Source organism: Gossypium hirsutum, chromosome A05 (assembly GCF_007990345.1).
Source record: "Gossypium hirsutum isolate 1008001.06 chromosome A05, Gossypium_hirsutum_v2.1, whole genome shotgun sequence".
Taxonomy (NCBI): Eukaryota; Viridiplantae; Streptophyta; class Magnoliopsida; order Malvales; family Malvaceae; genus Gossypium; species Gossypium hirsutum.
The window spans coordinates 28,330,274-28,402,362 of record NC_053428.1 but is presented as its reverse complement, the minus strand read 5'-3'; the positions used below and the strand labels follow the sequence as shown (position 1 = coordinate 28,402,362).

The 72,089-nt window shown below is 32.1% G+C and overlaps 4 protein-coding genes, 1 long non-coding RNA gene and 1 pseudogene across 5 annotated transcripts; 5 read left to right on the top strand and 1 right to left on the bottom strand.

Annotated features, from left to right (window-relative positions):
* Positions 1 to 14,062: 14,062 nt before the first annotated feature.
* On the bottom strand, positions 14,063 to 16,548 carry LOC107957604 (receptor protein kinase CLAVATA1-like; annotated as a pseudogene).
* A 3,089-nt stretch (positions 16,549 to 19,637) lies between these two features.
* On the top strand, positions 19,638 to 21,880 carry LOC107957605 (rac-like GTP-binding protein ARAC11). Its single transcript, XM_016893144.2, has 7 exons — positions 19,638 to 20,081; positions 20,475 to 20,562; positions 20,656 to 20,765; positions 20,869 to 20,932; positions 21,244 to 21,308; positions 21,417 to 21,482; positions 21,586 to 21,880. The coding sequence occupies exons 1-7, from the start codon at positions 19,983 to 19,985 to the stop codon at positions 21,682 to 21,684; spliced, it is 591 nt and encodes a 196-aa protein (XP_016748633.1). The 5' UTR covers positions 19,638 to 19,982; the 3' UTR covers positions 21,685 to 21,880.
* A 3,206-nt stretch (positions 21,881 to 25,086) lies between these two features.
* LOC107957606 (SAL1 phosphatase) lies at positions 25,087 to 29,159 on the top strand. The gene is given in 12 exon segments (XM_041111916.1): positions 25,087 to 25,169; positions 25,850 to 25,913; positions 25,984 to 26,201; positions 26,849 to 26,906; positions 26,989 to 27,064; positions 27,499 to 27,569; positions 27,681 to 27,714; positions 27,717 to 27,882; positions 28,111 to 28,303; positions 28,379 to 28,477; positions 28,567 to 28,720; positions 28,834 to 29,159. Coding segments are annotated over 12 exon segments (1,380 nt in total). The 3' UTR covers positions 28,998 to 29,159.
* Positions 29,160 to 32,330: 3,171 nt separating this feature from the next.
* On the top strand, positions 32,331 to 33,160 carry LOC107957607 (uncharacterized). The gene has a single exon (XM_041112120.1). The coding sequence runs from the start codon at positions 32,632 to 32,634 to the stop codon at positions 32,965 to 32,967; it is 336 nt and encodes a 111-aa protein (XP_040968054.1). The 5' UTR covers positions 32,331 to 32,631; the 3' UTR covers positions 32,968 to 33,160.
* Positions 33,161 to 44,611: 11,451 nt separating this feature from the next.
* LOC107961236 (uncharacterized) lies at positions 44,612 to 46,563 on the top strand. Its single transcript, XR_001701230.2, has 2 exons — positions 44,612 to 44,688; positions 46,311 to 46,563. It is a non-coding gene; the product is annotated as an uncharacterized lncRNA (long non-coding RNA).
* A 15,565-nt stretch (positions 46,564 to 62,128) lies between these two features.
* On the top strand, positions 62,129 to 63,459 carry LOC107957608 (probable BOI-related E3 ubiquitin-protein ligase 2). The gene is made up of 2 exons (XM_016893150.2): positions 62,129 to 62,580; positions 62,719 to 63,459. Exons 1-2 carry the CDS (start codon positions 62,296 to 62,298, stop codon positions 63,223 to 63,225), a joined length of 792 nt encoding a protein of 263 aa, XP_016748639.1. The 5' UTR covers positions 62,129 to 62,295; the 3' UTR covers positions 63,226 to 63,459.
* Positions 63,460 to 72,089: the final 8,630 nt, after the last annotated feature.

Sequence of the window (72,089 nt, the reverse complement as noted above, 5' to 3'; positions counted from 1 at the left end):
TACACAATAAGATATAATACACATAATGGATTTACAAAACACATATATGAATAGATTTTGGAATAATTCTTTATAAAAGTAACATGGAAAAGCCTACAAGATTAAATTAATTTTGCTATATATGTACAGATATGTATAAAGAAACATGTACATGAAATACTAACTAATTTATTAAAAGATTATAATATAAAGAATTTCAAAACAATAATTTTATAGACAAAAAAATGAATTTTAAATTAATGATTTAACCATTGAAATAATATATGTAAAAAGTTATTTAAATGAGACATTACATAAAATATGATAAAACCAACTTCAAAATAATAATACAAATAATAAATAAAAAGCAAAGTTAATAAAATAGATAAAAATATTAAATGAATTTTAAAATAATAAGTATTTCAAATAAAAGGCTTAATGAAATAAACTTAAAAATGAAAGGGATAATTTATAAATAAAAGAAACCAAAATAGGGACCGGCGCGTAATGTGCGCAAATGCACAAGGACTAAAACTGGAATTATTCCAGATCCTTGTTGAGGCGCGGACCTAATTGAAAATGAACACAACTTACCAAACTAAATTGAAAAAACAAAATAGAGCGAACAAGATGCAATCAAATGCACGCACAAAAGGGGAGGACCTATTGTGTAAATACCTCCTTTTTAAAGCAGTGCTGTTTTGAGGCTATTAATTTTAGCCTGAAACGGTGTCACCTAATGTTCCCCATAGCAGCAAAAATAAACCCTAAGAAAATCCCCTAGCCGCTTCAAAAAAGAGAAAGAAAATCAAACTTTTCTCTCCAATATTCAGCCGATCGACAAGCCCTCCATTGACGATCCTCTTGCCTTTCCTTTCGACCCAACAATGGTCAATCAAGGCTTCATTGGACCACAGTTCGTGATTTTCGCTCACAATCTCTAAATCGCTACTAAGTCTCGATTATGATGAAACAAGCAGAGATTCAAAGGCTTCCAAACACAGGTTAGTTCCTTCCTTTTTTGTTATACACTAAATAATAAAAAAAAACACGAAGAAAGAAAATAAAAATCAAGTCGGAATAAAGACTAAAAGTCACCTCTTTTCATTTGCTTTCGAAATGCCCCCATTTTTTTTATTCAGTATGTGTTCCTCTTTGTATATTGCGTAAAAAAAACGAAAATACATTGTTTTTGGCTTTATAACCGAAATCCCAAAACAAATAAAATAAAAATGACAATTTTTCTTCATTTTTCCTATTTGCTGTTGTCCTGTTGCCATTTGCTTGTTTTTTTTGTTTCTATTTGCTGTTGTTTTCTTGTCTGTTTGTAGGTGTGCGTGGCGCGTGGAGGTCGTACGGTACTGCGTATAGAGATATGGAGGGGGTAGTCGGCGTTGGAGGCTACTAGGGTTTCCAGTGACCAAAATTTTAGGTCGTTTGGGCTTGTTTTGGGGCATTGGGCCATTGTGTTGGGCTTTATATATTTTTTGTATTTTTTGTTTTGTTTTTTTTTGTTTTTGGTGTTTTGTGTTTGCACGGGCCCGGGCCAAAATTGGTCATTACAATGCCATTTGGCGATTTTGATATTATACTGGGCATGAACTGACTATCAGAACTTGGAGTAATTTTGGACTGTTATAAAAAGAAATTCACTGTTCAGAATGAAAGTGGTGATCAGATTGAAGTAAATGGTATTCGGACTAGTGGGACTGTTCGTGTTCTTTCAGTAATTAAAGCTAGTAAGCTTCTTTATCAAGGATGTGCTGCTTTCTTAGCATATGTTATTAATTCCAATTCAGTTGAGAGTTAATACAGTAAAATCTGAACTGTATGTGAATTTCCTGATGTGTTTCCTGAAGAATTTTCTGGATTACCTCCTGATCGGGAAGTTGAATTTGTGCTTGAAGTATACCAGGGTACAAATCCAGTGTCAATACATCCATATCGAATGTCACCTACTGAGTTGAAGGAGCTGAAGGTACAACTGCAAGACTTATTGGACCGGGGGTTTATACGACCTAGTACATCACCGTAGGGAGCTCTAGTGTTATTCGTTAAAAAGAAAGATGGTTCAATGCGGTTGTGTATTAATTATCGATAGTTGAATAAGGTAACTATTAAGAATAAATACCCATTACTTCGCATTGATGATTTATTTGATCAACTAAAAGGAGCTTCTGTATTTTCAAAAATTGATTTGAGGTCGAGATATTATCAGTTGAAGGTAAAGGAGAGCGATGTATTGAAGACAACATTTCATACACGGTATGGACATTATGAATTTTTGGTAATGTCATTTGGGTTAACAAATGCTCCGGCTGCTTTTATGGATCTTATGAATCAGATTTTTCAACCGTACTTGGATCAGTTTGTAGTAGTTTTTATTGATGATATTTTAGTATATTCAAAGTCTGAAACTGAACATGAACAGCATCTCCAAATTGTTTTGCAAATATTGCGAGAGAAACAATTATATGAGAAATTGAGTAAGCCTGAGTTTTGGTTAACGGAGGTTGTATTCCTTGGTCATGTAGTATCAGCAGATGGGATAAGAGTAGATCCAAAGAAAATTGAAGCCATACTTCAGTGGAAAGTTCTAAGAAATGTGTCAGAAGTATGTAGTTTCCTTGGGTTGGCCGGATATTATCGAAAGTTTGTAAATGGATTTTCAAAAATAGCTTTATCAATGAAAAAGTTAGTACAAAAGAATGTTTCATTTTTTTGGAGTGAGCAGTGTCAGAAAAGTTTTAAAACGTTGAAGCAAATGTTAACAGAAGCACCAGTATTGACTTTACCGGAGTCGAAAAAAGATTTTGTTGTGTACAGAGATGCTTCCTTAAATGGTCTTGGTGTATACTGATGCAAAGTGAAAGAGTAATTGCTTATGCTTCGCGATAATTGAAACCCTATGAACGTAATCATCCAACTCATAATCTGGAATTAGCAGCGGTGATTTTTGCTTTAAAGATTTGGAGACATTATCTGTATGGTGAGAAATGCTATATCTACACTGATAAAAAAAGTCTCAAGTATCTTCTGTCATAGAAAGAATTGAATTTGAGACAGCGTCGGTGGATAAAAATTCTAAAAGATTATGATTGTGTTATTGACTAACATCCGGGTAAAGCTACTGTGGTAGCGGACGCATTGAGTAGAAAGGCTGCAACTAAATTGAGAGCAATGTTTGCACAGCTCAGTCTTATTGATGACGGAAGTCTTTTGGCTGAATTGAGAGTAAAACCAGTAATGTTTGATCAAATCAGAATAGCACAGTTAGAAGATGAAAAGCTAATGAAGAAGAAAGAAATGGTGCAGAATGATATGATAGAAAATTTTAGCATTGATGAGCATGATTGTTTGAGATCTCAGAATCGAATTTGTATTCCAACTACTTCAGAGTTGAAAGAGTTAATACTTCGAGAAGCAATGACAGTTCTTTTGCATTACATCCCGGAGGAACGAAGATGTACCATGATTTACGGGAATTGTATTGGTGGCCAGGTATGAAAAAAGATATAGTGGAATATGTGGCTAAATGTTTAACATGTCAGCGAGTTAAAGCTGAATATCAGGTTCCAACTGGATTACTTCAGCCTATTAATATTCCTGAATGGAAATGGAACTGCATCACGATGGACTTTATAACAGGGTAACCGATGTCAACTGGTAAGAAAAATGCTGTTTGAGTGATTGTTGATCGGCTCACAAAGTCAGCTCATTTTATAGCAGTCAGAACAGATTGGTCACTTCAAAAGTTGGCAGAAACTTATATCCGAAAAATTGTAAGACTACATGGTATTCCTATATCAATAATTTTTGACCGGGATCCACGGTTTACATCAAGGTTCTGGAAACGGTTGCATGAGTCGCTCGGTACTCGACTTCATTTTAGTACAGCTTTTCATCTACAGACTGATGGACAGTCAGAACGAGTCATTCAGATTTTAGAAGACATGCTCCGAGCTTGTATCATTGATTTTGAATCAGGTTGGGAACGTTATTTACCGTTAGCTGAATTTGTATATAATAATAGTTATCAATCAAGTATTCAAATGGCACCGTATGAAGCTCTATATGGTTGGAGATGTCGATCACCAGTGTGTTGGACGGAACTAAATGAAAGAAAAGTGGTTGGTCCAGAGTTGATTCAAGAAACGAAAAGCACTTTTAGAAAGATTCGAGAAAGATTGAAAACAGCTTTTGATAGGCATAAATCGTACCCAGATTTGAAAAGACGAGACATTTAGTACTCAATTGGAGACAAAGTATTTCTTAAAGTCTCTTCTTGGAAGAAAATTTTGAGATTTGGTCGGAAGGGTAAGTTGAGTCCTCAATATATTGGACCGTATGATGTTATAGAAAGAATTGGACCGGTAGCATACCGTTTAGCTCTGCCTCCTAAATTACAGAAGATTCATGATGTTTTCCATGTTTCTATGTTAAGAAGATACATATCTGATCCTTCTCATGTGATTTCAATTGAAGATATAAAGATTCGACCTGATTTGTCATATGAAGAAGAACCGGTTAAAATGGTGGCACGTGAAGTAAAGGAATTACGTAATAAACAAGTTCTTTTAGTAAAAGTATTATGAAGAAGTCATAATATTGAAGAAGTAACATGGGAACCGGAAGATACAATGAGATCACAGTACCCCCATATCTTTTCAGGTAAATTTTGAGGACGAAATTTATTAAGGGGGAGAAATGTAACGACCTAAATTTTAAGGTCATTGGTAAATGAGTTTTTGAGTTTTCGGTTTTAAAAATTAGATTCGTAAATATTTATTAGAAATATTTATGAAGTTAAGTGAGAGGTTAATTAGATTTTAATTAAGTAAATTTAGCTTAATTAGGGTTAATTAAGTATATGGATTAAATTGAATAAAGTGTTAAAGTTTAATTATAAACTATAGAAAAGTCAAGGGACTAAATTAACTAATAAGCCTATATGACAAGTGTGTGGTAAATATAAATACATGTGTATTATTTTAATTGGTACAAATGTATGAATATATATGTATTTACTTATTATATAAGTAAATAGTAATATAGTAAAATATATTGATTAAATAAAAGAAATAAAACATAAAAAAAAGAAGAAGAAGAAAGAAGGCACGATTAGCAGGGAAAGAAAGAAGGAAAAAGGGAAAGAAAAACAAAAGGAAAAATTAGGGTTTTAAGATTTCAAGCTTGATTGGTAAGTCAATTTAATTCCTTTTGTAATGACCCGAACTTTACGGTTATCGGAAAAGTGTATTTTCGTGTCTCTGTTTTTGAAAAATGGATACATAAATATTTATTAAAAATATTTACGAAGTTAAGTGAATGGTTAATTAAAGTTTAATGAAGTGAATTAGCTTAAATTAAGGATAATTGAAGTGTGAAAGTTTAGTTGTAGATTAAAAGAAAATAAAAAGGACCAAAATGACAATTAAGCCAATTTACTATAGATATGGCGGTAAACTTAGATAAAATCTAAGATTTTTATTGGATTTTTTTATATGTTTAAGGTTTTAAATTAATTATATTAATTATTATTAAATAAATAAAAGAAAGACAAGTGTATGGTAAAAATAAAATACATGTGTAATAAATATTGTATATACATTTGTAATACATGTATGTATTTACTTATTATATAAGTATATTATTAAATTATATATTATTATTAAGTAAAAGATATTTATATAATAAATAGATTAGAGAAAAACAAGTGTGATAATATAAATGGATACAAATGTTAAAATAATATTTGTTATTAAATAGATTTTTATAATAAATATTTATTAAGTTATTGTATTATATATATTGGTTTAATGAAATAAAGAAAGAAAAAAATAGAAATAGAAACAGAAAGCCAAACGAAACAGAGAGCAGGGGAAGGAAAGAAAGAAAAAGAGAAAAGAAAGAAGAAAAGGGAAAATTAAAAGTTTGAAGCTTGGAAGTTTAATAGCTAGCGTTATGCCGGAAAATCTCGGCTAAGTGAGGAAAAGACAAAGTCGACGAAAGATAGCTCGGAAATTACGGTTTGTATTTCTATAATCCAAACCTAGTTATTAATTGTTATATTTTATTCAATGCCTTTAGTGAATGTTGAAGTGAGAATTATTGTGTTTGATAATGGAAGAGGGTTGATTTGGTATGTTATGAATTTATTGAATTAATATTGAATTGAATTATATATATATTATAAATATATACATAAGTGTGTGAATGTGATATTGTGCAATTATGATAATTGAATTTTGGGTAAATGTTATGATAAATAATTAAGATGTGAATTATTTGTATTATTATAATTCAAGTTATTTATTATTAAGTATTAATTTTTAAATTTATTTATTTTATAGTAAGTAAATATTGATGTAAGTAATTTTATTGAATTGAATTTAGAAAACTGAATTGAATAAGAAATACGTGTTAGTATTACTATAATTCGAATTTAATTATTCGAATTGTTGAATTTTAAGTTAATATGCATGGTAAGTATTAGTATTAAATTGTATGAAATTAAATTGAATTGTGACTATATGTGAATAATTGAAATGTATATTGAATTGAGAAAGTGTATTGAATTATGAATATGTGAATTGAAAATTGATTGAAAAGTGGAAAATGATTAAATTGAAAATGTGAGAAATTGTGATTGAATTGAATTAAGATTTATATGTGATTCAAAAATCCTATTAACTAGTCGGGCTGAGTCGGATATAGTTGGCATGCCATAGGATTGGAAGTGTTCAAGGATGCTTCGACCTTGAGTCGATGAGACACTGGGTGTCACTATATTTCTTCGGATAGATTCGATGAGGTACTGGGTACCACTTTACTTCGACTAGGCCGATGAGACACTGGGTGTCACTATATTGCTTCGAACTATTCGATGAGGCACTGGGTGCCATTCCGGTGTGTTTGGTTGGATCCGTGTATCCGTCTGAGTTCGAGTCATGTTAATAGGGGTTATTAAATATAACAGTGATCAGATTGATACTAAATGAAGAATTGAAATTTGGACTGAAACACACGAATCGTATTATACAGTGAAAGCTATCTGCGATAACAAGTTGATTTGATATGAATGGTAATGACTGTTATTGAAATGGATATGTACAGAACACTGATCGAAAAGTGAATAGTTGAATATAGTTTATTGATATTAAACAGTGAACTAAAGTATGATTGAGACAAATGAATTATGTAGCTCTGGATTAGATAAAAGTGAATATTATAATTGTTTAATGACTTGTGAATAAATCGTGGAAAGCTATATAAGTTAGTAAGTGAAAAGAATGAAATAAGTTACAATAAATTTATCTATGAATTAAATAATTGAATAGTTATGATTGTTATAAGATTTTAAGTATTTGTTATATTTTTATTTTATTAAGTGTTCGGATTATAGAAATACCACTGAGTATACCCATACTCAGCGTACGGTTTATTTCCGTGCGCAAGTTAAGTTAAAGTGAGAATGTCGAATCAACATCCTAGGCCAATTCCGAATTCAACGAGGTAAAGCGTGTTAATTGTTGATAATGGCATGTACCTAGGGTGTCTTATGTGTGTCATTTTGAATGGTGAATGTAAAAGTGAAATAAGTAGATTCAGATTTTGGTAATGGTATATAATAGGACTTGACTAATTTAGTATGAATTTGATTTATTTGATAATATTTGATAAGTAATTAGAATTGAGTATTGGATAATATATAAAATGTGTAAATTTAACAAGTTTTGAGCATATTTAAATGTGTTTAGATTGGTTGAACATAAGTATTTTATGTAAACTATCCGATAGGTTTGGTAATGCTCCGTAACTCTGTTCCGGCTATGGTTTGGGGTTAGGGGGTGTTACACATTTTCTTGTAATTTTGGTGTCTATGAAATCCTAGGAAGAAATGCTATTTGAGTTACGTTGAAATTTAGAAAGATAGTGAATTTTTATATATTGATTAAGTTGTATAAATTGAAGAATTATAAGATAAAATGATAGAAATTCAAGTTAGAAGTGGGGGAAGGATTAAATAATAAAAAGAGATATAAGTTTTGTTATAGTAGGGACTAAATTGTCTAAATTGTAGAATTGATGTTTTATATTGAATATGAAGAGTTGAAACTTGTTTAAAGTGATAATTGAATGAAAATATAGGATTTATTTTAAAGAAAAAGAATGGTTATGGTGGAAGGACTAACTTGAAAATATAGTAAAAGTTACATGGAAATTAAAGAGTGTGTTATTAAATAACATATATTGATAATTTTAAATGTTAAATTTATATAGCCAACGTAGCACCGGAAACGTCATTGAAAAAGGGAAAGGAGAAAGTGAACGAGGATATCGAATAAACTCGAGAATTTCGATTTGTATTTCTATAAACTATGCTTAATGATTTAATACAATGTAATTGTTATTTTTAAAAGTTAGAATGTATAATGAATGATATGATGGAAACTGTTACTACTTCTGTATTGAAATGAAAGGATTTGAATTCCCTATTAACAGTGTCGGGCTAGTCGGATACAATTGGCATGCCATAGGATTGGAAGTGTTCAGGGATATTCCGGCTGTGTGTCGATAAGACACTATATGTGTCGACTACTGTGACCATTTTGGATTCGTTTCAAAGAGGTACTTCGTACCTGATTATGACTGTTACTGTTACTGTTACCCTACAGTGTATTCCGGTTTCGGCCGATGAAACACTGTATATTATCCCCGGTGTGTGGGTTGGATCCGCGTTTCCGTTTAGGTCCGAGTTATGTTAATAGGGGTAAATGAAAGTACTAAAGACGAAGACTGACTGCTATTGATTATGTGACTGTGACTGTTATATGATTATTAAAAGGTATCGAATGATATGAAATGTATGTAAAGAATTACTTAATTACATTTAAGAGCTAAGACCAGAGATTAAGCTATTAAGATTATGAAAATAAATGTTTTGAGTTACAATACATATAGATGGCTTATTATTGTTCTAAGCATTAGTTTGTAGAAATACCACTGAGTGTATACTCAGCGTACGGTATATTTCCATGTGCAAGACTAGATACGAAAGAAAGCTAAGGACTCAGCATCCAAGTCAATTTTGAACTCAAAGTGGTGAATACTTTTCTTTTGGTAAAATGACATGTACCTAGGTTGTTAAGGTGTTACTTTGTACATGATAGTGAATAAACATGACTGTTGTTGAAGCATGGTATGAAATATGCATATTTTGGAAGTTAAACTTACATGAGTTTGAATAGTATGATAATGTAGTATAATTTTGATATGAATTGTGGTACATAATCCTTAAGAGGTATTGAAGTGAATGAATGAATATTTGCTAAGTTTGAATGGCATAATGAATGATATTTAATTTAAGAACTATTAGTAAATGTTTGGGTGTGAATTAGTTGTGTTTAGCACGTGAAAATAGCTTTAAAATGGTCAAAAATTATGTTTTCACACGGCCAAGTCACATGGGCATATGCTCAGGCCGTGTGGCTCTCTGTTTATATCACACGGGATATTCCCACAGTCATGTGTGCAAGTCAGATCTGCCCACGGCCTGGCCCCATGGCCATGGGAACCCCACGGGCTGGCCATACGGCCATGTCCCAGGCCACATGGGCATGTGCCCCTATCTTCAAGGAAAAATTTTCAAAGTTGCCAGTTTAATCCCGAATTACTTCTAAAGTATGTATTGGGCCCCGTAAACCCATATTAGGGACTTTATAGTGTAATTTGAAAAGTTTCGATTTGGAATGCAAATTTATGACTCGGTTTTGTATAAATGCTAGTGTATAAGTCCAGTAATACCTCGTAACCCTATTTTGGTGACAATTTGGGGTTAGGGGTGTTACAAACACACTTATGACAAGGTCATTAGACGAGTACTAATTGAGTTTCTTTCGTAATGGTATGTCATTAGGGGAGCTCAGTCACGATACTATAGTAGAATGACTACGTGACTAAATGAGTTTATAATTAATAGGCAAAAAGCTGGAGCTTAATTATAAATTATTTAAACCCTAATCACATATGTCCAATCGGTTCATCCACTAGTTCGTTGAAACCAAAAATAAATTGCATGTTGAATTAAATGAACATAAATGGATAAAAATGATAAAGTTAGAGAAATAGGAAACATTTAGAAATGAATGGGGTTTTTTCACTAAATGGAAATGTCTTGGAAAATTAATTTATGATTTTTCAAATTATTAATTAATTAATTAATTGAAGTTTGAAAATGGAGGTAAATTATTTGGTCATTGTGACTTCCTTGAATGTAAAAATATTAAATGTATTTTCTTATAGATTCTTTTATGGTAAATTTGTAACACCCCTAACTCATATTCGTCCCCGAAACAGGGTTACGGAGTATTACTAGAGTTTACAGAACAATTTCAATTAATTTATGTCAATTACTGTTCATAACTGAAATTAATTATACACCATCATATAGTCTTTTTTTTTAAAAATTAATCACATGATAACCCATGTAATAAAAAAATTGCATAACTTAAAAATAATCACTCTTTCAAGAACACAAGTATATTTTCAATTGAACACTTACCCTTTAAACGCATAATATAAATAAACATATTACCATTTAACCTAGCTTGGCATTTGTCTAAGCATCAATAATAATATAAATAATGATCATAAATTAAATATATAAACATTAAAATTTAATACTAAACCTTAATATTTAACTATTTTCCACAATTTGATACTAACATCAATATTTAACAAAAATCACTTTATATTATCATCATACAACAAAATTAACGTTCTAAACCCACTTGATGTTTATAATTTCTTTCCATACATTAATATAGACAATAAAACAATTCATTTTCTTCAATTTGGTCATTTTCAATATTTTTACAAAATTTTCCCTAAAGTTTTACTTTTATTCAATTTAATCCCTGAGCCTAAAACATGTAAATTAGCTATTTTTAAAATAAAATCATACTATCTGAATATTCACATATATTTTCCTTCTCCTCCACTCCATTCCACATCCTTAATATATAGATAATACCACTATTTTCTTGTATACTCATAACAAACTGTTCACTTGAGTCATAGTCACTAAATTAATTATATCTTGAGCTAAAGAATTCTAAATCAAGATCCAGTTAATTTTTTAGAAACTAGAATCAAATATATTTCTACCATAAAAATTTCAGAATTTATAATTTAGCCAATAAGTACAGTAAAATCTTCAAATTTATCCCTGTTCTACTATTTGACAGCTTCGACTTTTCTTTACTAAAAATTAATTATCTCTTAGTACGAAATTCGGATAATGTTCCCGTTTATTTCTCTTGAAAATAGACTCATTAATAATTTAATCATCCAAATTTAAACCCCAAATATTTTTATACAATTTTTAATGATTTTCCAAAGTCAGAACAGGGGAAACCAAAATCATTCTGACCTTGTCTCACAAAATTTATTATATCTTATAGTTTACAATTTCATTGCTTACAATGTTTCTTCTTTGAAAAACTAGACTCAATAAAATTTAATTTTATATTTTATTCAACCTCTAATTCTATTTCCACAATTTTTTTATGATTTTTAAAAGTTAGACTACTGCTGCTGTCCAAAACTATTTTAGTGCAAGATGTTGATTACTAAGTTTATAACTCCCTTATTCCCTTTCTCTATAATATTTTCCATCACTTTCTCTTATTTCTCTTCACTAATATATCAAGAACATAAAACCTTATATAAGAAAACTCTACTATAACATCATTTCCATGCTTTTTCAATAATATCAAACTTAAAAATATATTGAAATCTTGATGTTCTTACCTTGTCCTATTAATTTCAACCTTTAACTTGATTTTCTGTCTCCTCCAGCTTCTATTTCTTAAATCTAACTTGATATTCTATCTCCCCATAGTCTCCTTGTTATCTTTCTCTCTTGATAGCTATGGAAATTCTTTTGATTTCTAAGTGAAAATGGTAAATTTTTGGTGAAAGGACCAAATTATAAAGAAAAGAAAGTCCTCATACGTTGGAATGCATGGGAGGTTGATGATGATTCATCTTCCTTTTCTTGTATATACTAAATAAAATAATAATAAAATAATAAAATATTATTTAAAAATCAAATTAAAATATTAATAAACTAATATTTATTTATTTAATCTAAAATATCTCCAACATATCATTATCTTCTAGATTTCTCTCTCTTCTAATTGACCATTTTGCCCTTTATGAGCTTTTAAAATTCCATCATTGAGTCATCACTTAATTTGGTAAAATTGTAATTTGCTCCCTAGTAATTCTTCACCTATTCAATTTGGTCCTAATTCATCCATTTTCCTTAATTTCTAAATCATTCCACCCTTAAAATATTTTCACTATTGGTCCTTCAAAATTTTCATATTTACTCTTTAATCCCTCAAATTTTGAGTATTTATTCTTGAGCAACAAAACTTTTCTCACTTTTACGATTTAGTCCTTTCTTGAATTAATATATCATAATATACTTCCAAATGTTGACATAACTCAAAATTTCTCTTTTTGTCACTTTATTTCCTTATTTTACTATATCAAGGATAATATCTTAGTGTAGAAATTTTCGGGATATTATAAAAGTTGTCGTGATTTTGCGAATTAGAATCGGTTTGAGAAAATCATTTAATTGAGAAATTAATTAAATAAATTAAATTAATTTACGATGTTTATTTTGAAAAATAGAAAAAAAACATATATTTGATTGAATTTAATTATAAAGAATTGAGTTAAAAGTTCAGGAAGCATTTATAAATTAGACCCGATACGAGAGAGGCCCTAAAACCCCTTATATTAATACATAGGACGAACCCTAGTATATTTAACTAGGGTTGTCGCCCTTCTCTTTCCTAGATAAACTAGTATTTTGTTTTTATTTATTTATTGAAATATACTTCTACTAATTCAACAATTGTTTTACTTCTTCTCCTTATAAATAGATGACACCAGTAGAGCTAAATACACAATTTTAAGACTCGAAAATTTAAATTCTATTTTTTTAAAATAACAATTCTATCAATTTCTATTAAAGAGAGAATTTTGCTTTCTCACTCAAAAGTAAGTAAATAATTTATGGTTCTATATTTGATTTGAATTCGTTCGAACCCACATCGAAGCAGTTTGTGGTACGAGAATTACAGAAAAGGTCGTTCAGTTGAAAATTTATTAAATGTACTCTAATTGTTTTTCATGAAAATTTATAAAAGTATTATAATTGTTTATCATGAATATTAAATGTACTTTGATTTTTTATCATGAAAATTTATAAAAGTAGTAATTTTTAAATTTTTATAATATTCAATAAATTTTTTAATGATTTATATTTTTTCTACTTTCTCTATTTTATTTTTTATAATATTTAATAATTTATGATATAAATTTATCTTTCCTTGCATCACCTCTCTTCGACCAAAACTATTATTCATCACTCATTTTAAGCCACCAAATACTAAATTCATTGTCACTCAAACTCCTTAGCCAGCACCCTATACAAGCATGATCACCATCACACTTTAAGCTCCCCAATCTCTTATTACTAAAACCAAAGATCCCAAACATGCAAAACAACAAAAATTTTCTATAATATTTATTTATAATTTATTGAGTGAATATTTGGTAAATTGGTTGTGCCTTTTTTTTAACTCTACAAGCAGAATTATATATTTGTTATGTGCCCTGTTTTTTTTATATACCCTATATACACTTGTCATTAACCCAATCTTACTTATGGAATTTTTAAATTTCTTTGGTAGTGTACCAAATATGTCCCTTATTTTTATATTTTAATAAAATTTTTACAGTTTCTAAATTTTTTATAATATTTCCATAACATATTGATAATATTGATTAATCTCTAATAGTTTTTTTATTATAATTTTTATAGTTTTTCTATAATTTTTATAATATTTTAATAATTATTAAACTTGAATAATTTAAAAAATCAATTAAACTTTCCACGTTAAACCCTAATTAGTTACCATTTTTTTTCCATCAGTTGCAAACTGCGACTATATTCCATAAGTTGCTAAATGGAGTTGATTGGATTATAAACTCAGTGATATTTTGACTATTTTAGGGCATTTATCTTATAAAACCTTTAAAGTAACAAGAGGGAAGAAACCATGCATGCTGTTGCGACGTCCGTAGACACCACAGTAAATCTTCCCAACCCAAATTTTAGTACAACACCAAGCTTGATAAAGTTTGGAAATCAAGGAAGTTGGAAGTGAAGTAACATCTCCACATTACATTAACCTAGTATATTTTATAATACACGAATTACGTATACATTTATAAGGTTTAACATCCTTTGTGCTGGTTGGACTCCAAACTCTAGTTTCCCTCTAGTATGATTAACAGAATGATTGTGATTATGAGCTTGGAAGCAGCGAAACATGGTGCGTGACCATGGCTTGAACCTCTAGCTGGACAATGACTATCGTTCGAGGGACAGAGGTTGGGGTTTCCACTAAACGAGCTATCGTCGAAGAATAAGAACTGGCCAGCACTGGGGACCCTTCCAATCAAATTGTTGTCCGAAACATCAAGTGTTGCGAGGCTCGTCATGTTCTCGATTTCAGCAGGGATTTCACCTGTTAACCGGTTCCTGGAGACATTGAGATTGCTTAAATGTACCAACTTGTTAATTCCTTTTGGGATTTCACCGCTGAGACTGTTCTGACTGAAATCGATTGAAGTGAGCGAAGTACAGCGAGAGATCGAAGGAGGGATTTCACCTGTGATGTTGTTGTTTCTGATGTTTATCTTTGAAAGTACCTTGATTTCGAATATTTGCTCTGGGATTTCGCCTGAAAGTTTGTTCCTTGCAATCTCCAGAACTTGTAAACTGCGCAAGTTTCCGATCGCTGGAGGGATTTCACCACTGATCAAATTGTTTGAGATTTTTAACATTTCAAGCGAATCACCTGACATTCGCGGTGGGAGTTCACCGGCGAAGAATTATGGTCTAGGTCGACGAAACTCAGCAAGGGCAAGTTGAAAATTCTGGCCGGAATCGTTCCATTGAGATTGTTTTTCTTGATACGAATCTTAGTAAGAGATTTGCAGTTGCCGAGTTTTTCAGAGAGTGGACCGAAGAAGAAATTATCCATCAGAATCAACGCCTGTAACGTCCCTCCCTTACACAAATCTAGTGGAATCGACCCGGTGAGGTAATTCGAAGAAACGTCAAGATTACAGAGCTTCCCATTGCGGCCAAGATTCTCCGGCAATTCACCCGTGAAGTTGTTTTCCCACAGTTTAAGCACTGCGAGTTGGGGTAAGTCACCTACATATGACGGAATTGAACCGTGGAGCTTATTTTTGAACAAAAGGATCATAGAAATGTTCTGCAAGGCAGAGAAACTCTCTGGTATCTCCCCCGTTAGTTCATTCAAGGAAAGATCAAGATCCTTCAAGCTAGTTAAACCAGCGAGTTTGGAAGGGATCCGACCAGTGAGGGAGTTCTGTTGAAGGAGCAATGTACGCAAGCGTTTCAAATTACCCAAACTCTCGGGAACCTCACCGGTTAGGTTACAGCTTGCCATGTCGAGGATTTTGAGTTGAGTTAAGGACCCAAACTCAGGTGGGATTCCTCCATGGAAGGCGTTGAAATATCCGAGGATCAAGCTCTTAAGGTTTTTTAAACGACCCAAGGAGGCAGGGATTTTCCCAGTTAAATCATTGGCATTTAGACCCAAGTATTCCAAGCTCTGGATGTCGGAGTACTTGTCGGGGACCTCTCCCGTGAAATAGTTGCCTCCGAAAGACAGATGCTTCAGATGTTTCAGGTTGGCGAGTTCAACGGGGAGAAGGCCAGTGAAGTTATTGTTATAAGCATCGAGAATCTCAAGCTGGGTCATACCTGTAAGAATTTCACCAGGGAAACTCCCCCGGAAATAGTTATTAGAGATGTTGAATGTCTTGAGAGAAGTCAAATTCCTCATCTCCGTAGGAATATTCCCCGTAAGTTCAACCTTAGAAATGGTGAGGTTCACGAGCTTGTTCAGAAGCCCTATCTCGGGAGATATGGTGCCGTAGAGGGGAGCAAACGACACATTCAGAGCAACAACACGGTAATCCTCGTTGCATTTGACTCCAGAGAAATGGCAATGCGCTGATGGAGACGACGAGAATTCCCAGTCGTCTACCCCTGAAGCTTTGGGTCCAATCATGGAAGACTTGAGCTTCAACAGGACTTCAAGATCACTGTAACCCTTGGTGCTGGTACAGAATAGTAGAAGAATCATGGAAATATAGAGAAGAAGGTAACTGTAGAAGCTTCTCATTTCCCTCTCTTTGTTTAGAGAAACAGAATAAGTGGAAAGTGAACCGCTGGTTACTTCCAAGGCTTGAAATATGAAACTCCCATGCTCAAAAGCAACTTTAAATCGATTTTTTTTAATTATTCCAATATCTTTTTCAAAAAAAAAAAATTTCCTCCCCATCAACACTTTACCCCACTTCTCTTGGAAATTTTTTAGTTTCCCTTCCCTTTTTACTTAAAAATAAAAATCCCCACAAATTTTTTATTTCTTCCCTCTTTACCCAAAAATCTTTTATTTTCTCTCCTTTATCACCAAAATATTTTCAAAACCTAAAAAAATTATTTTCTAAAAAATTACATAAAAATAAAAAATTCTGCTTATTTTTTTAATTTAATTCAAACAAATATATTTGATTAGATTCAAATTCTATTTCACTTAATTTGATTCGAAGAAAATTTTAAATTAAATTAAAATAATAAAATATGATTTATAAACTCGATTAATTCAAAACTTTTCGATCGAATACTCACTCTCTTTATTAAAAATTTTACATATTTATTTAATATATAAAATTTAATAATATTTATGTTAGTAGAGTAGTGATTAGGATTAATTTAAATTTAAATTACTAATTTTTAATGGTGTAATAAGTAAAAACTAAAATGGTTGCTTTGTAGATTATGAGAGGCACAAAGTGAGAAGGGAGACAAGCATTGATGCCAGTTCCCAGGTGTCAATATACTGTAAATTCATGTTCTGTTAAACAAGTTAGTGGGAGAATTTTATGTAAGAAGATTAAAGCCACCAATTGTTCTGCTTCCAATAGGGTCTCCCCTCGCAATACATGTTGACAAAACCTCCACAGAAATGAGATAGAATTAAAGAAAAATCTGAACTTTTTGCGTTAAATTATCTAAATTGATTTCTTTTAACGTTGATGAAAAAAAAAATCATTTACCAAAAGAAACTAAAATGGACTAAACTAAATTGTTAATATTTAGGAATAAATAAATTGCATAATGATACTTTTAGCACTTAACCTTTCTCTAAAAGATCAAATAAGTCCTAGGGCTAGGATCGAAAGAAAATAGGAGGAAAAAGGAGAAGAAAGAGGGAGAAGGGAAGAGCGCACCTGTCACCTGAAAAAGATCGATGACGGCACTGGAAGCGGTGGCGGTAAATAGGCGGCTAGGGTTTCTATGGAGGAGAAGGAGAAGAGAAAATAAGAAATAAGAAAAAATTACGAAGATAGAAAAGGTTAAAAAACAGAAAAAAACACGTGAGTTTTGTTGGATTAAAAAATACTCATGCCGATGCCACGTCATGTTTTAACGGCCTCGTTAAAATTTTTTGATAAAAATTAACTAATTTCACCAAACACTATTATTTAAAGATTAAAAGAGAGAAAAAAAATAAAAAGCTAATTTATTTTTTTAGAGAAAAGTTGAAGGATTAAAAATATTATTATGTCTAAATAAATTTACAATTGTGCCATTTAGAACTAATAGGCAAAAGCTTTAATCGCTGCCCAGGCTACATCCCATTCGGTCTTTTTTTTTTCTCAGTGAAGGATACATGAAAGTGAAGCATATTTGGTTCACATCTGTCTATGCAGAAAATCACTTCAACTGGTGTTTATGTATTGTTTGGATATGAATAGGGTTAATTTGTTTGGAAAGTAAGAGGGTTTAAATAAAATATAAACGTGAAAAATAAGTTTAAATAAAAAATAAGGTCCATTCTCTAAATTGGTTGGGTTTTGGAAAAGATTATTTTAGCCCCAAACCTAATTTGGCCCGAGTTTGCTTAACATATTTTTAGTTTATTTAATGTATTATATTTTTAAAATTTATTTTTATATAAAAAATTAAAACGGGTGAGCTGGATCGTATTTGGATTTAATATTTTTTATTTAAGTGGAACTTGAATAAAATTTTAAGCTTATTTTTAAAATTGAATCAAGTCCTAAAATTTTGCATCAATGTACAATTTTATTTTTAACTCGAGCAAAAAGGTGTAATTTGGTAAAGTGGGTTTAGAAAAAAAACATTCCTTTTATAATGTTTTTCGATGCTGAAGGTTATTAGCTTCTTTTGTAATTGCTCATATAGAAGTGCGTTTTTAATTTGAATTACAAAAAATAAAAAATAAAAATACATTAGTTAAAAACTTTATATGAACATATAAATGACATTATCAAAATTTCATAGGTTTTTTTAAAGTAAATTTTTATATGTTAATACTAAAAAAATTTATAGGTTAAATATCGTTAAAAGTACTTATAAAATCATTATCAATACATTAGGATTAAGCTAAATAATTATTTAAATAAATAATAAATAATTATATCAATCAAAAAAGTTCAAAAATATTTTATCCATATTTTTTTATTAATAAAATTATAATTTCCAATTTCCAATATTAATATGTTTTCTTGTATTTAAAAAAATCCAAGTAAATTCTTTAAAAATTTATCCAAGGATGAATCCTTTTAGACAAAAGGATGGTGTTATTATATTATTTTTAAAAATACTGCTTGTAATTTTTTAAAGAAATGAATTAAAATAGAAATAAATAATATTTATCATTTAATATAATAAATAATTTAAAATAAATATAAAACAAATAATTAAAATATTTATAAAAATATTATGATACACATTATTATTTTATTATTTTAATAATTTCATAAAAGTAAGATATTCTAAAACTTATATTATATTTATTTTTAATATAATGTTCTTAACAGTCATTTTTTATTTTTACTTCGTCGCTACAGTTGCAGTTGAATCCAAACGCACAGCGCATCATTTATCTTAATCTCATCGGAGGCAAAATCACTATCTATACAAAGGAAGTTTATCAACTAAAGCTTTCTATAAATGAGGTGTAGTGTGATTGCTAGATTTATTTTTTTAACTATATATTTAAAGTTTAATATTCACTTACTTACTGAGAATAGAACATATTTTTATAATCAATTATTTATCCTTTCAAAAAATACTCGAAAAGATTAAAAATGGTTATAGATGCGGGATTATGAAAAAAAGGAGAAGGAAACATTCCGTGGGATTTACTCAAATTTGGTGTTAACATGAATTGTGAAGTTTTGTTTGGAAAAATCGATCAAAATTATGTTGCTGAATTTAAATATTATTATTATTAATATTATAATGATAAAAAAAAACAAGTACTATATGAATTATCAACCTGAATCATGCGAATTATTGATCCATTCGTCTAAATTAACAAATGATCTAATTTTGTTTAATTATTAGATGATGATGATGATGAGGAGGAGGAGGACGATGTTATTGGAATGTGAAAAGGATGATATTAATAGTAAGGGGTAAATGATGAAAAAGGAGTTGTTAATAGAGGCTTACGCTTAAACCGCAATCGTCATTTGTGATTTATTCTAAATTCCTCCAAATTTCCTTCCATTCATTTTGCCACATTTCCCCCCTTTTCTTTCTCCACATTTTCTCTCTCGTTTTAACTTTGCATTTTTCTCTCCAATCTTTCTGCTCCTTAGGGTTTGCCTCGTGGAGACAAATGATGAGGCCTATGGATCCTCATTCTTTGCTTAACTACAACAACAACACCGTCAACCATATCTGAGAATATCATTTTATTGGAGGAAAACTATATATATATATCCGAGAGACGGGTAAAGCAGGCTTTAGGCGGTTTTCCGTACGGCGGCGAAGGGAAATGAGCGCCTCCAGATTCATAAAATGTGTAACCGTCGGCGATGGCGCCGTCGGCAAGACTTGCTTGCTGATTTCCTACACGAGTAATACTTTTCCTACGGTCAGCCTCTTTCCCGCATTTTCCTCATCTTCGTTGCATGATCTCATGATTTATCTGCGGTTTTAATCTAATATTAGCTGAACATGTGTGTGTGTGTGTGCGTGTATTTATTGTTTCCGAATAAGTGAAAGAAGAATTCTTTAACGTTTGTGTGAGCTTGGTTCTGTATTTTGCAACTTTGAATTTCCTCGGAAAATTATGCTGTCTTTTATAAATGCTGTTAAGGTTTGTTTTAATGTCTCACAATGTAAGCAGATCAGGTGCAACCACATCTTTTCGCAGTAAATTTAAACCAAGATTGGGGCTTTGTGCTCTTTTGTGAGGGATAGCTTATTTTGGTACTGATTCTGCAAACTTTTTTTTTTTTTTGGTTTTACATTGTTCTGGTAACAGGACTATGTGCCGACTGTTTTCGACAATTTCAGTGCAAATGTTGTTGTGGATGGTAGCACTGTCAACTTAGGTTTATGGGATACTGCCGGTAATTTGGAAAATTAGTTTCTGAAATTCCTCTTCTATTATTAAGTTTGTTTTATTTCTTGCCTTTGGGTCTGAAATCATGGTCTTGAAACAGGTCAGGAGGATTACAATAGATTAAGACCACTGAGCTATCGTGGGGCTGATGTATTTATTCTTGCATTTTCTCTCATCAGCAAGGCCAGTTATGAAAACGTTGCTAAGAAGGTTTAAACATCGAATATCTTCTCTTTTTAGATAATAATTTGGTTCAGTATATCTGTAATGCATGTGCCTGATTTTCATGTGTGTTTCATCCTCTCCATTTCAGTGGATTCCTGAATTAAAGCATTACGCACCTGGTGTTCCAATAGTACTTGTTGGAACTAAGCTTGGTATGATTCTTATTCCCAGGACAACGGTATTCTTTTACATGATTTAAGTCTTTTTTGTGAATTGCATTTGGTTTGAAAACTTTCTCAAATTAATAGAGTATCGAAACAAGCATACAAATTATATATTTAGGGATGGGATGGGTTGGAGCACCACGTTTGAACCTTGGGCATAGTGCCAATGGACTTGAAATCCACGTGTCATTGCCACATGCAATTCACAAACAAGACTTAAATCATTGTATCCTTTTATACCAATGTTGATGAAATTCTTTTGGTTTCGTCAAACGGTCTCTTGTTTCCTCTGGCTGCAGATCTTCGGGATGATGAGCAATTCTTTATAGACCATCCAGGTTCAACGCCTATATCCGCAGCTCAGGTACATATTTAAACGATATTAATTCTTTTTTGTTTCTTCTTTCTTTTTTATGGTGTGGAATGTGTCTCATTTATTTAAAATATCTGTGTTGCATTGCTTTTTCTTGAGGGAGAGGAATTAAGGAAACAGATAGAATCCCCTTCCTACGTCGAATGTAGTTCAAAAACACAGCAGGTTACATATTCTCTATATACATTATTCATATTTTGTTAACCGAGAACCTGTGGAAGTCTGTTTTTTATTTCCCATGAGATTTTGTGTGACTGCTTTACTGCAGAATGTGAAGGCAGTCTTTGATTCAGCGATTAAGGTAGTGCTCCAGCCTCCGAAAAAAATTAAGAAGAAAAAGTCATATGTTGGTTGCTCGATATTATGATCAATGGAACATTCAAGTCTGACGAAGATGGAGGACCTGTCGGCTTCTCGCGACTCGTATCTCTTCTCACTGTCAATTTTTTGGGTTCTTTTTATTCAAGGAAAGCAGTAAGCCCATCATGTATAGTCTCAATTCTTAAACTGAAATTTTAGGGATTTCTGTGAAAGCATCAGCAGGTGGTATGTTTTGTGTTTTACTTTTTTTTTTTAATTTATTTTATATATACATACATCTCTTGTTAAATGAAATTTTTTTATGTTTTGATGACAAGCATTTCTTGTTTACCATACACGCCTCTTCTGCTTTTCATGGTTAAACTGCACTCATGTATTAACAAGATGTGAAGAATATCCACCACCCTGTTTTGATATACCCTTTTTATTGCATGATATCTAAAATGAATGCAGGAGGAAGTGAATTTGACTGTGTTTATGCGTGTTTTTTTTTCTGTAGTTTATGGATAAAAATTGGCATTGTATAAAAGAAGTATTAAAAATGAGAATTTAACTTGATGCTTTGAGTTAAAACTATTATAATGTCGTAAATTATATAATAATAAAATTTGAAATAGAAAGATTGTATTAAATACTTAATGTCTTCTTAAATGGTATAAAAGTTGGGTTTATGTGTAGGTTTTAAGATATGTTTACCCTGTATCTCTATCCGAATTGGAAAAAAAACCACGTGCAGAATTAGTAACTCTTTTAGGAAGTAAAGAGTTTAGAGTCAGATTGTATTGTTTTTTAATAATTAAAAAAGAGAGTAAATCTGTCATTATAATCTTTTAATTAAAAATTTTATTTATTTTTATTGTTAAAAATTGACGTATGTGACATGTCATATGTATCTCATGTCGACATACAAAGAATGAAATTGTTCGTATAAATTGATTTACATATTTTTTAATAAAAGAGATCAAATGCAGTTTGACTCGTAATATAAAATGCTAAAATACCATGAATGATAACCAAATTTTTTTCCAGAAAAAGAAAAGCAAATCAAGGTTTTGAATTATTCAGGAAATCAGAACAACTTAAAGAAGAAAAGGAGAGATGTAGCGGAGAAAGGATAGAAGAAATTTAGATTTTGAATAGATTTGTCAAATTTTGGAGTTAGTCAAAATAGTTCATTATAATTAATTAGTCAAAAATTAAAATCAGTTTCCAGTTTTACACTAAATTAAAGTGCACAAAACAGATTGCAAATTTGAGTGTATTAAAAAGACTAAAACTAAATTTTAACTAATATATTCAAAATCTAAATTTTTTTACCCTTTCTCTGATACATGTACTCGATCCTTATTTTTACAACTTAAACTTATGTTCTTTTGATTAAATATAGTGAAACGTGTCAATTTTTTTTTATTAATTTCATGATGATGGGTTTCCTTAAAAGAAGTCATTTTAATTTTTTAAATAATTTGAAACTTGTACAATTTTTTTCTTAAAAAACTAGACATTTTTTTTCTTTTATATATTAGATTAAATCATATCTACTTGTAAAATAAACTATTTAATGTTAAAAATATATTTATAAAAAAAAATTCAATAATTACATTGTAGGTAAAGTGTTAAATTACTACTTATTTATAAATCCTTATCAATTTCAAGTTCCATTGGTTGGCATTTATTTATTTTTATTATTTTGAAGCAGTGATTTTTATTTATTTTTTAAACCTTTCACATAAAATATCATTATAACTCTTACTTGTTTAAAAAGTAATTCTAAATCACTTTTCTATCAAATCTGTGTAATGTGAAAAATTTTACTATAATATAGATTCGTAAAAAGTAAAAAATTGAATTCCTTATTTATTATATCAAAATATATTGAGTATGTAGAAACTATAAATATAGAACATTAAAAATCATATATCTTGAGTTTTTTGTCAAAGTGGGTTTCTTTGTTTAGCAGTTCCTTTGCGCAGCGAAGGGTGCAAGGATAGGATTGGAGATGGCGGTAGTGAAATAGAGGAAGAGATGGCGATATTGTCTATTTCTAGTGGAGAAGATGAGACTTGGCAGATCGATTTGGAAGAGGGATTGGAGGGGGAGGGGGAAATTTGAGTGTAGTGGGCAGTTTCCTAATTGCGAGTGTTGTGCAATTCCAAGTTGTGCGTACAACCCTCCTCTTGGGGGAGTGACGATTACAAATCTGGGGGAAAATCAGTTTTTTTTTTCAAGCTCTATTTTGAGATTGACATGGATAGGTTTTTGGAAGGAAGCCCTTGGACGTTTAATAATCATTTGTTGATTTTCCAAAAATTAAAGGTAGGGGAAGATCCATTGTTTGTACCGTTGTTTTAAGTGAATTTGGATCCAGGTTCATGATCTGTTGATGGGTTTAATGTCTAAGGTGATGGCAAAATAGTTTGGTGATTTCCTTGGGCAATTTTTAGATTATGACGCTAAATCCATAAGTATGGGCTATCGAAGCTACATGAGAATTAGGGTACAGATTGATGTGAGGAATATGCTAAATAGAAGGAAGAAGATTGTTTTGGGTAACAAAAGCTACATATATGCTCGATTCTAATATGAAAGATTATTAGTGTTTTGTTTCCTGTATGAATGGTTAGGGCATTTGAAGAGATTTTGCCTAGTGAGGATTGTTCAGGAAAAAAAATGGTGTTTGAATGGGATCTTTTAATTAAAGCAATTGCAAAATGAGCAATGGTAGCGTCAAGTTAGTTACATGAAGAAGGGGAAGGTCCACGACTTAGTGATCTGGGAAAGGCATTCGGTAAGGAGGAGGAGGGTGGGTAAATGAATATATAGGGTCTTTTTAGAAATGTTGATTTTAGAGAAGTTAATGCAAAATTAGGATTGAATATGGGAGGAAAGAAAACAAGTGAAATCAGAGGGGAGGAAAACATGGATTCGAATAGGGATCTGGAGGAGGAGGATTGTCCGATAGAGGTTGGAGAAGGAAAGAAACAACCTCGTAGTTCATATTTCTGAGATATCGATTGGCTTTGAGAGGTAGGGCAGCCAGATACAATGAAACTATTAAGTTCGGATGTCCGAGAAATAGGGAACCCCCGGATTATTCGTTGCCTTCGGCACATGCTAAAGGAGACTAATCCCGAGATGACTTTCTTTATGGAAACTAAGTTACAAAGTTCAAGGATGGAGAAAGTTTGAAAGAGTTGGAGTTTTGTGGAAGGAATTTATGTGAGTAGTGATGATACAATGGTGGATTATCATTATGTTGGAAACAAGGGTGTAAGGTGTTGTTACGTAGCTTCTCTTTGCACCATATTAATATGATGGTGGAGGGTGACATAGAGGATAACACTGGCAGTTTACTGGTTTCTACGGGCATCTACTGGAAAATTTAAGGCATCAATCATGGAATTTACTACGAAAACTTTCAGCGAAAAGCACTGAACCATGGTTACTTATGGGTGATTTCAATGAGACAGTGTATTCTCATGAGAAGCAAAGGGGGAGATTAAGAGATGAGAGGAGTATGGAAGCTTTTAGGTTTGCTCTTGATGACTGATCTCTTATATGTGGGATACAAAGGCCAATGGTTTATGTGAAAGCGTGGAAAATTGTTTCAAAATAACATTTGAGAAAAGCTTGATAGAGGGGTAGTAATAACGAAGTGGTGAGATTTATTTCTGAATTATAGCCTTAAACATTGTATGCAATCGGTATCTGATCACTGCCCACAATTACTTAACACTTGTAGTTTGGTTGAGAGGCAAGAGAATATGTACCGTAGCTTTAAATTTGAAATGGCTTGGATACTTGAAGAGTTATGTGAGGAGGAGGTCTGACAGCTATAGATTGATTCGGAGGGTTTTGTGTTAATGAGGTGGGCAAAGGAGGTGAGGCAATTTCGAGGATGACCATGAGTAAATTACAGCATCGATTAGATGAACTAAATAGTAAGTCTCTAGCTGATGAGGTGCTGGAAGAATTAGTCAACACGAAAATATAATTAGGGTGTATTTGTTTGCCTGGAAAACATTCTTGATTTTCTGGTGTTTGTTTGACTGAAAACATTTTACATGGGGAAAATGTTTTCAAAATCTCGGGTAAAATGCCTATGCTTTTAGGGAAAATGTCTTACAGATTTTTTTTCCCTAAGACATTTTCCAATTCTCACTAGTCTTTCCCCCTTGCGCAGTTCTCCATCTTCCTTTTTCTCCATCCAGGTACTTTCCTCCTACTTCTTCTATTAGGCTTTTCGTTGACAATTTCCATACTTCATTAACGATGGTTTTTGATGGGCAACAATAGAAAATTCATTTGTTTATCTTATGATCTGATTGGAAATGGGTATTTTCAGAAACTCACATTTGTAGTATTAATATATTCCAGCTGCTTTGCCATAAACCAAGTGGGTGCTTCCATCTATGAATATCAAAACCAAAGCTTTCTTCACCGTTCTAGTTCTTTCTTCTTGCATGGTGGAAACGAAAGCCTTTATGCTTCAAAGCTTCACGCTGATACTGACAAAAAGCCTTCTCCTGAGGAAAATCATCTCAATGGCAAGTCTTTTATCAGGTCATCATTGTGTTTTTTTTCCCCTTTTATTGATCTATTTCTCTTTTCCTAGTTTCAGCTTTTCCTTTTAGTGTTGCATTGTAGGATAATTTTTTGTTTCAATTATGATTATCAGCTTAATGCCCTTTTTAATCTAATTTGAACAGTGTTAATAATGTTATCAATTTTTTGGGGATTTTCCTTTTGGGGATTTGGTTGGTTTCATTGCTCATTTCGTTATTAGGTTCTCTTTTAATGGATATAAATTACCATCAATTATATGTTGGATAATTGTAAGCTAACAAAGTGGTAGCTTATCTGCACTGTTCGCATTAGAAAAATTAAACAAGTTGCATATTTTTGTACTGAGCATTTTATCATTTGTTTATCTCATGATTTTGTCCATGTTTTATTTGAAGATTGTGGATCTTTTTAAGGGACCAATATTGGCTTCATTTTGTTTTCTATTGAGATTCTGTCAGGAGCAAACAAATTTACTTATGTTCTGTCATGTTTTATTGAATGAATGGATGTAAGAATGTTACATTGTGAAAACCATCCCATGATTTATTGACACTAATATCACACAGCTGGAAAATCTGTTATTTAGTCAATTTATTCGGTTTGGCATGTCATATGCATCAATGTTGCAATTTAGATTAATGAAGGCATTATTGTTCTGTAATTTCAAAAGGAAAATATACAGATGATTTTATCATTGGTTTGGTCTGTGATATATTTCATCGTGTCAAGCTGTATATATATATAGAAGCTGAATTTGGGTTTGGGGTTTTTGTTTTAATTGTAGAATGTACAAAAGGCTTTGCTGCAATCAGATGTTCAATCCAAAACTGATAAAACTCTTGTAACAGTAGCTGATTATGGTTTGTTTCTAAACTGCTGCTTCCTCTTTGGTTCTTTCACCCAACATTACCAGTCTTTTAATCCCCTTTAAGAAATATGTATCTTGGATTTGAAATGGGTTCCCATTTTTTTTACCCTGATGATTTACTTGCTTCTTCCTTCTTGCTAGCATGTTACTAGGAATTTAGTTTTTCCTTCTTTTCACAATTTGTTATACTAGGGAATTTACAAAGTTGAATGATGTTTCCCTTCTTCCATTGAGCAAAAGTTTCTATTGGATGCAATGCTCTTTTGTTTTTTACTTTTACATTGTTTATCCCTAAAAGTTTCTGGTTTAAATAATATATGTTGTTCTTGGTCTCGTCATCTTTCAACTAAAGGGTGGCAGAAAAGAATCCTAAACTGATTACTAACATGTTGCCTTGACATTTTTATATTCTAAAATTTTCATCAGGCTCCCAGGCAGTGGTTAGTTTTGTACTGCAGCGGGAACTTCATGCTGAATTCTTATTAGTTGCCGAGGAGGTGAATCTCTGTACTTGTGAATAATAGTTTCAGCAGCATCCATCAGCCATCTTTCTTTTTAACATCATAGAATCCTTCTTTCCTTCTAAATAATGTTTGGTTTCTCTTTAGGATTCTAAAGATCTTCGCAAAGATGGTGCCCAGGAATAGTAGAGCACATTACAGAACTTGTGAACGATTCTTTAACTAGTGATGGATCATACAATGTTACTTTATCTACAAAAGACGTTCTCAAGGCCATTGACAATGGCATATCTAAAGGTGGTTGCCAAGGTTGACATTGGGTTTTAGATCCTATAGATGGTACTAAAGGGTGAGCTCTGAAACTTTATATTTAACATAAGTGATTTTATTTTAGTCATAAATAAGTTGGTGTCTGCTATAATAATGATTCATGTCCACTAAGTGCTTGTTGTTTACGATATGCCTTATCCAACATGAGGTGGTAACTTTTATTTTCGGTCTTTAACTCAGCCATGACTGCTGCAGGGAGATGTTTAGATTTGCTTCCAATCTTCTGTTATTTAGTATAGAAGGATTGATTAGAGAGCAAGAAAAAGGGGCTACCTAAACAGTACTTCATGCAAGATAAACCACAAGTCTGTCTTGGTTTTGATATATGTTATGAATGGATTTCTTTACAATTTGGTGTAAAAGAAGTTGGCTGCCTTTTCTTTGCTAAAGTTGGTGGTGGAACTTATATGCAGCCACTTGATAGTTCTTCGGCAGTGAAGGTTATAATGATTTTATAATTTATTACTATTAATCTGAGTACGTATTTGCAACTTGTACAATTTTATGGGTTTCAGGTGCAAGTAAGTGCTGTTGAAAATCCTGAAGAAGCATCATTCTTTGAGTCATATGAAGCAGCACACTCCATGCATGATTTATCTAGTTTGATTGCCCAAGTACTCCCCCTCTCTCTTTCTCTACACACACACAGACACATATAGACCAGCACATGAATAATGCACTGAAAATGTTGAGATGTAAACAGAAACTTGGTGTCAAAGCACTGCCGGTTAGAATTGACAGTCAGGCAAAATATGGTGCCCTGTCCAGAGGAGATGGAGCCATATATCTGCGTTTTCCTCACAAAGGGTATCGAGAGAAAATATGGGATCATGCTACTGGGTGTATTGTTGTAACTGGTATGGACCAATTTCACTCCATCATTGGCTTTCTTTCAAAGTGCTAAGGAGTAGTTGGCTGACATTGGTTTATTTTTCTGCCCTTTCACCTGTTTGCAACTCATGATTTGCAGAAGCTGGGGGTGTGGTCACAGATGCTGCAGGGCAGCCCCTGGATTTTTCTAAGGGAAAGCATCTTGATGTGGACACAGGCATCATTGTTACTAACCAGAAGTTAATGCCATTACTGTTAAATGCAGTTAAAGAATCCCTAAAAGAGAAAGCTCCATCCTCATGATCTGTTTTAGAGGCAGGCTTCATCCTTTCCTCTTAATTATACACTTGAACAATATTTTAATTATACACTTGAACAATATTGTTGTTATTATGTAGTGTGCTACTAATTATGCATTTGGATAATATTATTAATTTCTAGTATTAAATGTGTTTTGGAAGCTAATTTATAATTATTCAATCCTTGTTTTTATTTTTTTATAACACAATTACAAATAATTTAGACTTTGGTTGTTTTCAATTTATGACGATTAATATTATAGCTTAATAATTGAGTATTATTATATATTTAATTTGATTTATTTATTTATAAATAAATCATTGCAATATATGTAAAAATAATTTAAGTATAAATTTATTAAAAACAATTTAAAGTATAAATTTATTAAAAACAATTTAAAATATAAATTTATTAATATATGTAAAAACAACTTTTTCGGAAAATATTTTTAAGAAATCTGCTAAACAACAGAAAATATTTTACACAAATTCATCCAAACACTAGAAAAGTAAATCATTTTCAGAAAAGTAAATCATTTTCCAGAAATCATTTTCCGGAAAACATTTTACTGGCAAACAAATGGAGCCTTAAATTTGGAGATTGATAAGGGAGAGAGGTATTGAGAGTAACGGGCAAATGCCAATTGGTTGAGAAAATGGTGATCAAAATACATTTTTATAGGTTTGTTTCTCAATGCAAAAAGGCGAAATCTATTGATCGACTTGAGGATGGGGATGGTCGGATGATGGTTGGAGATGAAGGGATTGAAAAAATTGCCTATCAGTATTTTTCGAAGTTGTCCACTTCACAAGGTAGAGGAGATAATAGGAGACTCTTTTCAAGTATTTTGATTCATGTTACTGATGATTTGAATGAGTTCTTGAGATCAAGATTTAAAGGGGAGGAGATAATGGCGACAGTCCGTAGTATGCACCCTACGAAGGCACTAGGGGAAGATGTCAACTCTTATTTACCAAAAATTTTGACATATAGTTGGCATAGATGTTTGTAAGTATTGCCTTGATATATTGAATAATGGCGGATCTTTGGCAGAGATCAATTATCCTAATATAGTGCTTATTCAAAATTAACCTAATATTGTTAATATGATGCATTTTAGATCGATTAGCCATTGTAATGTCTTATTTAAATAATTTCCAAGGTAATTTTTCATATATTGCAGATGATCATGTCGCATTGTATTGATGAGGCGCGAAATGCATTTGTACCAGAGAGGTTGGTTATAGATAATGTAATAGTGGCTTTCAAATTATTGCATTCTTTCAAGAAGAAAAAGGGCGGACGGAAAGGATCATTTGCGTTGAAGCTTGGATATGAGGAAGGAAGGCATATGATAGAGTGGAGTGGCACTTAGTTGAGGAGGTAGCGCTTAAGATAGGCTTTGGTGAGGCATTGGTCAAGTTGGTAATGCGATGTGTAAAGTTTGTCAAGTACTCGGTGGTTTTGAATGGTGTACAAACAGGGCAAATCTCCCCCTTCTAGGGGACTTGGGCAAGGTGACCTGTTGAGTCTATTCTTATTTCTTTTTCATAGTAAGGGATTATCAGCCCTATTACAATTAGCTTGTCAAGAAGGTTTGGCGAAGTGAGCGAAAGTGAGTCGCTTAAGACCTATAGTATCACAATTTTATTTTATTTTTGTAGATGATAGCTTCATTTTTTAGGATGCATTTTTAGAGGGGGAAATAAATGTGAAAAGTCGAGGTTGAAGGAGACTCACTTGTGATTATTTCAAAGACCAGAATGCAAGGTATAGACAGATCGGAGGTTAGTAATTACATCTGGAAAGCTAAAAAAATTATAATGGGTTTTGAAAGCTTCAAATTCTAGCATATAAAAAAGGGAGGTAATAGGTTGGCTCACTTGTTGGCGAAGGAGGGCTTCATTCGGAAGCGATATGTTTGATGGGTGGAGGAGGGACCAGTGGCAATTCGAGAGATTATGATGGTTGACGATAGGAATTTGTGCAAAACCACATAACAGTCACGATAGCATTTTCGTTGAATCGTTTCAAATTAGAACATGTCATTGAGTCTATGGTGAGAGTTGAAGCGATTTTCTTGACTGGTATGCATAGGGATGTAAGGGAAGAAAATGGATTTTTAATATTGCTATTTTGATTGTTTTGGAAGCTAGAGAGGCTTATTTGTTTTGACGCTTATTTTATTTTGTTTGGTAAAGTGATTAAAGCATGCCAACATTTATTAAAAAAACTATATAATAGATAATGAAATGTGTTACTTGAAATTAATTGATAATAATAACATATAAAATATGTACGATATTGAAACTTAAAATATTAGATTAAATTGTTTATTATTATGTTGTTATTAATTTTGGATCGGAATTAAGTTTATTTATTATACCAAATCAATCAAATATATTATTAATATATATAAATAATAAAAGTAATAAAGTGTGCATAGAAATAAAAGGTATAAAAAATTAAAACAAAATTTTAATTAAGTGGTAAATAAAATTTTATAAATGCAATTAGTTCGAATTGTATATTTTTATTAATTTTCTAAAATTAAAAAAATAAAATATTTTTAAATAATATAGATAAGATATAAAATTGTAACCCACCTCTACAGAACTTACATATAAAGACAGGCACTTTAAACAGCTTGGATTAGTTGATGGGATTGAGATTTGACACCACTCTCCACTCAATTTTGACGTGCTTTAATTCACTTACAATGGCTCAACAACTGCTCTCTTTTTTCCTTTTCCTATAAATTAATTTGTCAAACGTCAATCAATAAATGATAGACTTGGAATTTAGAAGACTAAGCCAATAAATAAATAAACCTAAAAGACTTGGAATTTACAATAATCAATGTCTTCTAAAGACTGAACGTTTATTGGTAAGTACATTAACCCGAATGAAGATAAAATTATAAAATTTTAGAAATTAAAATTACTATGTGAATAAACTGAAAATATTTGAATTTAGATAAATTTAGAAAAAAGAATTGATGGATATATTTAAGTAATTTAAATATTTTTTATATAATTCTTTAATTTTATTATTTTTAAAATAATTAAAAAATAATTTGGATTTATTTTTATTATTTTTATATATTTTAAAAGTTATTTAAATTTAATTTCAAAAGATGATAAATTTAACTCTTTTTTTCAATTAATCTAAAAAAAACAATTGCTTCATCGAGTCCCTAACCATTTAATGTTACGGACACTATTATAGAAATTAGGTCATTTTTTAAATAATTTTTTATTTAAATTATTTTGTTAATTAATTAATATTTTTATGTTATTTTAATAAAAAAAGCCCAAAAAGAAGAGAGATCATCATCCTCCACCTAAACCTTCGCATCCAAAAGATAAGCTTTTACCTCAACGATACCGTTTTGTAACATCTACTTGAACCCGTATATTTTTTTTTAACATCCACATTCCTCATTTTTGTTACTTAAATCATCCCTTCTCCCACAGTTCCACCACACTATTTTCTGTTTTTTTTTCCTTTATTTTTTATTCCTTTATCAGCAGCACTCCCAGGGCGAACTCTTTAACAATATACTAACCGTAAAATTAGCGCTAGGATTAGAGGAAGAGGGGAATTGTTTGTGGGGGTAAGGAGGGTGGGAGGGGATATGGCGATATCGGATGCGGTGATTGGGAATTTGATGATGATCTACTTGGCAGTGATAGCGGGGATAAAGGCGTATGGTTTAGTATGTGGGCGGAGCTTCGGTGGCGGCTTCGTGCTGATAGTGTCGAGCACGGTGGTGGGTTTCATCTTGGTTGGCACGTTGACGTGGGACGTCTCCCGTAAAGCCACGTACGCGATTTCTCGCGATTACGCCGCTTCCGTACACGTTCAAGAGATGTGCAAGGGTGGTATTTGCTGGCACGGCGTCGCCGTCCGTTCCCCTGTTTCTCAGGTCCGCTTCAGGATCCCTCCTCAAATTCCATACCGTTCTTTGTAAATACTCAATTCAAATTTTGCCACAAGAAAAAAAAAAAAAGAAAAGATTTTCAGTTTTGAATCTCTGTAAGATAAAAAGGGTCATTTGTATTTGTTTTGTCTTGAATTTTGATTGAGAGGAAATAATTGTTTATAAAAAAATTGTGTACAAAGTTACAAAATAGCAAAGGAAATGGAAGATGCTTTGTGAATAAGTAATTTCGCCATCATTTGACTTGGCAAAAGAGCATGTTTAGTTGGTTTCCAAGTGATTAAATTTCAAGATTGAAACAGAGTAGGCCCCAAGGAAAAGCTTAATTTCAGTAGTTTAATGACTTTGTGCGGCCTACCGACAAGAAACAAAGCATATTTACGAGGAAGTATAGGATTCTCAAAGAGTTGGGGGGTGACAACATTATTGGGGAGGGGGGGTTCTAGAAAACTTTTGATCAAAAACTGACGTATGGGTATTGATGTTCATCCAAAACAGTTAACGGTGTGCTGATTGGTTTGTCTGTTTAGAATAAGCCCATGATTCTTTCCTGTCTTTTTTGTCTTGTTCATAGAATATAAACAGATAAGATAAGCAGCAGTGCCGGTGAGTAGTACTGTAAAATTTGTAGTAACCTATTTTCGGAAGCCATGCCCGTAGCTCTTGTGTGAATACTAGAGTCAGCTGCTATGGCTGTTATCCCCAAAAAAAGAAAATCCAGAAGAGCAACAATCCTGTGTGGTTTAAACAGGATTCGAAATGCATTTTGTGTGCTCCGTTTAACATCATTTTCTTCAAATGACGCCATCAAAGAAGCCACCATTGCCACGCTCCATGTTGACCCATACACCATTTAAAACTGTGCATATACCTTCCTTTTGTGGGGGTAAAAATCTATTGGGAGAGGGTTGGCCCAATATTTAGCCCCCCACCGTTAACAATGGGCTTTTTAGATAAGAAAACTGATTTGGGTCTCAAGGATTATAGTTATTTTATTTTTTGGTAATTATGTTAAATTAGATTTTGGGATTAAATTTCTTGAGAACATAAAAAAATGAAATATCATAGATTCCGCCCCTACTCATATCAATTTTTTTTTTCAGTTTTTTTATAACGATGAATCCATCTCAAATTTATGTTTTAAAAAAATTATTTATTTGAACATATGAAATAAAATGTTTAAAACAGTATTTTTTTAATTAAAATTTATTTTTTAAGTAAAATATATGGATACTTTATCCCATCCACTATAGTGGAATTCTCAAGTGCCTTAGGAAGCTATATTTTTTTTGTCGTCTTTCGAATCATGAAAAATAAATTCATGGTACATGGTATAAGTAATCAATAAAATATTATAAATTTATATAAATTAAGCCCAAAATAGGAGAAAGATAATTTGATAATCACATTTATTAAATTGCTGAAATTTGCATCTTAGTTTCACCGTCATCAAATTAACTTAATGATGTACTCTGGTGGTAAGAACTCCAATAGATTCATTGCATCAATAATACACAAAAGGCCAAGTCTAGGTTGGCCTACCCACCTCCTCATCTCGAAGTCTAATTTTACGATTATCATCACAATGCTCTATTATGATAACGTCTTCTGAAAATGGTTTCCAATAGATCTAGCGATATCCTTACAAATAGAGTGGACAAAAACCATGATAATCTTAAGAGAAAATAGAGTGAATAAAAATAAAAACTACGATAATATAGACTAAAACAATAATTATCATAAATTTCACAGAAAATAAAGTGAATTAAAACTAAAAATTAAAGAAAAAAAAAGGGGAATACTATTGAAGAGGTCACAACTAACAACCATCTAGGAGGCCTATGCCGCCACCAACAATACTAAGATTTGGTTTTAGAGGGCGAGGTAGATTTTTATGTTCCTTCTAAATGGCAGGGCCAGAAAGCTATTTTTTTATAAATTGTACGTAGGTGTTCTATTCAAATTTATTCTATTTTACATCTAAATATATTTTAATTATCACTCAAATTGGGATTTGCGATTATCGGTTCTTGCTGTAATTATTTATGTGTATTATTTTGTTTATATTTATAATTTTACTTATAACTTCTTCAAAAATTTGAGACATTATTATAAAAATTTGGTACTATATTGGATGTATTGTTAGGATAAGAGTTTCATGCATTAGAAGTGAATAACAACACAATACATTATCATTGAGTAAAACAAAAGATAATACAACCATATATATATATATATATATCAAGGTACAAAAGCATATAATGATGATAAGTGGCGATCTCTTTTTTTTTTTAATGCAAATTTTTTTCTCTTTTTTTCTTTAATTTTCATTATCTATTAGTTGCATTTATATGGTAATAATAAACTCTAAAAAATCATTTTATTTCTTTAGAGAAATTGAAGTGTCCTAAATCTCACATTGACTAGAGAACACACTCATAATTCATACTTACACTATAAGTAAGTACCAATTTACTCGTTATTTTATGAGCTCTATAGAGTTTCTTCATTTTAAAAAATTCATAAGAGAGGCTTATAGTTTGAAATTATTTATTTATAATAGACTTAAATATAAATTTGGCACCTAATTTATTCACTTCTCTCAAATTGGTACTTAAAAGTTTTTTTGTCCAAATTTGGTACCTGAACTTCTTTTTTCCGTTAACTAGTTTGGTATTTTTTTTAACACTGTTAAGTTCGGGACATGTGACAATATCAAACAATGACACGTGTCATTAATGATATCCATCTAAAAACTAAATAAAAAAATATTAATAAATTTTAAACTATAGAAAATAAAAATGAATAAATGAAAAATATATATTACAAAAATAAAAAAAAGTTTATAAAATTAATTATTCTTTTATGTATGTGAATTCTATTTCTGTTATTACTGGTTCTAATTATATCTACTTGTTTTGACATAATATACCTAAAACTACCCATAGTCTCTACCCAACCCATAAATAGGAGGATAATACGCTTCAGTGCACTCGAGCCCACGTCCTCCTATATTGGCAATAATGCCCATGCTATAATACCTCTAACCCGTATCCGTCGCCGAAACAAGGTTACGAAGCATTACTAGAGTTTTCAGATCATTAATAGATAATTCATGTTTAATACTATACATTTTCCGAGATTATTCATAACGTCCCTTAAATGGACCCTCGAGGTCCAATATGAGTATCAGAATTGAATCAAGACTAAACCGAAAACTTAGAAATTTTTTTGTCAAATTTCAAAACTTTTCCTAGGTACAGGGGTCACATGCCCGTGTGGTCCCATGACATGCCCGTGCTTCAGGCCGTGTCTTATCCCATGTAACTCTTTGACTTGAGTCACACGGCCAATCCACACGCCTCTGTGCTAAGGCGTGTGGCCAATTTGTTTTCCCAAAATTAGTACAATTTTCACACGGCAAAGCCACACACCTGTGTGCTAGGCCGTGTGCCTCACACAGCTGAGACACACGTCCGTGTCTCTGACCGTGTGCTCAATTCTGAGCATTATGTTTCTAAATTTTAAGATGCAGGGGACACAAGGCCAGACTACATGCCCATGTGCATGGCCATGTTTCATACACGGCTGAAACACACGCCCGTGTCTCTACCCATGTGGACGAAAATAAGCCATTTAAAGGCCATTTTTCTCACCCTTTTCACAATCAATTTGCATACAACACTCTCATATACCAATATAACCCAATCAAGCAACCAATACAAACCAATAATCAAGTTTTAGACCTAATATATCATCACACAAGTCATTTGCATAAGCTTATCACATTAATTCCATTCATTGATTACTATAGGCTATTACTAAGTACATGCATACAAACATACATATATGTATTTGCACCGCTCTCAACCATATTACAAGTTTACTTCTTTTAAATTTAACCCTATACATGCCATATAAACCTTAAGTTTCAAAAGAAAATCTACCGGAGTTATCTGGATAGTGTGAACTGATGTGTTGATCCGATCCTCCGAACTTCTTGAGAATCTACAAAGAACATTGAACAACTAAAGTAAGCTTAATAAAGCTTAGTAAGTTCGTTGGTTTTAAACATAAATCTTACCGAACATACTAAAACAACTCATTTAAGTAAATCATTCATTACACATTTCCTGCCAACCACAATTTCAGTTGATGAATTCACATATCTAATCTCAAAATCAATATTATCATTGAATCTTCAACCATTAGTATCAAATATCACTTACTGAATTATCAACCTTTTTTAGACTAATGAACATCTTACAGATATGAGTACATCGTAAACTGAAACTTGAGGGCTGAACAGAAGCACATAAGTGCTAATGGAAACCCATAAGGGTTGAACAGAAGCTCATAAGAGCTGAATGAAAACCTAATAGGTTTAAACTGAAACTCTTAAGAGTTGAACTAAAACTCATTAGGGTTAATTGAAACCCATATGAGTTAACTGAAGCTCATGTGAGCTAAATGAAAAGTAAACACAGAAGTCCACAACAAATATTGAATCTCGGTTTACTTGTGTAATTTTCCCGTCAATTCCTTTAATGACTGAACGATTGTATTCAATCCCGCGTTCTATCCTTTTCAAATGTTTCAATTCAATTTTCATAATTTCTATAATATTTTATTTTCAATAATAAAAATGAATAAATATATATAATACCACTCATCAATTTAACAAATAACATTAAAAATTTAACCATACGAACTTACTTGGACTAGTTTGTAAAATTTGTTGTAGCTGAGGAACTATTCAAATAATTTCTCTTTTCCTCGATTTTCTTTGGACTTTTGATCTATAATATAAAATTATTCTTTCATTAGCACATATATTTCAATCTCATTCCATTTCACAATTTATACCCTTCAACTTTTTAAATTACACATTTTACTCCAAATTTTACAATTTTTACACTTTAGTCCCTAATTAATTAACTCTTCAATTGAACTAATTTTTCTTAATTAACACTTTATTTTTTCATTCTAAACTACTACACAACCTTTGATATTCAGAATTTTAGCATTAAACCCTAATTCTTAACTTTTTCACAATTAGGTCCTAAAAATTAATTTCTATTGAAATCACTTAATAAAATCATCACATAACAAAATTAGAACTTCAAATCCATCCTTATTTATCATAAAATTCTAGCACTCATTTATGGAAACTTTCAAAATCATTCATAGAATCAAAAACTAATAAATTCAATAGTTGGACCTAGTTGTAAAAGTGTCAAAATCACAAAATGTACAAGAAATAATCAAAAATTGAACTTACTTGTAACAAGAATATGAAAAACCAGCTTAGATAAACTCTTTGATGGTGTTTTTGGCTGAAGAAAAATGAAGAAATGTCTAAATTTCTATTAAGTCCTTTTTTTAACTATTTAAATTTTTATATATTTCCCATTTTGCCACTTAATCACCCAATTTCTTTGTTTTTTTCTACTTTAACCGTTTTAGCCCATCCATTTTAGGCTATTTTCCCTTTAAATCCCTTTTATTTCTTATTTGAGCTATTTAGTCATTATTTCTTTAATTAACAAGTTTTGCACCTTTTCTCAATTTAATCCTTTTTAATTAATTAACTATCAAAACATTAAAATTTTCTAATGAAACTTTAATACTAACTCATTAATACTCCGTAAATATTAACTATCAAAACATTAAAATTTTCTAATGAAACGTTAAAAATATTTACGGCTTGATTTATGAAATGGAGGTCTCGTTTCCTTGTTTTCAACCCAATTTATCTAATAAATTCTTTTAAATCACAAAATTCACTAATTCAAAAATATTTTTAAAATCACACTTGACTCATAAATATTAATTTATTAAATTTTTAAACTTATATGTCGAATTTAGTGACCTCGAATTACTGTTTCCGACACCACTGAAAATTAGGCTGTTACATATGCCAATCGAGCTAAGATTCAATTGACAATAATTAATGTAATTTTAATTTTAAAAACTAGTTTAAATTTATTTTTATTAATGTTGTCTTTTAACCATAAAATCTATTTTTAAAATAGGCTTAAATTTTTTTTGTTCAAATCCATGTTTTGAGCTTAATATTTTTGCCCAAATCATTCCAAATTTTGGGTAGACCTTCGAGCTTAGGCAAGTAGCCCAACCCATGAATAAGCAGGGGTGAGTAGACCTTGATTCGAAAAAACAAAATTTTTTTCTTCGAATTTCGAGTTTATCAAAATGAGTTATTCAAGTTATTTGGTTTTTATTGAATTAACTCGAATAAGTAATTCGATTTTTCGAGTTTGAGTTGAGTTTAATTTTATAACTAGAATAATTCAAATGAAACGAATAAAAAAATGATGTAAATACCCCTTGGGTCCCTGATAGTTTTGAAAATGTACAAATTTGTCCCTCCAAAAAATACATATTATATTTATATTTTTTAAAAAGAGTTTTCAAATATATATAATATATTTATGTTCCTTAATTTGGAATCTAATCATATTGTCCACAAAATTTATGGTCGGTTTAACTTTTTAAATTTAACTCGAATAAATTTATTTGACTCGACTAGACTCAAATCTCATTTCATTCGAATTGATTCAAGAAGACTTAAAATCAAGTTAGGATTATAAAATGAGATTCATCAAATCGATTAGCATAAAAAATTTTCACTTCATTCGATTGGATGCTCAACCCTATGAATAGGTCTATAACGAATGAATCTTACTTATTAATTTAAGTTTATTTATAAAATAGTATTATCTTTTTATTCAATTGATTATAATATCAACTATAATTCTTTTAAAGTTAAATTAATATGTTATGTTTTAATTTCGTAATAATATTATTATTTGAACTGTTACAAAATTTAAAAAGATTTATAACAAATAATTAAATATAATTTAGTTAATATATACAATTAATATGTGCATCGCACGAGTATGTACACTAGTTGTTATAAACAAATGTTAATAGCATTATTTAAATATAATTATTACGTTTTTTTGAAACCTTATTATTATATTTTTTTCTCGAGTTTTAAATTTAGAGTTTATATTTAAATAAAATTATTAATATTTATTTTTCTAGGATCCTTCTCCGCGCCTCATTGTGTCAATTCCTTTTTTCTCCCACAACACACGAATATAGATGAGCCCTCCTAATCTTGTCTTCTTACCTTGGCTCAACATCATAATATAACATATTTGGTAACTATTTTATGAATGAGCTAAAGCATGCAACATATTTAGTAACTAATAGCTGAGATTATCAAATTCATTTGGATGATTTTTAGATTTAACATTAAAGTGTCTGGTTATAGCATATCATTAAGTTGGGAATGATTTGGATATTTTGTCTGTCTCATTTTGGTTTGGTTTCATTAGTACAAAATATGAGTATTACAATCCAATATTCAAAACTTATTATTTACTACCTTGAAAAAACCCCTCATTATTTAATTTTAAAATTTTTAATTTGATAAATTCAAATATTCAAGGAATATTTAGAGTTTCATGAATTTAATCAAATTTTAAATTTAGTTTCCATACTTTAATTTTAAGATATTTAGTTTGGTCCAATCAATAATGCCAACCATTTTTGCCGTTAATTGTGTACTTTTTAGCTCTTAATGTTTACTCTCTTTTTTTCCCCTAATTTGATCCTTACTTGTTAAAAGTATACAAAAATTCTAAAAAAGAATTAAAAGTTTTAAAATATTTTTATCCTAATTCCTATATCTTTTTAGTCTTTAATATTTATAATTCCTGTCAATTTGGTCCTTACTTTTTAAAAGTACATAGAAAAAAAAATTATAAATTAGTCTTTCGTATTTTCAATAAAAATCCTATTTAAAAAAACTCATATTTTAGAATTTCATAAAATTATGAAAATAAAACTCTTTAAAATTCAAAAAAAGAAAATAAGAATTTAAATAATTCATTTTAAAAAATAAAAAAATATGAAGAACATTAAAAAAAACAAAATTTCTAAAAATATATTATTTAATCTAATAAGGTTTCTCCAAAGCTATTTTTTTAGTTTGTATTAAACCGTGAATATGAATAAATATTTTTTTAAAAATTTATTCAAATTAATTAGATACCAAAATTTTTTTATTTAAAATTTATTATAAAATATATAAAATTTTAGTGTAAAAATACTTTTAAATGATAATAAAAACTTTTAAATTGATTCGAATTAAATTTAAATATACTATATAATTTGTATACAAAATACAATACATAAAAAGAATTCAAGATTCAATTACTTTTGAATTTTGCCGAGATGGTAACTCATCTTCTAAGAATGGTGAGGGAGCTCCATCCATTTGACCCCCAAAATTTTATTATTGCTTTAAAGAATAAAAAAAAAGAGGGTTTTTATGGCCATAAAGGACTAGACTGATTGTAACTTCTTTAACTCGAACTAGACGTTAGACTCAGATTCGGAAGATTACATCAGTCATCGAGATGGTCTAACAAGATTTTCAGAGTTTTGAAAATAGTAATATTTGTTTGATTTAGCTCAAAACTTAGTTAATTTCCAAATTATTTATTACTTGAAATCTTAATTACACTTTGACAGCAGAAAAGTGATAAATATTTTTTTTAATAAAAATCGGGAAAGTGATAATTATTTGTTTTTAATAAAAAAATGGGGTTCATGCATAATTAATTAACAATCATAATTCGAAAGATTTAAGACTTAAATTAAATGTCATGCAAAATAAAACAAACCTAAAACTTGACTCCCATGCCACAATTCAAAATAAAATACTACAATCCTCGAATAATAAAAAATCAAAAGAATAAGCTTTAATAAATTGAAAATAAAATAGATTGAGCTGGACCCTCCAGATGCCTCATCCGTGTCCTAACTTGGTAGGTTATCTATAAAGATAAAAATTTAAGGAGCGAGCTATGATGCTCAGTATAAGTCCATGCATAAGAAAATTAGTGTAAACAGTAGGTAAAACATATTAAATAATATCGCATAATATAATCATAATTAGACAACAATTCAAAGTATTAGTTTTTCAATGCAACCATCATTAATATATATGAGAACTCACTGTAGCAATTATCAAAATAACCAATTTCAAAATTTCCCACAATACATATATATTTCCATGCATAATTATATCATAACATAATTTCCAAACTTGTATGCACATGATTTTGAAGATTGTCATACAGTTTCGATTTTTAATAGAATAGATCCTACCCCACCACTACACATCACAACGGGAGTTCCCCTGAACTCCCTTCTCCAACACACCAGGATGTGGATAAACCACTACTGGTTAGCAAATAATAACTGCCATTTTGGCTGTGGACACACAACAAGTCCTCGCAGATGAAATCTGTTTTTTGTTGTAGGTTCACAGCAAAAAGTCCTGTAGATGAAACTTGCTTTTGACTATAGATTTCACAGCATAAACCCATATTTAAAAAGTTCCTTTGGTTGTGGATACACAGCAGTACTTGCATATGGAATTTGCCTTTGGCTGTAGATACACATCAAAATAGATAAGTGTAGATATACTGCCAAACTTCCTCCAATCACATCGTCCCATCCCAGGCAATGCACAGTGACATGTTTAATACATATCAAGTATGCTAGTAATTAATGTACTAACAGGTGGCAAATCAATAACAAAAATCATTTTTTCATGTATTCGGATCAACAGTAATATAGGGCATGTCGTTCATACGATCGCAAATGTATAGTTACATTAATCATACCTACTATTCATAAATCATGCAAATATATATGTACATATGATATCAGATTAATCAAGCAAGGTTTCATATTATTAGGGACTTAATTGCACAAAATTAAACATTAAAATAGTTTGAGTTTTAGTCAAGGACTAATTTGAACAAATCATAAAAATTCTGGGTCAAAATTATAAATTCTGAGTTGTAGAGGACACACAGTTGTGTGACCAAACCGTGTGTTTAGGCTGTGTGGCATTCATAAAATCAACCTACAAGGGAGACAAGACCGTGTGGATCGGAGGTTCAGGCTGTGTGCGATTCGAACTCCTAGGGTTTCAGGGCGGACATGACCATGTGAGCAGGGTGTGTGGCCCACACGCCTAGTTGGCTGGTCATGTGACCCTATTCTAGGCTCGATTTTACCCTGATTTACTCGTAAACGAACAAACACATGTCACCAGGGTCTTGAACGATGACCCTTACATCCAAGTCTAGTCCGGGATACTTGCAACGAGTCTTTCAACCAATAAATATGAAAGAATTAATAATGGGTTTCAAGAAAAGTCAATATTTTAGGAAATATTAGCAAGATTGGTAAAAGATCGTTTAATCAATCTTGAAATCAACAAGAACAAAAATTTGACAAGTAGTTTGAGATCTAAATGTCAGAATGGAAATGTTCTTACCGATTCTTGGCAACGTTAGAGACAATATTTATTGGCGTTATGCTACACCGATAAAAAGAATGGTTGAACGGAGATTGATTTAGGATTTGGGATCAAAATAAAATTTCAGCAATGAGAGGAAAAATATTTGTAAAAGAGAGGATGAAAAAGAAAATGAGGGGGGAAATAGGGAAAGAAAAAGAAAGTAACGTTTTAGTTCAATTAGTAAAGAGACTAGAGTTCTAATTTGATTTGAATAAGAGATTAAATACATAGATTTTTTTGAATTTGAGGGATTGTTTAGCTAATTAGCCCATCTTGCCAAAATTAAGGAAAATGGAAATAGGGAGATGTTTTGTAACAGCCCGATTTTGGCCTAGTCGAAACAGTGGTTTCGGGACCACTATTTTGAGGCTAGAGAAAATTATTTTAGTATTATTTTATGTGTTATAATATAATGTTATAAGTGCATGTAAATTTTGGTAAGTTAATTTTAGCAATTTCTAGTCCAATTTCGAAAAAGGACTAAATCGCGTAAAAGGTAAAAGTTGTGTTTTAATACCTAAAGGTGTTAAATTGCCTTGTATCTTAAATTGGGGGTATTTAAAGTGAAATTAAGCCATTGAAAGTGTGATGGCCGGCCATGGGAGACAAAATTGTTGAAAAGTCAAAATTAGGTGAAATTTGGTCACCAATTTTGACTAGTTTTATTATTAACAAATCAAAAAGAAAAAGCTATCATTTTTCTCTTCTCCTTCACCGAAATATGCAGCAAAGAAAGGGCTTTGAAGCTGGAAAATTTCAGCAACATATTTCCCTTGCTTTTAAGTGATTTTAATGTCTTTGCTTGATGATTTTTACATTTTTGGAACCCCTAAAGCATGAGCTTTCATAAGAGGGGACTATTTTGCAAAATGATGAAGAGTCTGGGGTTTTTCCATGAGAGTAAATGTGTTATTTGCTGTGTTTTTATGGTATATTATGAGTCCTAGTTGTCTAATAAACAACTTTTGTGAAAGAAATTGCATGAAAACACCTTAAAAAGGGCTAGATTGCTAAGTTGTAAAATGAGTTGTAAATGTGTGAAATAGTTGAAATTATGAGTTGCTATAGTTATGAAAATGGTTCATCTAGACTCAAAGAGTAAAGAAATGTGATAAAAATTATTTTACGAGCCTAGGGGTAATTTGGTAATTTTGGCAAAATATAGGGGCAAAATTGTAAAAAATTGCCCAAGTGTGTCAATGGACTAATTTGATCAGTACATTGTTTTAATAAGTTGAATGTGATATTTTAGATGATGAAAATCGAGATTTGGACCTAGAACGGAAAGAAATCAATTAAGGGATAATTACGTCTTTTTTTTTCACCTTTGTGGTATCGAGGTAAGTTCATGTGTAAATAATGTAGCATAATTGTTATTTTTAAGTTATTGATGTTAAATATATGATATGATGATTTTTATCATGAAATATATGCTTTGTGGTTATTTTCGAATAAAATGCAAGTTATGTGTATTATCTGTTAAATATAAAGTGCTACCGAGTATTGGTTTCGGTATTTTACGGAAGATGGCAAGGATATGTGTTCGAGGAAAATCCCGTTTGAACCTTAGGAATAGATTAGGATACAAGTGACATGTCACTAGGATGGTTGAGCATCCGAACTCGTTGAGTTGAGTCCGAGTTCACTTATGGATGCGAATGTTCGAACTCGTTGAGTTGATTCCGAGTTCGTGAGATGTAACTAGGCATCCGAGCTCGTTGAGTTGAGTCCGAGTTCACTTATGGATGCGAACGCCCGAGCTCGTTGAGTTGAGTCCGAGTTCACTTATGGGCGGGTTACATGGTAGCTTGGCTACATATGTGGCACTTATGTGCCAACTTTCCATATATCCGAATTATATTCCGATGTGTTCTACGGGTAAAATTCTACTCAAATGGAGGAATACTCGAGATGAAAGGGATGTATTGGTAAATATTGTGAAATGGATACTTTGAACGGGTATGTACTTAACCCTCAGGTTGAAAACTCGACATAACAACAATATGGTAAGATGGTAAATGAAAATGTGATATGAATGTCTCGGTGATGATTATACAAACGATGTTGTATTAATTTTGTGAACAATGATCATGAATGAGTAATTTAGCCTTGACAGATTTGAGTTACTGCAGTAATGTAACTTTGAAAATACACTAAAAATAGTGGAAAATGAGTTAGAGGCAGAATAAAATATGGGATTAAAGCTTAATGAGTCTATTTTCACATGAAATAAACAGGGGAAGAAAAAGAATTCCATATTGTGTGATATTTGAATTCTTGTGAAACAGGGTCTAAATGAATTCGAGATCCCCTATTCTGACTTTAGAAATTCACCAAAAATTGTAAAAAAATTATTAAGAGTCATACCTTACATGTATGGATTCCTTATTGAGTCTATTTTTAGGTGAAATAAACGGCATGGTCGTTGGAATTTTTTACAGGGAGAAATTCAGTTTGTAGTGCACAAGGGTCAGAGTGGTCATACCCTGAAACAGGGGAGAATTTAACTAATAAACTGTACTAATTGGCCTAACCAAAAATTCTAGAAAAAATTATTAAGTATACATATGAGTCTAGTTTCAAGATAAATAGACGAGAACATTATTTGAGTCTTGTACTATGAGATAATCAAACTTTAGTACAGAAGGGTCGGAACTGTCAGACAGTGAATCAGGGGTAACTTTGAGGAATAAATTGTACTATTTGGCTTAACCAAAAATTATGGAAATTTTATGGAAGAAAGGAAAATAAGTCTAGTTTCAGGGAAAATTAACGGAACTTAATTCGGAGTTTCGTAGCTCCAGATATAAATAATTTAGTGACCATTGCTCAGAAAGACAGCTTGTAGTGAACTTGAGAATATGTTGTAAACATTGATAAAACAAGTTAATGAGTTGCTTATTGTTTTCATATGAACTTACTAAGCGAAAGCTTACCCCCTCTTCTTTCCCATGTTTTCTAGAGTTTCCAGGTTAGCTCGGGTTGGAGGCCGTCAGAGATATTATCACACTGTCGAGTTAACGCTATCGGCATAAGTAAACTCAAGTGATTCTAGTCTATGGCGTGTATAGGGTTTTAATGTGAGTATGTAATATTATGATTTAGCCAAAGGCATTGGCTTGTTATTAAGGTAGTATTAGTCATGTAAATTGGCCTATGTCAGCTAATATCGTTATGGGCCCATATGATTATTCTTATGCATGTATGTTATTATCTCTTGTGATGTGGCTTACAACATGTATGCCTAAAGATTGAATTGAGATTCATTGATGAGCTAATAACTAATGCAGGATTAAGTGATTGGTAAATAGTTAATAATGCTTCATGAATGGTTTGTGGATATGATTATGCATGCTTTGTGATGGACATGAGGTTTGATGACATGTTGATAGCTATAGCATTAATATGGTAAAGATGAAAGAAAAACTTATTATAATGGTTGCATGTGAAATTACCATGGTCATGTCATGTTAGGAAGGTTTAAGTGCCTAATTTTGCCATGTTGTATGCTATTGTATAAGTATGCGTGCATGTGTTGTGAGTGTGACAAAATGGCTTGGAAAATAGCCTTGTATTGGTCCAGGTTTTGGACATGGGTTCGGGACACGGGCGTGTCCTTAGCACTCGGGCGTGTGTTCTATACCTACACGGGCGTGTGGAGCCTTGATACAAGAGATTTCCTAAGTTTTTCATGAGTTCTCGGTTGGGTCCCGAACCACCCCGAATGCATGTATTGGGCCTCATAAGCTCGCATAAAGGACAGATTGCATGTGAAAAGAAAAGTTTTTAATTATTTGAGATTTCATGACCCTGTTTAGTACGGAAGTGTTAGTAAAAGTCAGGTAGCACCTCGAACCCCGTCCAGGCGTCGGATGCGGGCGAGGGGTGTTACATGTTTGGCATGACTTGAAACAAAGAAATGGGAGAGGAAGGGGGTTCAACGTAGGATTTCTAGGGAATATACTAAGCTTTTAACCATTAAAATTAAGACTCATTTCTTGGTTAATTATTACTTCTTATCTTATATATTTTTGGGGTGTTACACTGACACAAATAGTTCAAAGATTGAATCAAATTTATTCAACGAGCACTTAATATAAGTAATTTTTTATGTAATATAAAGGTGGAGATGGAGTAACAGGATTTGGATCCATGCCAAATGAGTGTTTAACAAGAATTTTAACTATTGTTTCATACAAGTTAAGAAAATAAGTTTAGTTTCCCTTACTCTTTTCATTTGAATTATTTTAATTTCATTTAGTTAACGGTTGGTCAAAATTTTTAAAATCTAGTCAAATTAAATAAAATTTAGTCAGTTTAGAAAACTTTAATTTGAAAGTAAAATTAATTTATTATTTTTTAGGCTTAATTTTAGTATTTTGAACAAATATATATAATGTATTTAAATTTTGAACTAATTCAAAGTTTATATCATTATTAAAAATATTTTTATAGAATTTTTTATATACCTTATAATTAAATTTAAATAAAAAATTTATATATAAAATTGAACGAACTGGATAAAAAATACATATTCAAATCCAATTTAAATTAGAATAAACGGATGGCTCAAAATTGGGAGACTTTTTTTTAAAAAAACGGGGATAGACTTTTTGAAAACAAAACATGGAGTCGCTACCAATCTTTTATTTGGGTGTGATTGGGTCACCTAATAAAACACTTTGTTTTATTAAAACCGATTTTGGCCTACGTAAATATGAGAAAATAGGTTCGGGAGCCGATTACGTATGAGGAAGGATTAGCACCCTCACTACGCCCAAAATTGGTACCAAATTGATTAAGTACTGTCCTTATGTATGAGATTTGAAACTATTTTTGAAAAAAATGATTCTTTTAAAAATTTGAATAGCTCAAGTTGGCCGTCAAAATTTTCTTGTTTCAAAGGAATGCAGCATCATATCCAACACGATAGGACATAACACTTTATTCCCTTGAGAACGCGATAAATCTTGGTTTCCAAAAATTTATACCCTGAAAATTGCAAAAGGATGTCCAATTATTTAGTCCAACAAAAAATCGAAACCCAGCACGGTAGGGCACGATTCTTCGAACTTCTAAACGTTGAACATTGCTTTGCTTTAGGATTGAAAAAATATGTGTAAAATTCAAAAGGGACGTTCGATTACTTTGAACAAACGAAAAATTGCAACCCAGCACGATAGGGCACAATTCTCCGAATTGCCAAGCATCGAACATTTTCTTTGTTCTAAAGAAAATTTTTAAAGACATGGGTGAAATTCCGAAGGAATATTCATTCGTTTCGAACAAACAGGAAATTGCAACCCAGCACGGTAGGGCACGATTCTCCGAATTGCCAAACATTGAATATTGCCTTAGTTTTAAGGAATTTTTTAAATAAATAATTATAAAACCAACTTGAAATGCACTAATTTGTCTTAAAATAAAATGGAATAATTAATTCTAAAGAGTTAGAAATTATAGAGTGATATTTGTTAATCCGAAAGGAAATAAAAACACAAGATAATGTACATGTACGAGATACTATGATGGATGAATGGAGATAAGATAATTCGTTTAATCAACTAACAAGATAACAATCAAATTCCACCAATTCTAAAAAATATTATCAATTTCCTAATCATGGATGAAGAATAATCAATATGATGGCAATACAAAATGAAAATAATATACCACAATAATATATATAACCTAATACAACATATTCAAATGCAAAAATGCAAAACAAAATGAAAGTTAAAGAAAAATATATGTGTATAAGATAAATTTAAAAGGATGAATATATAATATATATTATATGAATTGTTAAACTAGACACTTTTTACAGAAACAAAATAAAAGAATACATGTGACCATTAAAATATATGTTATAGAATGAATATTTAAATCGAATGATATACGAAATGTTAAAGGATATCGGTTTAAAATTGACAACTTATATATAATAAAGGAAAATTAAAAAATGTGCAAAGATAATAAAAGCATATATAATAATTTTAAGAACATATTAAATTTACAAATTATATATATGTAAATAAATTTAGAATAAAGGGAAAATGCATACGAGATTAAATTAGTTTTGTTATATACGCACAAATATATACAAAAGTATTTGAATGAGATACTATGTAATATATTAAAATAATGTAATATAAAAAATTTCAAAACAATAATTTTATAAGCACAAAATAAATTTTAAAATAACAATTTAGTCATTAAAATAATATATGTACAAATATACACAAAATATTAGATGAGACATTATACAAAAATATTAAAATAACATGATAAAACGAACTTCAAAATAATTATGCAAAATAATTATGCAGATGAAAACAAAGTGAAATAATTAAAATAGATTAACAAATATACCTAGATTTATCTTAATATATTAATATTTCTAAATAGAAAACTCAACTAAATTACACTGTGTACACAAGCATATAGAAATATGTAAACAAAATATTTTACGTAATGCTAAAATAATATAATGCAAAATTTCCAAGCAATAAAAATTATTAAAGTAGTTTTTTTCTTAAAAAAATTATTAAGTGAATACCCTTAAAACAATGCATTATATAAATGGGAAACTTAATAAAAATAAATCTAAAATGAAGGGGACAATTTACAAATAAAATAAACGGATGGAATTAAAATAAGGATCAGTACAAAACACGCGCAAATGCTCAAGGATTAAAGCTGGAAATACTCCAGACCTTAAAACGCAACACTTAGGAGTGAGCTGAGATGAAATAACACACAAACTTTTAGGGGAAATTAAAAAATAAATAAGATGCTAATAGGGGTCAGCTAAAATGTAGCGCGAAAGGGAGGGGTTAATGTTGCAAATTTCCCACTTGAAGCAGATCACCCTACCCCTAAACGCCACCGTTTCATTCTCCTTACAAAACCAAATTAAAAAAACCTAAAACTATCATTCAGCCACTCTAAACAAATCAAAAAAAAAAATAAGAAAAAACAGAAACTGAAATCTCTCCCCCCTTATTTATTCGGCTGAAGCATGAACCCTTTACCCAGCCACCACACGCTACCGTAACCGATAATTGGTGATGAGCAAAGCCCGTTCTAGGCTGATTGGGGCCATGTATGCCGATTTCAACCCCGAAATCCCCTCTTAAACTTCGATTTAGACAAAGAAGATGAGGATTTCGAAGACAAACTCTTAATGATAAGTCTTTTGTTTTTTGTTTTTATTATACTGGAAACGCATGCAAACAAAGAAGAAAACGAAACAGATTTGAGATGAGAGAAAAATCAGACGTTAGAAATCACCTTTTTTCTTTTTTATCACCGGTTTTTTTTGTTGTATTTCAATATCAGTGTCCAAAAAAACATTGTTTGTTTGAGGCTCTTTTTATAGCCAAATACAATATTTAGTTTTCTATTATTTTTTTTGCTTCCTGCTTCTCTGCTTTCTTCTTGTTTTTGTTTTGCAGGCCTAGGGGTCAACGGCGGTGGCAGAGGAGTTGGTGGTGTCAGAGGAACGGCGGCAGAGGGTGGTTGAAGACCTAAGGTGAAGAGAGGCTAGGTTTTTTTGTTGAGGTTCTGGGCTAGGATGAATTGGGCTTATTGGGTTTGTGAGGCCCGGGCAGGATCGGGATTATACAAAGTGGATAACATATTTTAAAAAATTGGAACTTCATGTATTTTTTATATTTTTCAAAATAGTTTTTTTAATTCTTAAAAAAAATAAAGGTTTTTTTAGTTACAATAAGAAAAAAAATATTTTTAGAAAATTTTTGAGTAATTTAGTTGAGGAAATTTGAAAAAAAAAACTATTAACTTTAAGCGAAAAAAAGAGAGATTATTATATCATTTTCATAATTGACACATTAGTATGAGTAACAATAATTGACACATTAGTATGAGTAACAACAAAAATGAATAGGGGCTATTCATTGGCACCAAGATTGTTAAATTAAAATAAATATAGGGAATCAATGTTTTAAAATTTAAAGTACTGAGATTAAAATTGAAATTTTGATTAAGTAGAGCTACCACTGAGCATGTTGATCTGTAATTTATGTAACGCCCCAATTTTCGGGAATCTTGTGAATGTTGGCATAGGTTAAATTATGTTAGTGGGCCTCTAGAAGGCCCAAGCTTAAGATTTTTGTTCCATAAGAAAAAGGGAGTGAAATTATGAAATATGACCTATGTGAAAATGTTTGAAAATGCTATAGGCTAAATTGAAGTGGCCAAATAAATAGGAGTGCAAAATAGGAGGATTTGCATGACAAGCCTCCCATTTTACATGAAGTGGCCAGCCATCATGTTGTTGTAGACAAAATGTACATCTGATATCCATAATTTATGGTACAAATTGATACAAATTGATAATAGGTTAGGTAAATGTTCCATGATAATAGGTTAGGTAAATGTTTCATGATAATGGGTTAGGTAAATGTTTCATGATAATGGGTTAAGTAAATGTTTCATGATAAGAATTTCATGTCTTTTGTATTAAAGAATTAAATGGATGAAATATGAAGTTTTATTAAAAGAAAAAGGGGTGAAAAGAACAAAGTTTTGTCCATCTTTGTTCATCATAGCTGAAAGTTAGAGAAGAGAAAGGAGAGGAGAAAGCTCTTGAGTATTCGGTCATTTAAGTAAATGTTTCATGATAAGAATTTCATGTCTTTTGTATTAAAGAATTAAATGGATGAAATATGAAGTTTTATTAAAAGAAAAAGGGGTGAAAAGAACAAAGTTTTGTCCATCTTTGTTCATCATAGCTGAAAGTTAGAGAAGAGAAAGGAGAGGAGAAAGCTCTTGAGTATTCGGTCATTAGGAGGAGGAAAATTGAAGGTAAGTTCTTGGTACCTTGCTTCTTATTTTGAGGTTCATGAGTTCATCTTGATTCTACCTTAACTCTTGAAGCATATTTTGGTTTTTAGTTGTGTTGTGAGCATTTAGTAATGAATTAAAATGAAGGAAATGGTTATTCTTTCATGTTCTTTTGATGAAAAATGGAAGATAGGTGAAGTTGAGCCAAACAAATGAGCATGCATGTGCCTTAGATGTTAAAGGGAAAAATCAGCTAACATGTTGTGCTTTAAAATGATGAAATGGAGATTATACTTAAGTAAAATCATAGATATGTGATGATTGATTGGTTATATACATGTTTAAAAAACATGCATGCAAGGTATGTGTGAAAGTGATTTGGTAATAAATCTGCTTGGGAGAGCAGCAGTAACGTGACTTTGGAAAATCACCATAAATTGTGGGAGAAGAATTAGAAGCTGAATAAATTATGTAATTAAATCTTAATGAGTCTAGTTTCAAATGAAATAAACGAGAATATATTTTGAATTTTGTACAATGAGAAATTTGATTTGAAATGAAGAGTGGTCAGATTAGTCAAACAGTGAAACACGGGAAATTTTAAGAAAAATCTGGTATTGATTGGCCATACCAAAAATTATGAAAATTTTATGGATAGAAGATATATGAGTCTACTTTCATGGAAAATTAACGGCACTTGATTTGGAGTTTCGTAGCTCCAGTTATAAATAATTTAGTGACTGTTGCTCAAGAAGACAACTTGCAGTGAAATTATGATTATGTGGTAAACATTGACAAAAATTTGTTAATGAGTTGCTTATTGATTTCTTATAAGCTTACTATGATCTGTAGGTGTGGTTGGCTGAATATTGTAAGGGGTTAATACGTAGTTTGTATTTGAATAGTTAGATTAACGTGTTAGTAATCCAATTGTAGGTAGTTCGTGTGTGGATCTCGTCAGCATATCGTTGCAAACAGGTGTGTAACTAACACCCTCTTTCTTAGTCTACATCGGCAAAAGTCGAAAAGCCAAAATGCCGAAAACTGGTATTTTGTAGATTTGCGAGTGTGCGAATGCTCGTGAGATAAATCGATTAATGTTTTTGGTAAGTTGCAATGTTTGGACTGCAAAGTGCATGATTTCTGTGCCCTCGATATTTTTGGGCTTAATGGGCCAAAATTGGAATGATGGGCTAACGGGCCCAATTCGGTAAGAACCCTCGGTAGTAATTCTGTTAGTACGTGAAAGGTAGGAATATGCATGAAAAACCCTAAAATAGATAAATTACTGAAATACCTTTAAAAGTGGAAAATTTACAGTTCTACCCCTAGTAGATAAATTACCGAAATACCCCTAGGGTTAAATTGACCTAAATGCATGTTTGACTATTGTTATTTACTGCATGCCATGTTGTTATTATCTGATGCATGGGATTGAGATATTGACGGAGGAAGTACTGAAAGTGGCTTGTCCACATACTGGAGGCTTTGCCTCAATTTACTGTTAACTGAGCAGCAAGGCTGCAACTGTGGAGTGTTGGGCTGGGTGGGTTGAGCTATTCCCCACATGGAGTGTATGGCTGGTACGGGTGGAGTGTAGTGGTTGGTGGGTTGCGTAGTCTCCCCAAATGGGCTTGCATATGTTATTGATGTTGCATGTATTTCCAAATGGGCCTATGAGCCATACTGTTATCTGAATAAGGGGCTAAGGCCCAGTTTATTGTAATCTGAAAAAGGCTCTGGCCCAGTACCACTGTTACCTGAATGGGCTTAGGCCCAATAGGCTTGAGCTGACTTGGGCTTTGAATGGGTTTTCCTTACACACTGAGTTTCCCCAAACTCACCCCTTTTATTTTCATCCACGCAGGAAATCCCCAACTATAGTGGGCTTGGAGCTGTGAGGGAATTCGGAGTGGCCACCCGTTCTGAAAGTTTGATCTTCTTCTGGTGAACTGGACATCCTTTTATTTACGTTTGAAGTTTTGGGTTTTTAAATGTAATAAGGCCGCTTAATTATTTTTGATGGTTTTAATATGTATTACTAAGATGGGTGTTACTTATTTTAACTGTTGAAATTGGATAGCTTTAGGGCGCGTTTTCAAAAACAACAATTGATTTCAAAATAACACGACAACAAACAAAGCTTCCGCAATGAAAGTATTTTCCAAAATTAATCACTTTTCCTAAAAATAACTTAATCAAATCGGTTTCCTAGAAATATCCATGATGTTAAGGTGTGGCAATGGCAGTATGCATGTCTAGGATTGGATCCGAAGGGAGCTTGGTACTTAAGCAGTCCGATGGACTCACCACCTCTTTTCCGGTTTCCTACCTGGTGCACAGCTTCCATTCACTTTAACCTATAATGAAATTATCTTTTAAAACACTAAGTAAGTTTTTCTGGATCAACAATATAAAATGTTTTGAACGTTTCGATGTGGCATGTCGGATCCGACCATAACGTCTGAGCCGAGTTTGGGGTGTTACATTTAGTGGTATCAGAGCCTAGGTTGCAACAACTCGGCTGTGGAATGGGTTTACAAAAACAAAGATTTTTGAAAGTGAAAATTTTATAAAGAATGCGAAAAACTCGATTTTCAGAATTTAGATCTTTAGAAGGTGGCATTCCGAATCTCCGGCTCAAGTCTGTAAGTATTCTAAATTTTTCTGAATATTTTCCTGAATTATCTGTCTGTACTAAAACCCTATTAGGATCTCTAAATAGGATGATACTGAAACCATAGAAAAATCTGATAAGAGACTGAAACTGTAGCTAGACTTCGATTCTGCGAAAACAAACTCTGAACTACTGTCTGATTCATAAGCCATCTATAATAAACACTGGAATATTAATTGATGCATAAAAATTCATAATCAAAATAATACGATATGAGTACAAGAGGCCATGGACGGAGTCGAGGAAGTGCTCGAGCGAGATCTTCGTCTTCAGGATATATGCCGGCGGTGGATGCACTGGTACCACCGGCAACAGAGGTAGAGTCTCATGACCGCGGTACCGGGGATGATGCCCTGTCACAGGCAATGCTTCGTGTTCTGGAAAGGGTTGCCGGGGTAAGTACGGGCAATGAAGTTCGGGGATCTATTTCTGAATGACTTCGGGCTAACGGAGTGGAGATCTTTAGGGGCGTGTCTGGTATAGCCCCAAATGTGGCGGAATATTGGTTGGAGGCCACAGAACGGATTATGGACGACTTGGATTGCTCTGAGGAGATTGTGAGTGGGGTATCTGTACTAAGTCCTTTGGGTCACTCGGTTAGGGTAGACAAACTGTATAGGGATGTACCCTTAGAAACTCAAGGTAAGATTTTCCCTAGAGATCTGATGGAGTTACTGTTCGGAGAGTTTGATCTCATTTTGGGAATGGACTGGCTTGTTAAGCATAAAGCGACTCTGGATTGTGCTGCTAAACGAATGGTGTTAAGGACCAGAAAGGATGAGGAGGTTATGGTGATAGGTGAGCGAAGGGATTATTTGTCCAATATGGTGTCGGCATTAAGAGCCGAAAAGTGGATTCGGAAAGGTTATGAGGTCTATTTGGCATTTGTAAGTCAATCGGAAGAGGAGGGACTGAAAGTGGATAAGGTTAGGACCGTAAAGGAGTTCCAAGATGTTTTTCTGGAGGAGCTTCCAAGATTGCCTCCAAACTGAGAAGTTGAGTTTGGAATAGATTTGTTGCCTGGAAAGGCGCTCGTGTCCATCGCACCGTATAGGATGGCACCGAAGGAGTTAGTGGAGTTAAAGGCTCAAATTCAAGAGTTGTTGGATAGGGACTTTATTAGGCCAAGCGTGTCTCTATGGGGAGTACCGGTGCTATTCGTGAAAAAGAAGGATGGTAATGCGGATGTGCATTGATTATCGCTAGTTGAACAAACTGACGATTAAGAATAAGTATCCACTGCCAAAGATTGACGATCTGTTCGACCAGCTTAGAGGAGCTTCTGTATTCTCCAAGATCGACCTTCGATCTGGATATCATCAGTTAAGGGTCAAGGAGGTAGATATCCATAAGACGACATTTAGGACTCGGTATGGTCATTACGAGTTTCTGGTTATGCCATTTGGACTAACGAACGTGCAGCGTTTATGGATCTGATGAATCATGTGTTCCAACCATTTTTAGATCAATTCGTAGTCGTCTTTATTGACGATATCCTGGTATATTCTGAAACTAAAACGAAACATGATGAGCATCTCCGTATAGTGTTGTAAGTATTAAGGGAGAAGGAACTCTTTGTGAAGTTCAGCAAGTGTGAATTTTGGTTGAGGGAGGTAACTTTCTTAGAACATGTGGTCTCTGCTGAGGGGATTCAAGTGGACCCTCGGAAAATTGAAGCGATTTTGGAATGGAAGCCTCCTAGGTCAGTGTCGGAAATACGGAGTTTCCTAAGACTGGCAGGATACTACAGAAGGTTTGTAGAAGGTTTTTCTGTGATGGCAGCACCTTTGACAAAACTCATAAGGAAATGAGTACCGTTTATATGGACTAAGAAGCAGCAGGAAGCTTTTGAGAAGTTGAAGAAAGTTCTGAATGAAGCACCTGAGTTGATTCAGCTGGAGTTTGGGAAGCATTTTAGTGTGTACAGTGACGCATCACATGTGGGTTTGGGCTGCGTGTTAATGCAAGAGGGTAAGGTGGTTGCATATGCATCACGAAAGCTTAAGCCTTATGAGGGGAACTATCCGACTCATGATTTAGAGTTGGTAGCAGTGATATTTACACTTAAGATTTGGAGACATTACTTGTACGGAGAAAGGTGTATTATATACACTGACCATAAGAGTCTTAAGTATTTGTTGACTCAGAAGGAGCTGAACCTTAGGCAAAGGAGATGGATTGAGTTACTTAAGTATTATGATTGTTCGATCGAGTATCACCTAGGCAATGCTAATGTGGTAGCCGATGCTCTAAGTCGTAGAGCTGTATCTGATCTGAGAGCAATATTTTCTCGTCTGAGTCTGTATGATGATGGAAGTCTGTTGGCTGAGTTGCAAGTGAGGCCAACCTGGGTGGATCAGATTAAGGAAAAAAACAGTTGAACGGTGAGTCTTTGGTCGCTCGTTTTCAACAAGTTAAGGAAGGGGAAACTTCTGAGTTTGGGAGCCAGAAGAGACGATGCAACAGCAATACCCTCATCTGTTTGGATTAGGTAAATTTCGAGGACGAAATTTCTTTAAGGAGGGTAGAGTTGTAACGCCCTAATTTTCGGGAATCCTGTGAATGTTGGCATAGGTTTAATTATGTTAGTGGGCCTCTAGAAGGCCTAAGCTTAAGATAGAACCCGGTAATTTTAGTTAATTTTTGTTCCATAAGAAAAAGGGAGTGAAATTATGAAATAGGACCTATGTGAAAATGTTTGAAAATGCTATAGGCTAAATTAAAGTGGCCAAATAAATAGGAGTGCAAAATAAGAGGATTTGCATGACAAACTTTCCATTTTACATGAAGTGGCCAGCCATCATGTTGTTGTAGACAAAATGTACACTTGATATCCATAATTTATGGTACAAATTGATACAAATTGATAATAGGTTAGGTAAATGTTCCATGATAATAGGTTAGGTAAATGTTCCATGATAATGGGTTAGGTAAATGTTTCATGATAATGGGTTAGGTAAATGTTTCATGATAAGAATTTCATGTCTTTTGTATTAAAGAATTAAATGAATGAAATATGAAGTTTAATTAAAAGAAAAAGGGGTGAAAAGAACAAAGTTTTGTCCATCTTTGTTCATCATAGCTGAAAGTTAGAGAAGAGAAAGGAGAGGAGAAAGCTCTTGAGTATTCGGTCATTAGGAGGAGGAAAATTGAAGGTAAGTTCTTGGTACCTTGCTTCTTATTTTAAGGTTCATGAGTTCATCTTGATTCTACCTTAACTCTTGAAGCATATTTTGGTTTTTAGTTGTGTTGTGAGCATTTAGTCATGAATTAAAATGAAGGAAATGGTTGTTCTTTCATGTTCTTTTGATGAAAAATGGAAGATAGGTGAAGTTGAGCCAAACAAATGAGCATGCATGTGCCTTAGATGTTAAAGGGGAAAATCAGCTAACATGTTGTGCTTTAAAATGATGAAATGGAGATTATACTTAAGTAAAATCATAGATATGTGATGATTGATTGGTGATATACATGTTTAAAAAACATGCATGCAAGGTATGTGTGAAAGAGTGATTTGGTAATAAATCTGCTTGGGAGAGCAGCAGTAACGTGACTTTGGAAAATCACCATAAATTGTGGGAGAAGAATTAGAAGCTGAATAAATTATGTAATTAAATCTTAATGAGTCTAGTTTCAAATGAAATAAACGAGAATATATTTTGAATTTTGTACAATGAGAAATTTGATTTGAAATGAAGAGTGGTCAGATTAGTCAAACAGTGAAACACAGGAAACTTTAAGAAAAATCTGGTATTGATTGGCCATACCAAAAATTCTTAAAATTTTATGGATAGAAGATATATGAGTCTATTTTCATGGAAAATTAACGGCACTTGATTTGGAGTTTCGTAGCTCCAGTTATAAATAGTTTAGTGACTGTTGCTCAGGAAGACAGCTTGCAGTGAAATTATGATTATGTGGTAAACATTGACAAAAATTTGTTAATAAGTTACTTATTGATTTCTTATAAGCTTACTATGATCTGTAGGTGTGGTTGGCCGAATATTGTAAGGGGTTAATACGTAGTTTGTATTTGAATAGTGAGATTAACGTGTTAGTAATCCAATTGTAGGCAGTTCGTGTGTAGATCTCGTCAGCATATCGTTGTAAACAGGTGTGTAACTAACACCCTCTTTCTTAGTCTAGATCGGAAAAAGTCGAAAAGCCAAAATGCCGAAAACCGGTATTTTGTAGATTTGCGAGTGTGCGAATGCTCGTGAGGTAAATCGATTAATGTTTTTGATAAGCTGCAATGTTTGGACTGCAAAGTGCATGATTTCTGTGCCCTCGATATTTTTGGGCTTAATGGGCCAAAATTGGAATGATGGGCCAACGGGCCCAATTTGGTAAGAACCCTCGGTAGTGATTCTGTTAGTACGTGAAAGGTAGGAATATGCATGAAAAACCCTAAAATAGATAAATTACTGAAATACCTTTAAAAGTAGAAAATTTACAGTTCTACTCCTAGTAGATAAATTACTGAAATACCCCTAGGGTTAAATTGACCTAAATGCATGTTTGACTATTGTTATTTACTGCATGCCATGTTGTTATTATCTGATGCATGGGATTGGGATATTGACGGAGGAAGTACTGAAAGTGGCTTGTCCACATACTGGAGGCTTTGCCTCAATTTACTGTTAACTGAGCAGCAAGGCTACAACTGTAGAGTGTTGGGCTGGGTGGGTTGAGCTATTCCCCACATGGAGTGTATGGCTGGTACGGGTGGAGTGTAGTGGTTGGTGGGTTGAGTAGTCATCCCAAATGGGCTTGCATATGTTATTGATGTTGCATTTATTTCCAAATGGGCCTATGGGCCATACTGTTATCTGAATAAGGGGCTAAGGCCCAGTTTATTGTAATCGGAAAAGGGCTCTGGCCCAGTACCACTGTTACCTGAATGGGCTTAGGTCCAATAGGCTTGAGCTGACTTGGGCTTTGAATGGGTTTTCCTTACACACTGAGTTTCCCCAAACTCACCCATTTTATTTTCATCCACGCAGGAAATCCCCAACCATAGTGGGCTTGGAGCTGTGAGGGAATTCGGAGTGGCCACCCGTTCTGAAAGTTTGATTTTCTTCTGGTGAACTGGAAATCCTTTTATTTACGTTTGAAGTTTTGGGTTTTTAAATGTAATAAGGTCGCTTAATTATTTTTGATGGTTTTAATATGTATTACTAAGATGGGTATTACTTATTTTAACTGTTGAAATTGGATAGCTTTAGGGCGCGTTTTCAAAAACAACAATTGATTTCAAAATAACACGACAACAAGCAAAGCTTCCGCAATGAAAGTATTTTCAAAATTAATCACTTTTCCTAAAAATGACTTAATCAAATCGGTTTCCTAGAAATATCCATGACGTTAAGGTGTGGCAATGGCGGTATGCATGTCTAGGATTGGATCCGAAGGGAGCTTGGTACTTAAGCAGTCCGATGGACTCACCACCTCTTTTCTGGTTTCCTACCTGGTGCACAGCTTCCATTCACTTTAACCTATAATGAAATTATTTTTTAAAACACTAAATAAGTTTTTCTGGATCAATAATATAAAATGTTTTGAACGCTTCGATGTGGCATGTCGAATCCGACCATAACGTCTGAGCCGGGTTTGGGGTGCTACAATTTAACATTGCCATTGTATGGAAAAGAAGGATGATAATTATGTTAGTAGCAAACTTCCACATTAAAGACGAATTTCAGTTAACTGCTGAACTAGCTTAGCTTTCTTCATTAGCCTGAAACTTTTGGTCAGGGACAGAGGGCAAAGCAAACTTTATATGTATTTAGACTACTTCGATAATAACATTGCCAAAATACCGCCGTGCACTATTAATGGATCCGTACTCCACCTCTATTTTTTTTTCTAAAAAAGAGGGTTTTGTTATCGTCCCTCTGGCTTCTGCTGCAGCTGCCCTCCTTTAAAGCTACAATCTCATTTAACTATCTATTGCACTTATGAACCTTATCAGCCTTTTTGGGCTACCTAAAGATACTAGAGCGTCATAGCGAAGGAAGGTAAAAACTGAAAACACTCGTGCTTTCTCGCTGTTAAAACGTTGTCTGTCATCGTCAATTGAGCTACTTTATTTATTTTATTTTTATAAATTTGGGCTACCATCAATCATATCAAGAAAAGTCGACTGAAGATGGGTTATCACGGCAGTGCGATCGTGGGTTCCATTATGTGGATGACCGGATACGGCAGGAGAGCGCTGGCCCCAACTGTTATCACCTCTCTCACTCGATTGTAGTTGGAAATGGAAACTGCGGGATGCCCCATATTAATATAGGCGTTATCATTAGAATTGAAAAACCAAGTCAAGTTTACGCCTTGCCTTGCAACCAAACTCTTCATGGATCTTGATGCCCGGAGCAGAGTGGCAGCTCCATGAGGTGACGTTTTCCGCCTATAATATCAAACAGGGACACATACCCGTTAATCCCGGGGCTTTAACATGGCCACTTGGCACCAAGGGCGATTTGAAATGAATTGCATATCAAAAGGGTCAAAATTAACCTTTATTTTATTTTTTTCTAAAAAATCTCTTTTGTATTATGGATAACTTGTAATCTTAATTTTTTATTTTTAAAATTTAAAATTTTAGTTTTAAATTATATTAATTTCTGTAAGATAGAAAATAATAATAAATTAATTTATTTTTTTAAATAATAATAAATTAATTTATTTTTTTATATTGTTAAAAACTAACCTAATTAAGAGAATAATTAAATAATGTAACGTATAACTCTTATTAATATATAAAATTCTTAACATAAAAATTAATTTATTATTTAATTTAACATATAAAAACTATTTAATCTACGTGAAAATAATAAACTATAACCAGCATTTATTAAATTAAAATTAGAATCTTAAAATTATAAAATTATAACCCAAAATCCGTATATCTTTATCGTTTGGAACCGACCACAGAGATACAATATCCCCAATCTCTGATTTCCCTCCCTTCCAAAACGTCTCACTCAATTTTAAGGTCCCAAATGAGTGAATGTGAGAAAGCTGCATGTGTACGGCGTCGTTTGCATTTCTCTCCTCGTATCCTTTATTTTCCCTTATTTAGATACGTCATTTACAAACAAATAATGTCCCATAAAATCTCCTATTCATTAATGAATATATCTGTTTTAAAAGTGAAAATGTTAAAGATTTTGTCGGTTTCCTCACTCGACTTATAACCATCCACGGGTTTCTTTCTTTGCTTTCGTTCTTTCATGATGATGATGATGGTCTATTTCAGTTTAACCATAAAAACCTAAGCAACAAACAAAGCCCAAAAAGCTTATATGCCAATTAAGAAAGATAGAGAGAGAAGGTCATGCATCTCTCCTGATATAGGAGCCTCAGCCTTCAACCTTTGAACCTACCCTTTCTGCTTTTCTTATTAATATACTCCTCTATTTATGTGAATTCACAAGGGCCAAAGGGTTGTTGCTTTACCATGGCTGTTCAAGCACCTTTGTATGCTGAAAATATGTGCGGTGTTCAGGATTGGATGGTAAATCCTGCACCTGCTCTAATTCCTTCCTCGTATTTCACTCTTCAAGACCCTTCTCGATATACGCTTCCTTTTCATCTGCAACAAAACGCTCACAATTTGGCTGTTTCTTCTTCTTCTTCTTCCTCTTCCGCATCTAATGCTTTCGTCTCTGTGGCTCTTTCACAATCGTTGGATGCTCAACTGGAGATGCAAAGACAGGAGCTTGATTGCGTTCTTCGATTGCAGGCAAGAATTCATCATAACTTTATTATTTTCGTATATTTTTTTTATTATCGGCTATTTGATCAAGGTTCTTGTTTTTTTTTTTGTAACTGAAAATTTGCCATTTCTTTTAATATTCTATCATGGACGGAGAAAATCCAGAATGAGAGGCTAAGATCTGCTTTACGTGAGCAAAGAAAACGACAATCGGCCATCCTGCTAAAATGTATAGAATCAAAGGCCATGCATTTGATAAGGCAAAAGGAAGAAGACTTGGCTCGAGCAACAAAGAAAACAATGGAGCTCGAAGCCTCACTAAGAAAAGCGGAAACGGAGAGTCATTCATGGCAAAACCTTGCTAAAGCAAAGGAAGCAATGATCATGGATCTCAACAACAAACTGGAACAAGCGAGGGAGAGCCTAGTCTGGGTCAGCAATGCACCAGAGGATGCAGAATCACTTTTCAGAGATCAACAAGAAGGAGAAATGAAACAAAAGAGCAATAATAATAATAAGATGGCTTGCAAACACTGCAATGCTAGGAGCTCGTGCGTCGTGTTTCTACCATGTAGACACCTTTGCTCGTGCAAGTCTTGTGAAACTTTCCTCGAAGCTTGTCCTGTCTGTAACTCTATAAAGGAAGCAAGCATCAAGGTTTTTTGGGTCTAAACGAGACAAGTCACAAAGCGAAGTACTGTCACAAAGGAATGCTCTTATGGGGGAAATTGAAACACACTTGTTGATACATGTACTGTCAGCCTAGAGTTTCATTTTTCCTTCTTCTTTTATTTTGCTACCCAAGCCTGTGTTATGAGACTCTTCCAAACGATGACAGTATTGAAAAACTGGGAATCTTTTTTCATCTGTTAGCTTTTTCGGGTTAATCAACATTTTCCTGATTTAGATTGCATCTTATATATATATATATATACATACACACTGTTCTAAAATATGTACAGTTTTCGTTTAACTGGCAGACATATGGATTGGAAAGCCAAACTTTTTGTTCTTTTTCCAATGAATTATCAATTGAAATGACACTTCTAAGCTGTAAAAGAAAATCTAGAAATTGACTAGCCTCCAAGCCTGAACAGAGGCCTTTCCTTCCAGAATTGTTCCAACACAGGCTTCCAAATGCTTCATTAATCCCTATTAATATCAGGCGAAAGTAAATATTAGAGAAAGTTGAAAAATGTTCATCATTTTTTTATTTCTTCTAAAATTTATACTTGATTAGATATCATTTAGATTTTTTTAAAAAAAAGAAAATTGATGATTATGAAAATATATTCCATCAGTACTTTACTCTTTCTTCAAATTGAGTGAAAATATGCAAATCACTTTCAGGTTTCCCTGCTATACACGTCCCAAAGTTTTTAGGTTTTTAATTTTAATGGTAAAGCATTTAACATGGATAAATTTTGTACAATAAGGGTTGCTTGTTAAACTTTGGCTTTCTTCGTTGATTGTGACATGGATGATAAATATTCTAAACAAATTCAAAAAACTTTCAAATTATAAAATTAAAAAAAATAATTACTTAGTGTTAAATATTCAATTCTTTGTTACAGAGGTCGTTGAAGGATTAATGCAACATCAAAGTTTTATTCTCTAAATTAGGATATCTCTAAAAGGGGATAAAAAATAAGAACCATCATCAAATTTTATTGTACTAAGTTTCATGTGAGTGTTCGATTGATTCGATTCGAACTGATTGAAAAAAAATTGAGTTAATTGAATTAACGAGTCCTATTTTATCATCCTAATTCTACTTGAAATTTTTTTTAATCCAATAAAATTATTCAAGTTCATCAATTTTGAAAGTATGTATATTTGAAAACTTTTTCAAAATAAAAACTAAAAAATTAGTATGATAAACTTATTAAGAAATATCAATTTTAGAAATCTAAAAATTTTATAATCTTATTAAGAAATATAAATTTTTGAATTTTTACAAATATTTTGAATTTTTTTAAAATTATTTTGAAGCTTTATAATTTTTGTTAAAAGAGAGATCAATTTGCTCATTTTCAAACTTGACAGGGACTAAAGGGGTATTTACACCAATCTGTTATTTGAATTGTAAAATTCAACTCGACTAGAACTCGAAACTTGAATTACTTATTCGAGTTGACTCAATTAACTCGAACAACTAGATTCAATTAACTCGAAATTCGATTTTTTTAATTGATTCGACTTTTGCTCACCCCTAGTTATAGGATTCAACTCACCATGTTTAGGATATAATCAGTGTTGTTTAACTCAGATCAAATCGGTAGTTCGATCGAGAATCAGTTGAGAGTCAATCTAGAGAGTGGCTTTGAACCGGCTAGATCGTCAACCAATATAAACCGACTAAAAAATTGATCAAACCGATGATTAAACCAAAATTTTTAATTGTTTAGAATTTTTAATAATTTTTAATCAAATCGATTGGACCGACGAACTAATAGGCTAACTAGTTCGATCACCGGTCCAGTTTAAAAAGCATTGGATATAACAATCATTTGAACAAAGATGATACCAAGAGAATAATACCTTTATGATATAAGTACAATATACTCTAACAAGAAAATAATACCTTTGAGATATAAGTATAATATACTCTAACAATTGACATAAACATATAAATGGAAGGGTAAAAAGTTACTCACATAAGAGATAAACCTTTTAAAATGGTCAAATAATGGAACCTTTACCGTTATAGAAACACTCAAACAAGGACTTTATGCATGCTTCAACCTAATTTGTAGAAAAATTAGATAAATGCTAATGTGTTTAGAATAAAACACATAACATTTCAATCAAATATTGCTTGAAAAGAAATGAAAGAAGTCGGAACATAATTTAGAACCTAATATACGACATTTGAGAAGCCCCTATTTGAGCAATTTCAAAAAGGTTAGCCCATTACTCGACCATTTTGAAAGGTCTAATTCATATGTGAGTAGCCTCTAAAAGGTTGAGCCCCAATTTGAACATTTAGCTTAAAAAGGAATTCAACAATAGATTTATTATTCTTAATCTCTAAGCAAAAGCTATACTTCAAAAAGCAACAATTAAGTATATTTAAAAATCTTATGTTATTATTATGTCACATTTATATATAAATATGTAAAAGTTATATAAATTAGAAATCCTATCACACGTAAATGCGTGTGGAAACCACATATTTAAAACACAAATGTGTGTTTAAACACAACAAATAATAAATAGTGAAATGTAAGGTTTGAAACTAATAATAATAACACATGCAATATGTAAAATAAAAAATAATTAAACTTGTGAGTAAAAGAAAATTGAAATAGGTAAATACATTATATTTAAACTATTAAATGCGCTCCAATTATTTATCATGATATTGTCATTTTTCTATAGCACGTCAAAACATTATCAAGTTAGTGAAAAAATTTAATTATTTTAAAAAATTAAATATCGAGTTTAACTTGTGACCCCAACGCAACCAGTAACATTATTTATATACACAAATGTTGTGAAAGAAAACATTTTATGTTAAAAGTTCTTTTTTTTAAAAAAAAAGTTTACTTAAGAATTAATGTTGGTGCGGTGGTAAAAAATTTGTTGGATAATCCATTAAACATGGTTTTAATCCCTAGACATGTTAATTTTAGTTCTTTTACTTAAAAACCATATAAAAATATGATAAGGCAAAAAAAATTATCAAAATAATAATATTAGCCATTTAATGAAAGTGTATATTAGTCATTTTCTAGTTGAGTTGGTGACTTGGTTAACCCGTGACACCAACTCAATTAGGGGTTTAATTAATAGCATAGATTATATTACATTATGTCACACTCATGATGTGAGTAAAATAAAACATGTTATGTAAATTTTTTGAAAAAAAAAATTCAACAATGATAATAGGTGAAGTGGTAAAAAATTGCATTATAGAATTTATTAAACATGTGTTCAAATCTTAGATATATGATTTTTAGTTGTTTTGTAACACCCCTTACGTGACCCAATCATCGGATTCGAACTATAGGATGCCTCATTCATTATTGGAGCAACTGCAAACATTTAACATTCAAATCAAGGCATAATACATGCAAACATAAGCATTTCAAACCATAGACATGATATATAATCTTTTCGGGGTCTTATACAAGCCTACATACACTAAAGTTGGCCCAAGATCAAGTAAGGGTTTATTTTATAAAAGATTCAAAATTTTGGGTCGACGTCGCGATGAAGACATTGCGACACAAGATGCTGACATAGGCTCGTTGTGATGACGAGATTTCTCATCACACTGTGACCTAAAGTTTAGAGCTTGTCGCGACGACCATCACTTGATGTCGCGAAGTAGACTCTGTTTTTGGTACTAATTAGGCCATTTGGAATCTACTTCGTGATTACATTAAAATTCATTCATTAGGTGCACAATACACAATTTTACCTGCACAAAGTTACTTCAATTTCATACCCAAACATGTCAACTTATAACATCTACATGGCCTATAAACATATAATTCCTTTATCAAAGTATACATATCAACCATTAACCATTTACCATCTTTATCATTATCAATTCACATCCAATATTACCATTTCAAATATCATAATCACAACTCAAACCATGTACTAAAAACATATCTTCTGAAAAATAATTACTATTAGGAAAAATCATACATAAAATAGATTTTCATCTATGCTATTATTCAAAGTTAACCGAATACAAAACATCTATATTTTAACTGTAACAGTCTGTTTTTAGGGTTAATCAAAACAGTGGTTTCAGGACCACAAATCCGAAGTTAAAATATTTATTTTAATATTTTATTATGGTTTACAGTATGGTAGAATTATTGTGTAAAAATTTTATAAATAAATTTTACCGTTTAAAGGCTTAATTCGGTAAAAAGGACTAAATCGCGTAAGGTGTAAAAGTTGAATTCTATAAGCTAAAAGCATTAAATAGTTATGAAATTTCAAATTTGAGGGTTTTAGGTGGTAATTAACCGATTGGAATTATGAATGGTAATTATGAAATAAATTTAGTTATGTGCTTTATTAATGAAAATTACAAGGTTAATTAATAAGGTTATAATGGTAATTATGAAATAAATTTAGTTAAATAATAAAAACATGGTGTCATCTTCACCATTTAGTTTCCACCATCGAAAATGCATGAAGAAAAATAGCTATGGATGAAGTTATATTCCGCCAAGCTTTTAAGATTAATGGGTGAGTGGTTTTTGCTCGGTTTTTAATAATTTCTACGTTTTTTAGATCGTTGCTTCGTAATCTAGCTAGCCCGTACCTTCGATTTCAAAATTTTTAAAGATTTTGATAGTTTCCATTGTTGAATACATGTGTTAATTGATGTTTGATGATGAAATATGAAATTTTGATGATAGTTTTACATGTTTTGTAAAGTGATTTTTAGTAAAAATGTCAATTTTGGATTAAATTGATAAATGTGAAAATTGTGTGGTCAAATGTGTGAATGATTACTAATTATGGGCTACTAGGGACCCATATAGAATTCTTCTAGCATGGGCTTATCCTTAATTGTATGAATTTGCAATTTTATGTGATACGGACTAAATTGCAAAAATGTGAAATAATAAGGCAAAAGTGTAATTTTACCAAAATGTGTAAATTGTGTTAAATTTAATGAATTAATGATTAAATAAATAAATTTTGTTATTATATAGATTGAGAAAAATGAGATTCGGATCTAGAACGGGGGAAAATAAAGTATTGGATTAGTCGACCTAATTCGTCGTTATAGCAAACAAGGTAAGTTCGTATGCTAATAAAGGTAATTAAGTTTTGTTACAAATGCATATTTATTATTGAATTGAATTGAATTGAATTGAATGCTGAATGGTCATGATTATGAGCCGGAAACGACAGAAATACGACGTCCGAAAGTCCCGTATGAACCTTAGGAATAGTATAAGATACAAATGTCATCACATTATGATTGCCGAGATGAGATTACATGTAAGACCATGTTTGGGACATTGGCATTTTATTGTGATTACATGTAAGATCATGTCTAGGACATTGGCATCGTTATATGATTTTGTGTAAGACCATGTCTGGGACATTGGCATCAATATGATATAATATGTAAGACCACATCTGGGATATGGCATTGTATGAGCTTTATGTGATATCTGAAATAGTCAAGACGACAATAAAAGTACGATGGAAATAAGTAATACAAGTACGTATAGAACCTACGTGAGAATCGAATGAAAGTAAATTGGCGAGTTCATATTGTATCATGTATATTAAATAAGAAAGAATTGTGTATAAGTATGTTTCATGTCAAAATGTGTTTATTTGGCTATAACGAAGTATAAATTGAATGATATGTGAGATATGAGTTATAGTTGTTCTAACTAAATATACATATGGCACGTGAAAGAGAAACCACGGTAGGGCCTTAGCAATGTATGTATATGACCATAGTTGGTCTATGGCATCGGAAAATCGATGAATTTGTATCATAAGCACTTATAAACCAGAGAGGTTTGATAAGAGTATGGGTGATAAACAGAATGGTATCAGTATAGGTATTTACGGAAAACTACTCAAGTATCGAGTTATTTGCAGTTGAGAACTTGTGAATGAGGACATGAATAATTTGATGTTAGCTCATGAATTGTTGCTTTAAATGGCAATAATTTATCTATTTCGAATTGATATATGAATGCTGTGATCATTTTAGATTAACATACGAACTTACTAAGCTGTGAAGCTTATTTTGTGTTATTTTTCTATGGTTTATAGTGGTTCGAACGTTCGCTCGGGTTAGAAGTCAATAGAGATTGCATCACACTATCCGGCTATTGATTTTTGGTATTTTTATACTTTGGGGCTTGGTTATATGGCAGGTATAGGCTATGATCTTTTTGATATGGTTGTTAGAAATGTATATGGTCATTTGAAATGGCTTATTAATGATTCATGCTAGTTTTGGTATGTGTTTTGATTAAGAAATGGTTGAGACATGAGAAGTGAAATGTAATGATTCAATATGATATGATTTATGCTGGAAATGGTCACATTTGGTTGCTTATTTGGTTGTATATTTGGTACCATTTGGATGCCTTAGGATGCATGTGACTTAAGTGGGAAAAAGTAGCTTATAACAAGCCTATTTTCGTGCCACACGGTTGAGCACACGTGCATGTGACTCAACCATGTGACCCCTGATGCTTAATTAAAACAAGTCAGTGAGTTACACGACTTAGACACACGGGCGTGTCTACTGGCCGTGAGTGGCACATGGGCGTGTGGCCGGCCATGTGACCCAAGTCAGTAACCTCTCCATTTTTCCCACGGCCATGGCACACAGGCGTGTCCTCGGTCGTGTGGTGCAAGTTAGTATGTATGCCCTATTTTCACACGGCCTGTGACACGGGCGTGCCTGGCGGCTGTGTGAGGCACACGGCCTGTTCACACGGGCATGTGACCCTTAAATGCAAGAAAATTTTTCTATGTTTCCCGAAGTTTGCAAATGTTATCAGCTTAGTCCTGAACCTCTTCTAAGCATGTTTTAAGGTCTCGTATAGCCTTATAAGGGACAATGTGAATATGTTAGATTGATATTTATGTGAAATTGAATCATGTATGAGAAATGTATATTATATGTTGTGCTTTGATCGGTAATGCCTCATAACCCTATCCCGGCAATGGATACAGGTTAGAAGTGTTACATTAACATCCATTGTAACAATCTGGTTTAGACCCTAGTCGGAATAGTGGTTTCAGGACCAAAAATTTGAGTTAGAAAAAAATATTTAAATATTATTTTATGTGCTTAAAGTATGTGAATTGACATGTGTGAAAGTTTCATATGAAAATTTGATCAATTGTGTGTCGGATTTAATAAAGGACCTAATCACGTAAAATGTAAAAATGGCTTGCTATTTGTTAAAAGTGTCTACTTGATATGGCTTATTGATTATGAGGTCCTTATGTTGTTAATATGCCATTTATATTGAAAGTGGACTAAAATGGCCTTATATGTTAATGTTTTATATGTTATTAATCAAGGGCAGAATTGGAATTTAGTAATTTAAGTTATATTAATAAAACAAAATAAGAAAATAGGCCATTATATGTTTGTTTATGCCGAAAATTGAAGAAAAAAAGAAAGAAAAAGAGTTAGCTAGGGTTCGGCACTTCTAATCTTTGATTAAAGTATGTTTTTTATTGGTTTTTGATAATTTCTACGTTTTTGTAATCGTTGTTTTGTATACTATCAAGCCCATGTCTCAATTTTTGATTTTGATGATGATTTTGAGTTATTCCGTTGTTGATTTTGTAAGCTTTGTGAAGTTAGTTGATGGAAAATGAAATATATGTTTTGGGTTAGTATATTTTGTCTTTGAATTTTTGATGAATTTCAGTAAAATGGACTAAATTATGAAAATGAGTTTTTGAGGGACTAAAATGTAAAATAAATGAAATGTGTGGACTTGTATGAGTACTATAAGAATTCGGTTAGGCATGTGTGCAAAGAAATTTTGTGTATTTTGTGATTTTTGTGATTAGGGACTAAATTGTCAAAATGTAACAATGTGAGGGCTAATTTTTAAAATTCCCTAAATATGTGTTTGTGGATTGATTTGAATGCTTTAATGAATAAAATATTTAAATTTGAATTTATATTGATCAAGAATTAAAGAAAACAGAATTAGATCGAGGAAAGTCGAAAGTCGTCGAGTAGTCGATTCTGTCTATCCAAATACATACGAGGTAAGTCTATATACAAATAAATGTATTTGAAATTATTTATTTATGCTTATATGTTATTGATGAATAATGAATGGCTTTATGCTTTGAATATGAGATATCCGAGAAAATATCGACAAAGTTTCGACGTCCAAAAAGCCCCGTACGAACCTTAGGAATAGTTAGGATACATATGTCATGACATAGGATCCGATATGTGTTTTTGTGTAAGACCATGTCTGGGGCGTTGGCATCGACTTATGATTTACGTGTAATACCACGTCTGGGACGTTGGCATCGTATTTGATTTCATGTAAGACCCTGTCTGGGATAGTGGCATCGATATTTGATTACATGTAAGCCCACATCTGGGACATTGGCATTGTACAAGCTTTCTGAGCTATCCGCATATCCTTATGATTCCGAACGGTTCAACGGCCATTCCGAGATAATGAATTATCATGTGAACATTTATCCAATTCAGGTACGTTCAAAATTAGTATCATTTTTCATGTTGAAAGGTAAGTATATGTACTCTAGTGAACAAATGTTGATATGTGATAAAAGCATGAGAAAATATGCTATATGTGCTACAGAATTTGGAATATGTGAGATGTATATGAACATTGAGGTTTGTGATAGTATTTGGCTATGAAGTATATGTAATTTGATGATTTTTTTATGTTTAAAGTGTTAAGTTTATTTGTATATGGCTTACTAAGTTTTTGAAAGCTTACTTTGTCTGTATTTGCATTATTTTATAGATATCGTAGCTATCGGGAGCTTGGGGATCGTCGAGGATCATCACCACA

What these genes read in the sequence shown, in the direction of transcription:
- LOC107957608 (XM_016893150.2), top strand. Translation starts at nt 62,296, where the DNA reads ATGGCTGTTCAAGCACCTTTGTATGCTGAAAATATGTGCGGTGTTCAG. An exon ending in ATTGCGTTCTTCGATTGCAG is followed by an intron (nt 62,581 to 62,718) that starts GCAAGAATTCAT and finishes GAGAAAATCCAG; the next exon opens with AATGAGAGGCTAAGATCTGC.
- LOC107957607 (XM_041112120.1), top strand. Translation starts at nt 32,632, where the DNA reads ATGGCGATATCGGATGCGGTGATTGGGAATTTGATGATGATCTACTTG.
- LOC107957605 (XM_016893144.2), top strand. Translation starts at nt 19,983, where the DNA reads ATGAGCGCCTCCAGATTCATAAAATGTGTAACCGTCGGCGATGGCGCC. An exon ending in CGCCTATATCCGCAGCTCAG is followed by an intron (nt 21,309 to 21,416) that starts GTACATATTTAA and finishes CTTTTTCTTGAG; the next exon opens with GGAGAGGAATTAAGGAAACA. An exon ending in GTAGTTCAAAAACACAGCAG is followed by an intron (nt 21,483 to 21,585) that starts GTTACATATTCT and finishes GCTTTACTGCAG; the next exon opens with AATGTGAAGGCAGTCTTTGA.